This window comes from Populus alba, chromosome 1 (genome assembly GCF_005239225.2).
Source record: "Populus alba chromosome 1, ASM523922v2, whole genome shotgun sequence".
NCBI lineage: Eukaryota > Viridiplantae > Streptophyta > Magnoliopsida > Malpighiales > Salicaceae > Populus > Populus alba.
In genome coordinates this window covers 43253267-43323030 of record NC_133284.1, presented here as the reverse complement: position 1 = coordinate 43323030, position 69764 = coordinate 43253267, and the positions used below count along the sequence as shown (strand labels likewise).

At 32.5% G+C, this 69764-nt stretch overlaps 10 protein-coding genes across 13 annotated transcripts in view; 8 read left to right on the top strand and 2 right to left on the bottom strand.

Moving 5' to 3' along the window:
• The window catches only part of LOC118027497 (protein FLX-like 1), a 7946-nt gene extending 5434 nt beyond the window's left edge, over window positions 1-2512 (top strand). The window contains exons 6-7 of one of the 2 annotated variants that reach the window (XR_012171103.1): window positions 945-998; window positions 2034-2512. The gene's annotated coding sequence lies outside the window, so the exon portion shown is untranslated. Of the gene's footprint in view, window positions 1-944; window positions 1003-2033 lie in introns of both variants that reach the window. The other variant, XR_012171104.1, reaches the window with a different exon arrangement.
• Window positions 2513-7704: 5192 nt separating this feature from the next.
• LOC118027495 (uncharacterized) lies at window positions 7705-9792 on the top strand. Its single transcript, XM_035030873.2, has 2 exons — window positions 7705-9061; window positions 9163-9792. Exons 1-2 carry the CDS (start codon window positions 8039-8041, stop codon window positions 9214-9216), a joined length of 1077 nt encoding a protein of 358 aa, XP_034886764.1. The 5' UTR covers window positions 7705-8038; the 3' UTR covers window positions 9217-9792.
• A 3132-nt stretch (window positions 9793-12924) lies between these two features.
• LOC118027494 (protein SRG1-like) lies at window positions 12925-16610 on the top strand. The gene is made up of 4 exons (XM_035030872.2): window positions 12925-13308; window positions 15353-15600; window positions 15707-16031; window positions 16116-16610. The coding sequence occupies exons 1-4, from the start codon at window positions 13057-13059 to the stop codon at window positions 16356-16358; spliced, it is 1068 nt and encodes a 355-aa protein (XP_034886763.1). The 5' UTR covers window positions 12925-13056; the 3' UTR covers window positions 16359-16610.
• A 22071-nt stretch (window positions 16611-38681) lies between these two features.
• On the top strand, window positions 38682-40867 carry LOC118027493 (probable xyloglucan galactosyltransferase GT17). The gene has a single exon (XM_035030871.2). It carries the CDS (start codon window positions 39047-39049, stop codon window positions 40508-40510), a length of 1464 nt encoding a protein of 487 aa, XP_034886762.1. The 5' UTR covers window positions 38682-39046; the 3' UTR covers window positions 40511-40867.
• Window positions 40868-46214: 5347 nt separating this feature from the next.
• LOC118027492 (protein SRG1-like) lies at window positions 46215-49152 on the top strand. Its single transcript, XM_035030870.2, has 4 exons — window positions 46215-46582; window positions 47770-48017; window positions 48122-48446; window positions 48702-49152. The coding sequence occupies exons 1-4, from the start codon at window positions 46334-46336 to the stop codon at window positions 48957-48959; spliced, it is 1080 nt and encodes a 359-aa protein (XP_034886761.1). The 5' UTR covers window positions 46215-46333; the 3' UTR covers window positions 48960-49152.
• Window positions 49153-49471: 319 nt separating this feature from the next.
• Window positions 49472-52510, top strand: LOC118027490 (uncharacterized). Its single transcript, XM_035030868.2, has 4 exons — window positions 49472-50301; window positions 50882-51462; window positions 51652-52167; window positions 52246-52510. The coding sequence occupies exons 1-4, from the start codon at window positions 49935-49937 to the stop codon at window positions 52381-52383; spliced, it is 1602 nt and encodes a 533-aa protein (XP_034886759.1). The 5' UTR covers window positions 49472-49934; the 3' UTR covers window positions 52384-52510.
• A 259-nt stretch (window positions 52511-52769) lies between these two features.
• On the top strand, window positions 52770-55617 carry LOC118027491 (ALA-interacting subunit 5). The gene is made up of 8 exons (XM_035030869.2): window positions 52770-53088; window positions 53288-53346; window positions 53461-53535; window positions 53626-53742; window positions 53845-53915; window positions 54227-54527; window positions 54625-54914; window positions 55171-55617. The coding sequence occupies exons 1-8, from the start codon at window positions 52956-52958 to the stop codon at window positions 55232-55234; spliced, it is 1110 nt and encodes a 369-aa protein (XP_034886760.1). The 5' UTR covers window positions 52770-52955; the 3' UTR covers window positions 55235-55617.
• Window positions 55618-56565: 948 nt separating this feature from the next.
• On the bottom strand, window positions 56566-57760 carry LOC118027481 (uncharacterized). The gene is made up of 3 exons (XM_035030856.1): window positions 57701-57760; window positions 57038-57224; window positions 56566-56828 (listed from the first exon to the last, which is right to left on the bottom strand). Exons 1-3 carry the CDS (start codon window positions 57758-57760, stop codon window positions 56566-56568), a joined length of 510 nt encoding a protein of 169 aa, XP_034886747.1.
• Window positions 57761-61211: 3451 nt separating this feature from the next.
• On the top strand, window positions 61212-63279 carry LOC118027488 (uncharacterized). Of its 3 annotated transcripts, none has more exons than XM_035030866.2 (4): window positions 61212-61492; window positions 61620-62209; window positions 62445-62960; window positions 63060-63279. In XM_035030866.2, exons 1-4 carry the CDS (start codon window positions 61255-61257, stop codon window positions 63201-63203), a joined length of 1488 nt encoding a protein of 495 aa, XP_034886757.1. In that variant the 5' UTR covers window positions 61212-61254; the 3' UTR covers window positions 63204-63279. The 3 variants fall into 3 exon arrangements, with proteins under 3 accessions (XP_034886757.1, XP_034886758.1, XP_034886756.1); XM_035030867.2 differs by having other exon boundaries at window positions 63040-63187; XM_035030865.2 differs by having other exon boundaries at window positions 62445-63279.
• A 126-nt stretch (window positions 63280-63405) lies between these two features.
• Window positions 63406-69005, bottom strand: LOC118027487 (mitogen-activated protein kinase 19). The gene is made up of 10 exons (XM_035030864.2): window positions 68558-69005; window positions 66903-67311; window positions 66577-66704; window positions 66429-66488; window positions 65706-65855; window positions 65453-65608; window positions 65103-65314; window positions 64895-64996; window positions 64561-64724; window positions 63406-64034 (listed from the first exon to the last, which is right to left on the bottom strand). The coding sequence occupies exons 1-10, from the start codon at window positions 68579-68581 to the stop codon at window positions 63607-63609; spliced, it is 1833 nt and encodes a 610-aa protein (XP_034886755.1). The 5' UTR covers window positions 68582-69005; the 3' UTR covers window positions 63406-63606.
• Window positions 69006-69764: the final 759 nt, after the last annotated feature.

Below are 69764 nucleotides of genomic sequence, written 5' to 3'. Positions count from 1 at the left end.
GCTGAGTTGAGAGGAGTGCCCTTAGTATGATTGTAAACATTGCAATCTGAATAGGGATCAATCCCTCTTACCTACATAAAAAAAAAAATCTAAACTGGAAGGATTTTAGGTGGCTAGATTCAGATTGAAAAATCAAGTAGGGTTCTGAGCCTATATAGTTTACAACAACCACTTCAGGACGAGTGATGCACTGCTGTTTTGTTTTTTTTTTTTACAGACTCATTTCCTGTCTTGATTTTCATTTGTCAATTCAGTATGTTGTGTGTTGAATTTGAAAGTTCTTTTTCCTGATGACATTTAGTCTCTAGAAAAGCTAATATTTGATTGAGCAGCATGTGTTGAGAAAAATATTTTACTTATTTTGCAGAGATGTAAAGTATAAATGTGTGCTTTGTATTGATGCTTACTTTTTAATATTTTCCACACTATAGTAGTATTCCTGGCATTTACTGTAGTTGCATTGTTTTTTACTATATTTTGTAGATGGTACATTGTAGCCTACCTTTTCTGATATGCTGATCCATTTTGTTATATGCCGATCATTTTTTTATATATATAATAATTAGCTGGATTTGATTTTATATTATTATGTAGTTGGCATACTACATGTTGAAACAGTTGTATGTCAAAGTAGTGAATGTAAGATTTGGTGTTATTTTTACTTATTAAGCTTCTGTTTAATGTTATATATATATATATATTTTTTTTTTTTTTTTCCTTGAGAATGGTGTTTAGTTGCATCTCAAGTGGGATGCCTTCTATCTACTAGTTCATATTTGCATGACAGTATTATTTTTTTTTTTTTCTCAAGCATTTAGGATTCTTTCCACCTTTGACATGTTCTCATGTCTATTTGATGTTTTTATTTTTATTTTTTTATGTTCAGCAGTGCTGTTACCTTCTCTATGATAAGTGTGTTTGATACTTTTATGTTTCTTGTTTAGGGCTCATGACCTCTTAGCCATCAAATTGTTGCCTTCGCCATGGTGGATCATGGGGTATGTAAAATCATTCTCTCTCTCCCCCTCCTTCCCTCTCTCTCTTATAGTTTTGTTTTCTTTGGTTGTGGTACTCCTGTCATATTTTGGTTATGAAACTGACATTATCTTCTGCCTCTGCAACCATCCATCTGAAAAAATGAGGCTTGTATAGAGAAAAAAAACATTTTTTTTTTAATTTGATTGAAGATAATGAAACCAGTTAGATTCATTAACATGTACACCTGTGAGAACTTTGATAGTGAATTTACTCGAGAGCTTGCTCATGGACCTGGTTATGAGAGTAAATGAGACAGTATTGGTTTTTTTCAAGTTTGGTGCATCATATGAGGTCTAAAATCAAGTTTTAAGTTTCTTTTTTGGGATTGATAAGCAAATACAAGTTGATACTTTATTCAGCTGAAATTCAAGGTTTTCATGAGCAGCTTGCTTTGTTTGCAAAACTTGTTGGGTGAACTACTCTGGTTTGGGCACCAGTAGAATGAGAAGCATGTTTCCAAAACCGAGTTACTTTTCCTGGGATTTTCTGGGATAAGAATGTCTTATAACTTTTGGGACCACTAATCTGGTGGTCTTTTAGACCATATACATGCAGATCCATGCTGGTGAATTTAAAAACTTGTGTGAAGTAAGACCTTCCAGTCTAATCTTCAGCCAGCCAATGTTTTCTTCATTCATGCCAGCTCAACTGGCTGGTATCTAGAACTGCCAGTTAATTGTTTCTTTTCTGGTCAAGTCTTGTTTGGTAAATGTGAGCAAATACTTCATCGAAGTCAAATCTTTGGGTTTTGTATTTGCTCACATTGCTTTAGCTTTACAGCAGCCAAAGATCTGCTCTATTGTTCTTTCATCTAGTGTTGCCTCTGTAATTCTTTGTAGAGATTTATCAGGATCTCCAACTGACCTATAGATTGCTTGCTAATAAAATTTGGATCAAATCTGAATTCATAAGTGTTTTTCACGTTTACTTTTGCATGGTTATTTTCAGATTGATAGCATTCATCTATCACATTTAACAAGTTATCCTCATCACAGGTTCTGCTGTCTGAGAGGCACAGATAACAATATGCAACCAAAGTCATATCTGGCACTCTAATTGGGATCAAGCCAAGATGCTCTTGTACTCACAACCTTAATCTGTCGATTGCGGTGGCAGCCACATCTGTGATTGCAATAAGTTTTTGAGGCTTCCATCAATTCCTTTAGAGAAGGTTTCTTGGCAAGGATGTGCAAGGCCTTGTTTGATTGGCAAAAGATCAGTTTGCTATCGAAGAAAGAATTAATACAATGATTATCTTCGATTCTGTCTATCCTGGATTCTTCAAGGTCACGCCATACATGATACTGGTAAAATTTGCAGGAGTCAAGTAGCAGTCATTTTGAGCATTTTCATGTATAATCATAAAACACGTAGGTTTTTTCATATTGTATTTCTGAAAAATACAAACAGATACCACTAATGGAAGTAAAGATATTCGAATGATCCCAGTATCCTGATCTGTCTTCTCACGTCTTTATGGGATACCTTGGTTCAAAAACAAAATTCAATGCTAGTTTTTTTGTCGTTCTGTGACGACATTTTTTGGATTTTAATGCGAGCGAGGGGGCATGTTCTTGTTCATCATGGCATGCTGGTCAAAGTTATCTTGGTGTCGTAAGCATGTTAATCCAGTGCAAATAACTGTTCGTGTATATTATTATATATATATATTCTTTTTGTGCTTGAAATATCAGGAGGTCTCTCAGTTCTTGATTGTATACTATACATATATAGGTATACAAGGCTGATATATTTTTTGAATGTCGATCACTTATAGAAGGTCGGGGGTTTGAGTACTGTGAGGTAATATTTTTAATTAAATAGCAGCAAAAAAAATATACTGGAGCAGGTAATCTGTTTGTATTTTTTTCTTAAAAAAAAAAGGGTTGATGACAGGTAATTCGCACCTATAAAAAAGAAAAAGAAATAAAAAAAGAAGGTTGATGACAGGTAATACGCACCTATAAAAAAGAAGGAGAAATACTGGAGCAGGTAAGCTGTTTGTTTTTCTTTCTTTTAAAAGAAAGGTTGATGACAGGTAATTCGCACCCATAAAAAAGAAAGGATAAAAAAATACTGGAGGAGGCCACGCCTATTTAATCCATCTAATAAAGAGAAGGCCTAACCAAAAAGGAGGGCCAACCAGGCCACGACCACCCTTATTGTCAATAATTATGGCAGGCTAAAGGCTTTATTGCATTAAATCACTTAATAATAATTTTCTTATTGCAAGGGTTTTTTTTTATTATTATTCATTTGACTACCTACCTTGCTACTTGACTCTTTTCAAATTTCTTTTTACCTTCAAAAGGATTTAACAAAATATATAAAATATTTTTTTCTAATTCATCAAGGGTGATAAATATTTTGTGCAATCAGCCATGAATAAATGAATGTATTTTCATTGACACATGTGATATCTCCATATGAAATTCTCGGTTCAATATACATATCTTATGACAAGTATCTACATGTTAGTTCTAGATATCTCTTATATCTCAACTTTTGAGATGAATCACTTCATTTCATAAAAAAAATAATACTATATGTATCAGTCTTTATGATTCGAATGAATATTCAAAATTTAAAAAAAAAACATCAACTAGGAATATTTAAGGAACAATACTTTGATGTAATAAAAATCTTATAATTATAATAACTTTATAATTTTCTTTATAAAACATTTTTGTTCCATAAATTTTATCTTTACTCTAGATTCATAAATAAAATATTAGATTCATTAATCTAATATTATATAAATATTAAAAATAAACTAAACTTTTATCAATAATAAATATATATTTACATGAATATAATAATATTACACATAACTAATCAATTAACTACAAAATATGTTAAAGTTAAACTAGTAGTCGACCCTACAAAATGGAGACGAGTCTTGATATGATAGCACTTGGCACGTTTGGTTTCTCCAAGTCCATGCAAGATGGAAAAGTAGAGGTTAGTCATTAAAAGAAATAATAAAAAGAGTAAATTGATAACCATAAATCTATCAAAAAATATCATGTATCTATAAAGTCGAGTAGCTTTGCCATATGCGGTGGCAATGGATGCAAGTTGTGCTTTTTGCAAAGGCCCAGGGTTCTTCTAGAATCCTCATGTCTGGTAGACAAGTGGTGGTTGCTTCATCTCTTCTTCACGCATCTGGTTTTTTCTTTGGATATTTGCTTAAATCTTTGATAGTACCATGTGCCGTATCTAGTGTTTGTTGCTCAATCTTTGGAAGTGCTCTGGATGGGATTTGGAACGCAGTGTGACAGCCCATAATGAGGATTAACAAACAGTAGATGGTGACTAGATAGGTTGCACCCGTATCGTGGATTTCTTTTGAAAATACATGCTACTTTTAATTGTGAGATATTTGAAAAGAAAAATAACACTTTCTAAACATGCAATCAAGAGCTGATAATATTGAAAGATATATGATTTGACTTTCATGCAACAAATAAGTAACATGTAAAAAAATACTTAAATTATCTTCCAAATTTATATAAGAATCAAATTATAAAATGAAAAGAAACATCAATTTAAAAAATATATTGTTTGAGCAACTCAAAACAAAAGATGGTATTATGAAAATAAAAATAAAAATGAAAGCCTAACTTTTGGGTGAGAAGTGAAGTCTCAAAAACTGTAGCAAGTAAACAATAACAGATATTTGTCAACTCCTTGTTACTATAAGGACCTGGATAACTTAGTTAAGTGTTTGCAAAAATATTTTATATATCCATTTATGTGTCTGGATTCAATGTATAAAATAAGTATATTACATACCTTAAACACTCGTTTTAGAAAATAGATTTAATTATATGCATGTATAAGTTTTTCGATTTACTTTTATAATATATATATTATATATATATATAGAAGTAAATCGAAAAACTTATACATGTATATAATTAAACAACCCAATAACCATTATATAAAGTAATGAAAAGAAAAATTCATCAACATCAAACAAAAATGAAATTGAGAAAACCAAGTGAAAAATAAAGATCAAAATATCTAACATTGCAGCATGAGTAATTTACCTGGTTATGTTTAATGAACTTCTTTATCAAAATAAAAAACACATAAAATTTGTAATAAAAACGGACATAAATATAAAATTTATTGAACAATAATTATATAAAAAAAACAATGCAAGGCTACACATAACACATAAAATTTATTGATCAATAATTAAAAAAACAATGAAAGGCTACACATATAAAAAATCTTATAAAAATAAATATTAAAAACAAATTAATCTATATAAAATTAAGAAAAAATCACAGATGAATCATACTTACCTCTCTAAAAATTAAACACGTCCAATATCATTTAAAAATAGTCATAACAGAAAAAGAAAAAGACTGAAAAAAAGAGGAAAATGAAGTTAGGTACCAAAATATATTGTCAAGAGATTGATCACCTAACATCTAAAAAATATAGAGGATTAAAATGAATATTTCAATGAAACTTTCAATTTGCCTCCCATGTTACTTGAGAGTTTTACTTTCAGTCCCTTAACTTTCAATTCAATCCTACCTCCTAATAAAATATGCAATTGGAGGCCAACTTATTAGAAGGTGTTTGGCATTGCGTTCGGGAAGCACTTTAAAAAAAATTTAAATTTTGTTTTTGCTTTTAATTAACATGTTTTTTATATTTTTAAATCATTTTGATGTGCTGATCTCAAAAATAATATTTAAAAATAAAAAAATATTATTGGCATACTTTTCTGAGTGGAAAGCACTTTGAAAATCAACCACAACCACACTCCTAAATACGCTCAACTCAAAAGGGTTAAATCACATAAATAAAAGTTTGAAGACCAAAGTAAAAACTATCAAAAAAAAATATACCACTCCAATCCATAATGAATCATGATTGAGTGCATAATATTTTTTACTACAATAAAAAAGCCGATGCCTATTAGTTTTTGTTGTAATATGCCATTTTCATGAAAAAAACTTTACCTATTGGGTTTTTCAAGGGTAAGGATTCTAAGTTAAGACGTGATGACTTCAAATATTGGCTTGATATATATATATATATATATATATATATATATATATATATATATAACAAGAGATTTTCTAATGATTAAAATTAGTAAATATAGAAAAAAAAAAAAATATAAGAACAAAAGTGAAATGATGAGTTTAAGAAAGTTGTAACCTATGTTGTTTATCTATTGGTATAAGGTATTTATAAACCATGTGAATATTGGTTCATCTTGGAAGTTAGATGAAAATTGATTGGTGAATATAAATGAGATGTTGGCTAGAAATATTCAATTAGCAGAGATAAGAAATGTCTTATTAAATAGTAAATAGCTCAAACTTAAAAAGCATAGTATAATAATTAATCATGAAATATATTATGTGTGGAGGCAATATAAAGCTGTATTCTGACTCCTCGTAGCTCGAAAAAATACATTGTAACATGTTGGGAAAACAAAATAAAAGCAGGGGCAGCATTTTGTTTTTTTTTTGGGAAAGGCAGCAGTCATTTCATTGTGGATATCAGAAATGTGGGATATCGTACTTTCATCGTTGATGTCAGGAAGGTGCAGTGCTTTAATTTCCGGTATAATTATGATAGACCAAAGATTCAGAGAGTGGCTTTGCACTGGACTTCTGTGCTTCCTTGTTTCTTTATAGAATTTGGCATTTTACTTTGGATTTAGGTTTCGTAATTTCAAAATGCTTTTTTGAAGGCGCTGGAAGTTCTTGTACATTGATCTTACTAATGCTCACAGAACACCAAGATGTTCTGAAAGGGCATGGCAGGCCAGGATGATCAATTTTATGTCCTTTTAGAGCAGCACAAGTTGGTAATTCTAAGGGCTTAATTTATCAAGTTATAAATTTGTTTATTAGTGATCACTAGTTCGAGTATCATAAATTTTATGGTTAGTAGAATCTTACCTAGTGATTAACTTTACAGGTTTTGAGAGATTAGTTGAGGTACACTTAAACTAATTCAGACACCCACGGTAACTAAAAAAAAAAACCAAGCACAAGTTGGTGTTCAAAGTGTTGGGGTTGAGGGTAAGCAAGAGCCTAGAGGATGTTTGAGAGTGTGATTGTGATTATTTTTTAAAGTGCTTTTTACTCGGAAATGTATCAAAATAATATTTTTTATTTTTAAAAAATTATTTTTGATATTAGCACATCAAAACGATTCAAAAACACTAAAAAAATAATAATTTTAAGCAATTCAAATGTTTTTAGAACATGGGTTGGACTGCGTTCCCAAACGATTATAAATACACAAAAATATGTGTTTGATATTACAACCAAAATGATGTTTGCTCAGAATTTGAGTTTTTTTTTTTTTTTAAAAAATTTTAATATTTTTAAATTATTTTAATGTGCCGATATTAAAAATAAATTAAAAATTTATTTTAATATATTTCTAAAAAAAACAAACTTTAAAATACAATCTTTACGCCTTTCACCGTATCAGAAAACAAGAACAGGAATTGCTTAGTTTTTTCACCAAAATATTTCCTTGCTGCCTTTAAATCATCCTCTCTATTGTCTCTTGCTTTGAAGTGCTTGGTGTATTATACGCAGTCTGGTTTTCTCTTTCAGAGAGATTTGCTCTTCAACAGCCAATCAAAGATGTGTGCATTGCAAATGGCAACATCCCCAGAAATTGATCAACCATTCATTCATTTAAAATTACCAGAAGTAGGAGGACCTAAACGAAACTTTACTGATAGTCAGAGGGCTGGACTTCAAAGTTTTTTATTAGTAAAGTTCTAAACCTAAATTTTCATCGTTCAAATTATAGGACCAAAAAAATGGAGGGGTTACAATTTTAGGTTCCCGCCACAACAAACTTCCCTTCCCGGGTTCTCTTCTCTTCCCCCCGCAATCAATTTGCCTTGATAATTCAAAAGGAAAAAAACCCCATCAAGACGAAAAGCCCTCTCCTCTCCATCTCTCTCTACCTGCAAAATCCATAAACACACGCAGAAACAACAATGGATACCAAATTCCAAGCCTTACCTCCTCTCAAAAGACACAGACTCTTACAACAGCATCAGCAAGAAAACAAAGAAAATGTACCCATCGCTTTGCAATTGCCGGCCAAGAAGCGAAAGGAGTCCCGGAATCCAATTCTTGCTGATGCTGCTCCCCACGTCACTACCACTGCTGCATATTGTTTGCCAACCAAGAAGAGGGTTTGGGCATTGCATCCTGATTTGGTATCCGGTAAGCCACTCTCGCCTTTCGATCTCAATGTTGAGTATAATCCTTCTTTCAATGAAGAAATCAAAGCAAACGAGGAAAACAAGAAAACCCCACCTGATATTATTATTGATAAGTCGATTGAAAGTGAACAAGAAGATTTAAAAAAAGAGGAGGAAGTCAAAGTTCTTGATGAAAACAACCAAGAGGAGTGTAAAGAGGAAGAGGAGAAAGAAGAAGAAGACGAGGAGGAGGATGATGGGATTTTGTGTGCTATTTGTCGAAGCACAGATGGGGATCCAACAGATCCTATAGTGTTTTGTGATGGGTGTGATTTAATGGTTCACACTACTTGCTACGGGAATCCTTTAATAAAGGGTGTTCCTGATGGTGATTGGTTTTGTATTCATTGTTTGGCTTCTAAATCTTACAGGTCAGAAAGTAAGCATTCCTCCTTATCTTGTTGCTTTTGTCCAACAAAAGGTGGCGCTTTGAAACCCACCACAACAAAGGGTGTTGATGGGTCGTGGGCTCATGTTGTGTGTGCACTTTTGATTCCTGAGGTGTTCTTCGACGACCCAGATGGTCGTGAAGGAATTGATTGTTCTAAGGTTCCTAAAAGGAGATGGGAAGGGAAATGTTATGTTTGTAGGAGTAGAAAAGGGTGTGTTATTGAGTGCTCTGAACCTAAGTGTCCTCTGGCATTTCATGTTACTTGTGGGTTGAACGAGGATCTTTGCATCGAGTTTAAAGAAGGGAAGAAGGAGACTATAGTTGCTGGGTTCTGCAAAAGCCACACTGACTTATGGGATAAGGTAAAGAAAGCTGCTCCTCTTGCTTTTTAATTCAAGATTTTAATTGGAAGACTCTATTGTATTTGAATGGTTTTTGATGGTTTTTCTTCCTATTTATGCAGCAACAACAGTCAGGGAAGTTCAAGATTGTAGCCAGAGAAGAGCATAGAAAGTAACTGTTTCAGTGGAGGCTACAGGTCTGCCATTGAACGACATATCGATGAAGGTTTGAGAACGTGTTAGTCCTCGATGGAAATTACAGTTTTCTCTCTCTCTCTCTCTCTCAATGTTGTTAAGATAGCCATCTTCTTTAGATTTTAGGGTGCTAGTTTTGATGCTTTGGACCGATACAATTAATTTTACTCTCTGCGATGCATCTAATGGTCTAGTTGATTTCTTCTGAACATCAATGATTTGTGGCTAGCCTTCTAACTCTCAAGATTTTCTTCTCCATTGAATTACTTGGTGATTGACATAGCAACTTCGCTTGCCCTTTGCCCATGTCGACTGCGTGGGGAGAGTTTCGACTTGGAGATAGCAGGCATTTTAACTGGATTTAACATTTTTCTTTTGTTTGATCTTGTTGAACAAATATCTGGCATTCTTGAAATTGAAATGGCAATCTAATTTGTTGCCTTCTATCTTGAAAGTGGGAATCAGTTTATACTGCTATGACATTCAAAGCACTATGTAAATGTTCGAAGGGCAAATCAAAATCTAGTGGATGTATACGTGATCATCACAATGTGCTCCTGCCAATGAATAGATTATCAATTTTGTTTTGGTAACGTGTTTTATTTTTTTAATTAAAATAAAATAATTTAGTTTTGAAGTGTGTGTTGTTTTCAGTTCATATTATGTGTGTGTATATATATTCAATAAACATAATTTAAATTTAAAATAAATTAATTATAAATTATACAATATAAATACAATATCAAATAAATATAATTTCAAAATTTAAAATATTTTTAAATAGTCAAGATTAAATAGATCTTTAACTTAAAGTAATTCAATTTAAATAAAATATTAAAATATTTTAAAATTAAAATGTTTTAACACATAATTTAAATATAAAGCTAGGTTAATGTTATCAAGACTAATAGGATCTAAAATATTCTTTATACTAGTATAAACTTAAAAAAAAAAAAACATGAATATAAACCATATATATTAGTGATAAATTTAATTAAAAAAATTAATATCATTATTATTGAAAATAATAATGAAAAAAAGTTTTTTATACTTAGGTAATTTAATTAATTAAATTAAATCAGGTTTAATTTAACTTAATGGTTTTTCAAGACCGGAACAGAACATATGAATAAAATTAGAATATTTCGAATGAAATTTAGTTAAAAAATCTAGAATAAACCGAGATTTGAAATGAGATGAAAATTATTTTATTATATTTTATTTTTTGAATTAATATAAAATATTTTAGCTATTCCAAAAGAAACGAAATAAAAGTGAGAATCTTTATACAAATATATGACATGTTTGGAGGTTGAATCTCCGTAGCATATGAAAAAAGACCAAGAGTCCGGATTCAGTGCCCGTGATTGACAATCAAACAACACTAGAGCCATGTTACAAGGTTAGGGTTTTTCTGGTAAAGTGAATCAAATTGTTGACTGATAGCTAGCAAGGACGGCCATTTTCCATTAGCTATTGAATTTTTTTCTCCGCAGAGTCTAATGATGTTTACATCTTTTGTGCTGGCATCGACCAACTCCTGATTTGACATAACCAGATTAATTTGGGACATGCAAGTCAATTATAAAATAGCAAAAATATATTCCCCTCTTCATGTGAATTTGTTAGGGAGTAATTAAATAAAACTTATATAATTTAATATGAACCAAAATCATACACAGACATTAATGTTTACTCGAAAAGCTTCCAGCTCCTTAGTTAGTGCTGGAGGATTAATCACGGGGTAATTGCCCACTAAAAAACTTCATTATCAATGAATAAAATAAGTTAAAGCTGTTTTTTCTAGAAAGAACTTTCAGGTTAAAGATGTAACACTGCAATTTTAAGAATTTGTACGGGTCAAATACGCTGTTTTAAATGATAATATCTACACTGCAACAGTTTTATTCCTTTTTGTTATTGAATTTTAAAAATGTTTTTTTAAAATTTTTTATTTTTTATTTTATTTTAAATTAATATATTTTTGATATTTTTAAAATTATTTTAATCTGTTAATATCAAAAATAATTTTTTAAAAATAAAATAAAAATATTATCGAAAGTCAAAATTTGTCTAATCCACAAGATGGTATTTTGTTTGAACTAATCTCTTCATTTTTGTCTCAGAAAACCACTCACCACCATATCTTCCCTAAAAGATGTCATCACGTGTCAGCATGATAAAATTAAAAAAATCTGCCAAGAAAAAAACAACTTTAAAATACTCTCCCAAAGAGATAAGGGAGCCTGGCTCCTACTCAAAAATGACAGTGACCTTGGAGAATCATTAGTCAAAAGGAGAAAATTCACCAGCATCTTCCTAGCTATGGAGGTGGTTGAGAGTTTGAATGTTTTTTTTTTTTTTTTTTTTTGACATTTCACAAATTTCTCAAGTCAAGCTTCATATTGCTTGACCTTTCTTTCTTTCTAGAACGGTTAGATATTCATACACATTCACACAAGCATATGCATCACTGTGTGCATACGTAGGCATGCATCACATCCACTTTGGAGTCAAAGGAAACAGATGTGAAACATCCGGCCGTGGCCGGATGCCGGAGGACATCCGGAATTTTCAACTGGATAAAGAGTTACCATCCTGTTGGCAAACAATAAAGATAAACTCTGTTTCAGATAATGTCAAACTTCTGCTCTCAAAACTGTCTGGTTTTTCTAAAACACATAGTTATGGAAGCTGTTTCAGAAAACTCCACAGCTTCTTGAATGGTGTTTTCAGCTTGAGAGCAGGCGTGCATCTTGAATGGTGTTTTCTGCTAAATATTGCAGAAGGAATGAGGAGTCCTCTGAAGTCCTTGCCTCTGTCTTCCAGCTTCTTCCTGGTTTGATATTTGCCAGTAACATTGCTTGAAGATGCAAAAAGACAACTGATTTCTGAGAGATAATATGAGACGGCTGGAAGATTAATATGTTGATGAAATGGTCATGCTCTCACACAGTGGAATCTGAGAGGATTTACTTTTTTTTTACCTGGAAATTAAATCCATTTGTTAACAGATTTCGAAGACTTTTCTAGAAATGGGACCAGATGGGATTGTTCTTGTAATTCATTAAATTATATCTCACGTCTTCGAAGTTTTTAGCATTTTACTCGTTTTTTTAGTAGAATTCTGCAGCTAATCATCATCATCATCATCATCATCACATCATCTTAGCAAATCTCTAGAGATCATAGACTTTGCCTTGCAACTACCACCATGTCTGAATGGATAAGAATTAAAGAGCTTACTAAAACATGGAAATTATTGGTCCCCAAAGCGAAAGAAGCCGATCTTAAATATTTACAAAGAAAATATCTTCTCTTCCCCACATTCATAAATGATGGCAGATTCTCCGTCATATTCATCATCAAAATGCTCACCTTTTATATTTGTTTCCTTAAAAAATCTCATTCATTTGGCCCCTTCACAAAATCCTCTTGCTTTGCTGTTCAAATGGATTCATATTAAACATATTTGGACCGTATGATCATATATACATATATATTTATATAAGAAGAGAAATTTTATTAAATATATTGTATGACTTTTGAAATATATTAGTGTGAAAGGGTTGGAGATTTTGGAAGATGTCGCCACATCATTTTGACATTTCTGCTCATGCATGTCGATCAGATAACGCTTTTCAACCTCTGTTTCTAGAAACGATTTTTTGTTTTTTGTTTTTTTTAAAGTCTGAAGAGTATTTGCCGGATGCTTCACTCATATATTACTGCATAGGAGAGTGGTGTTCTCTCCTCCTATATATAGAGAAAGAAAGCTAGAAACCTGCAAAAACCAGTACTGCAAATACAAATTAAGAAACATGGAATCAAAAGTTGTTCAGCTTGGAAGCTCTCTTATTGTGCCCTGCGTCCAGGAACTGGCCAAGGTAAACACGGCAGCCATCCCACCAAGATATATCCGTCCTGATCAAGACCAGCCCACCATCATTCCCAGCCGTGCTCCGGTTAATGAGATCCCGGTTGTTGATATGCAGAGGTTACTAGATCAAGAATCAATGGAGTCTGAACTGGCCAAGCTCCATCTTGCTTGCAGAGACTGGGGTTTCTTTCAGGTACACACCACACTCACTCACTCATGTTTCTCTAGTTTCTTCCTCGTCACCTTTTTCTTTTTCTTTTTTTATTCCATGGCAAGCGATTTCTTCGAGCTCCATTTGTGATTCAACCAAGATTAAATATCATCTCCAAGGTGCATTAAGCTTAAGAAGAAAAAAAGAAAAAAAAAATACTGAAAAGGCGAGAAAATTGCATATAATAACAATATACTCATCTTATCATTATCCACCCCTGCTCACAGTCATCAAACCATTAATTCAAGGTTTAGCCCTAGCCAGATCAGTGAAAAAACCTAATTTCTTTTACTAAAATATCATGGATTTGTTTTTTCTTTTCTTTTTTCTCGAAAACATCAAAGGTTTTGTCAGCCATCGACTTGTGATCCTGGATTTGGATCGAGTCGAAACCCCTGATCATAAAGCAGACATAAAGAAACAACCCAATCTACAAATATTTTCTCAAAGTAACTTTAACAGCACATTTCATGTGCAGCTTCGTCTCCATAAACGAAGAAAAACACAGTACTGATATTGAGTTGGCCCATCGTTGTTTCGGTGTTAAATTCGAACCTAAAACCCTCTGAAAAATTAGAAAGATGTGAGTGTTAATTGAAAAACAAGTTCATTAGCAAGTTAACATACATATTGATGCATTTGATTTAAATAGATAATTAATAAATAACCTTAAGAACACATGAAGAAGTATATATATATATAATTGCTTTTTTAATCCATTCTTTCCCAGTTGGTGAAGGTCATCATCACTGATAATTAATTTGTTATTATCATCCTGAGAGTGAAGTTTAATTTTGTTACGAGAGAGTAGAACGCTGAGTCATATATATATATATATATATATATATATTCCTAAACTGCATAGTGAATTATGCTAGTAGTTATACTCACAATACTAGTTTTTTTTTTTTTTTTTTAATTTTACCATTCAACAATCCTATCTTTTACTCTCTTTCTTGTTTTTTTTTTTTTTTTTCAATTGATCATTTAAAATTCGAAAATTTGAAATTAAATACAAATTTCATAAAAGTTTTTTTTCCTTGATTTCCTTGTAAAAATTTTAAATAATTTTTCTTGTTAATTTTTTCTAGTTGATTTGAATAAAATTTATCTTGATTTCATTCGGGTCATGAGGTTAATTCTGATTTTTTTTTTAGTTGATTTTTTTTTTTTATCATTAAATATTGAAATAATTAAAAAATTAAACTTTCATATTTTTTATTTATTTTTTATGAGATTATCTTAATTTCATGATCCAAATTATTGATTGGCAAGGTAACTCAAGTTAATTTTGTCATCATTATAATATCATCATAATTGTCATATTATAATATCATTCAATTGCACGGATGTGTTTATATTATACACACACATATCATTTGATTAATTATTAATATATGCCTAATCATGTAATTAATAATAATTAAAATGATGTCTAATACTGTATTAAATAAAAGGTTATTATTGTGACTTGACATTTATTAGTATTTTTTATATGTAATAAAAAGCACAATTACGATATCTAGCTCCGTCTGATTGATTAACCTAATAATCTATTAATTTAAAAGTTTAATTTAATTAGATAACTTGTTGATATGAAACTTCTCCAAGGCATGTCAATGCAAATTCTTGATTTTTTTATTTATCAAAATAATTTTATTTTGTATTCTTTTTAAAAAGTCAAATGTTGGATTAATTCAATTCAATTAAATTATAATCTATGACCAGATTCGACCGTCTCATAATTACAATTATAATAAAGAGGTATAAGTTCAAACATTTGATGGAAAGACAAATTGCATTCGCTTGTTTAATGAATATACTTTTTTTTTTTTTTTAATGAATATACTTGGTAGACCTAGTTGTCGCGACAAAATCATCTTTTCTCTCGTAATAAAATAAACCAAGAGAGGCAAAATTCCCGTCACGTGCATTAACTTCTACCATACAAATCCTACTCGAAACGACGCCATTTCCCACCAAAAAAGAATTAACATACACAGTGATCGATTCTTCTTCCTCGTAGTTGGTAAACCATGGAGTGAGCGCTTCGTTGTTGGAGAAAGTAAAGACTGATGTCCAGGACTTCTTTAACCTGCCAATGGAAGAGAAGAAGCTCTTTTGGCAGTATCCAGGAGAAGTAGAGGGCTTCGGACAAGCATTTGTCGTGTCTGAGGAGCAAAAGCTTGACTGGGGTGACCTGTTCTTCATGGTCACCCAGCCAGTTCATGCAAGGAAACCCCACTTGTTTCCAAAGCTGCCTCTTCCTTTCAGGTCTTCTCTCTTTCTCTCTGTCGATCTTTGTATACTTTGAGTTTTTTAAGGTGCTATTGTTTCTTAATCAGTAACCTAGCTACAACCTCTTGATTTCTCCTTGCAGAGACACTGTGGAGGCATTTTCATTGGAGTTGAAAAACCTAGGTATTACAATCCTCGGAAAGATGGCTAAAGCACTAAAGATAGAGGCAGAGGAAGTAGAAGAGCTCTTCGGAAACGGGCTTCAGTCGATGAGGATGAACTATTACCCTCCATGCCCTCAACCTGATAAGGTTATTGGCCTTACTCCTCATTCTGATGCTGTAGGTCTCACTATACTCCTACAAGTCAACGAAGTGGAAGGTCTCCAGGTAAAGAAGGATGGAGAATGGGTTCCTGTCAAGCCCCTCCCAGATGCCTTCATTTTCAACGTTGGAGATATTTTGGAGGTAAAATACATACATAATTGCAAACGATGTTAGCTTGGAACTTGGATATTGATCATAATGTTCTTGCGATTATCATTTCTGCAGATCATAACGAACGGGACATACCGTAGCATTGAGCATCGGGCAACAGTGAACTCTGAGAAAGAAAGGCTCTCAATTGCAACATTTTTGTCCCCAAACTATGACGGCGTGATTGGACCAGCACCCAGTTTAGTCACCGAACAGACTCCGGCAATGTTTAAGAGCACAACAGCTGAAGAGTATTTCAAGGGCCTCTTTTCTCGCGAGCTTCATGAAAAATCATACCTTGATGTTATGAGAATATGAGTGGGGATAATTCATAGCAGGGAATTTGGGTGCATGGTTTGGGAATTGTCAATAAATTTTAGCATTAAACGACATATGATCTTGCTTTATTACTGAAAGGGTGTCTTTAGTAGGTGAGAGCTGCTAAAACATGTATCATCCATGTTTATATCCGTTAGTTCTAGGTGTGGGTTTTATATATATATATATATATGATATTGTATTGTTCAAGAGGCTGATCATATAAAATAAAATAAGTAATGTTTTATATCATACCTTTATTTCCAATGTGTTTTCAAATAAAAAAAAAGGGAGAAAATAGCAAATAAAAAGGAAAGATTATAGGGTGATAAGTAAGGGAGAAAAGGAGGACCAAAATAAACATGAAAGTTTAGGTCCCTCCCAATCAACTATAAGATAAGGAGATAAAGAGATAAAAAAAATGAGGAGATAAATGATAAGAAAAGATAAAATGATAAGTAGAGAATAGATCATACAAGTTACAACTAGAGAGAAAAACAGGAAAAAATCAAGACAAAATTAGGAGAAAGGAAAAAAGAAAAGGAAACAAACCTTACTCTACTAAAAAACACTAATTGCCAGCACGTTCTTTTGTTTTGTTTTTTTTTTTTTTTCCTCACGTCAGACTCCAACCTCTTTCCCCGTACTAAAATCTCTTTCCACCATGTAACAACCCTTCTCTCCTCCTTCATACAGTTGCAGCAACCCTTTCCACATCGTCAAATCCAGCAGCACCAACTCCCTTCATCGCTCCGCAACCCTTTGTTGTAACTGAGTAAGTTAATAATATCCTAGCTTATAGGATTACAAGATTAGGTTTGATTTATTCTTTGTTTATTTACCACGGTTGTAGAAGTCTCAAACGTGGGTTGCTTATTTCCCTTATTTCTGTTGTAATGATTTGTTATATAAACCAACTTTCTATTCAATAAAGCTATGGTTTTTTACTCTTCATTTTAATTATTAAACTGATTGTTTAGATTTAACAATTGGTATCAGAGCTTCATCAAAAGAGCCTGATCAAGAGAGAAAAGTGAGAGTTCTTGAGAAGAGAGGAGTGAAGAGAGAAACACTGAGAGTTTTTTCTTTTGTGAGACCATCAAGAAAGCATAGGAGTGAAGAGAGAATAGTGAGAGTTCTAGTGAACCTGAGAGGAGTGAAAAGAAAACAGTGAGAGTTCTAATGAAGAGATGAGACTTTCAGGAGATCAAATTCATGGCTGAAGGAAATTTTGTTCAACAAGTGATTCCCAGATTTGATGGTCACTATGACCATTAGGCTATGCTAATGGAAAATTTCTTACGTTCCAAAGAATATTGGAGTTTAATAGAGATTGAAATTCCTAGAAATACAACTGGCGCAAAACGCATTAAGGCTCAATAAAGGAATGTGGAGGAGATAGATTTGAAAGGAAAAAATTATCTCTTTCAATCCAATGATTGTACTATTATGAAAACAATCTTGAACAGAGACTCTACAAAAGGAATATGGGATTCAATGCATCAAAAATATCAAGGGTATACTAAGGTGAAACGAGCTCAATTACAAGCACTGTGGAGAGAATTTGAACTGTTTGGAATGAAAGATGGTGAGAATGTTGATGATTATTTTTGGGAGAACTCTTACCATTGACAACAAAATGAAGTCACATGGTGAGCGTATGGAACAAATTGTCATTATTGAGAAAATTCTAAGGTCTATGACAACAAAATTTGACTATGTTTTATGCTCCATCAAAGAATCAAACAATCTTGCTGAAATGACTATTGATGAACTTCAAAGCAGTCTACTTGTGCATGAGCAGAGAATGAAGGGACACAAAGAGGAAGAGCAAGTTCTTAAGGTCATGTCTGAAGCAAGAGAAGATGATCGATTTTGAGGAATAGGTAGAAGTCGTGGAGGCTTTAGAGGCAAAGGTAGAAGCCGGGGAAGACAATCTTTTAACAAAGCTATAATTGAGTGCTTTCAATGTCATAAACTGGGATATTTTTCTTATGAATGTCCTAGTTGGGAAAAAAACAACTAATTATGCATAATTGAATGAAAAAGACGAAATGTTGCTCATGTCATATGTGGAACTTGATAACTCAACCAGAGAAGAGGTATGGTTTCTGGACTCCGGTTGCAACAATCATATAAGTGGAAATAAATTATGGTTTACAGAACTAGATGAAGGATTTAGGCATTCTGTCAAGCTAGGGAACAATTCAAGAATGGCAGTAATGGAAAAGGGATGTGTAAAATTGAATGTAGCTGAAGCAATACAAAAGATTGATGGAGTTTATTACATTCCGGAGCTAAAAAAAAATTTACTAAGCATAGGGAAACTACAGGAGAAAGGACTAGGAATACTTATTCAACACAATACATGCAAACTATTTCATCCCACTAGAGGTCTCATCATGGAGATAGCTATGATAGTCAACAGAATGTTCATCATGTTTGCAACAATACCTCTCAATGAATCAGTAGCTTTCTTTCAAGCTAGTAAAGAAAGTGAAACACAACTATGGCACATCAGATTTGCTCATCTCAGCTTCAAAGGATTGAGGATGTTGTATTACAAAAAGATGGTTGAAGGGCTGCCACCACTTAAAACTCCTACTAAAGTGTGTGCCGATTGCTTAGTTGGCAAACAACAGAGAAAGAATAGTTCAAAGAAAAGCCACTGGATAGCATTATCCAAATTGCAGCTCATTCATTCGGACATCTGTGGACCTGTGAATCTAGAATCCAACAGTGACAAGAGGTATTTAATCACTTTCATTGATGACTTTAGCAGAAAGTGTTGGGTTTACTTCATTTCAGAAAAATCAGAAGCTCTTAATATGTTCAAAAGATTCAAGAATCTAGTTGAAAAAGAGGCTGGTTTTTTGGTGGGATGTTTACGAACTGATAGTGGTGGAGAATTTACTTCAAAGGAGTTCAATGAGTATTGTAGTATGAATGGGATCAAGAGACAATTAACGATAGAATATACTCAACAAAATGGCATTGTTGAGAGAAAAAATCGGATGATCATGAATCTTGTTAGAAGCATATTGCCTGAAAAATGCATTCCTAGAGAATTCTGGCTAGAGGCAGTAAATTGGTGCATGCATGTACTAAACAGGAGTCCTACTGCAGTAGTGCTATAAATCACACCTGAAGAAGCATGGAGTGGAGTTAAACCTTCAGTGGAATATTTTCGTGTGTTTGGATGTATTGGCCATGTACATGTTTCACATGAGAAAAGAACAAAGTTGGATCCAAGGAGCACAAAATGTATACTGTTGGGCATCAGTGAAGAAACAAAAGGTTACAGAATGTATAATCTAGTTACAAAGAAATTGATAATTAGCCGCGATGTGATGTTTGAAGAAAATGCAATTTGGAACTAGGCAGAAGGCAGTACCAATATACTGTTACATTGGGGAGATCATGATAACAGTACAAGTGAAGAAGACTTTAAAGGAAATGAAGACTGGGAGCGAGAAAAAGAGCAGATTAAGGAAACTGAAAATGAAGCCGGTGCTGGAGATGAAGTTGCAGAACCTAAAAAAGACCATAATGAGTTTATTCAAGCTGCTACTGTCAGAAATTGAAGGACACCACACTGGATAGAGGATTATGTCACAGGAGCAGGTTTGTTTAAAGAAGAGGAAACATAAAATATGGTCTTCTACACTACTACTAAAGATCCACACACCTATGAAGAAGAAAAAAAAAATTGAGGGAAGCCATGGATAATAAAATTGCTATAATAGAAAGGAATGACACATGGGAGCTGACTGTACTGCCGACTAATTCAAGGAAGATTGGAGTAAAATGGATATACAAGATAAAGCTAAATAAAAAAGGTGAAGTTGACAAATATAAGGTTAGACTTCTAGCAAAGGGATATGCACAACAACATGGGATTGACTACACCGAGGTATTTACTAGTGGCAAGATGGGACACAATCCAGATGGTTCTAGCAATAGCAACGCATAGAAAATGGAACATGTATCAACTAGATGTAAAAAGTGCATTCCTTCATAGAGAATTAAATGAAGATGTATACGTAGACCAATCGCTTGGTTATGAGAAGAAGGGAGAAGAACACAAAGTTCTCAAATTGAAGAAAGCATTATACAGTTTGAAACAGACACCAAGGGCATGGTTTAACAGGATTGAATCATATTTTCTAAAGGAAGGCTTTGTTAGATGTCTGATAGTATACTTTATTCATCAAAAATCAAGAAGAGAAAATTCTGATCGTATGCATATATGCTGATGACTTGGTGTACATTGGAAGTGATGAAAGGATGTTTGCTGAGTTTAAAGCTTCAATGAAACAAGAGTTTGATATGACCGACTTAGGTAAAATGAAGTTCTTTCTTGGAGTAGAAATTATGCAGAATGATAAAGGAATTTATTTAAGCCAAAGAAAATATGCACTTGAAATTCTAGAAAGATTTGGCTTAGAGAATGCGAATTCAGTTTGCAATCCAATGGTACAAAGTATGAAACTGATGAAAAATAAAGGTGGAGAGCAAGTGGATATGACTCAATACAAACAAATGGTAGGAAGTCTTATTTATTTATCAGTGACTAAGCCAGATATCATGTTTGTAGTTGGTCTGATTAGTAGATACATGGAGAAACCTACAAATCTACATATGCAGGCTATTACGAGAATTTTAAGATATGTGAGGGGATCTGTGAATTTGGGAATTTATTATAAAAGGGAAGCTGCAAGTGATGAGAGGTTAATAGCTTACTCCGACAGTGACTATGCCGAGGATCAAGATGATCGTGGGAGTACTTCTGGATATGTTTTTATGCTTAGTGAAAGAGCAATTGCTTGGAGCTCGAAGAAGCAACCAGTGGTCTTTTTGTCAACAACTGAAGCATAATTTATATTTGCTGCTCACTGTGCATGTCAAGCAGTGTGGATGAGAAGAGTGCTTGAAATGTTAGATTGAAAACAAGGTACACATACTATCATACACTATGATAATATGTCTACAATTAAATTAGCAAAGAATCTGGTTATACATGGCAGAAGCAAAAATATAGATGTTAGATTTCATTTTCTGCGTGAACTTTGCAAAGAAGGAGTAATTGAGTTAAAGCATTGCAATACACGAGATCAAATTACTGACAAAAGCTTTGAAGATGGATGCATTTGAGAAATTAAGAAGCTTGCTGGGCGTTGCCAAGCAAATAAATTGTTTGCTGCCAGCAATACAGTTTAAGGGAGGAATTGTTGGAAATGAGTCAGTTAATAATATCCTTGTTTATAGGATTACAAGATTAGGTTTGATTTATTCTTTGCTTATTTACCACGTTTGTAGGAGTGTCAAACGTGGGTTGCTTATTTCCCTCATTTCTGTTGTAATGGTTTATTATATAAACCAACTTTCTATTCAATAAAGCACGGTCTTTGACTCTTCATTTTAATTATCAAACTGATTATTTAGATTTAACAACCCTCTCTCGACAAACAAATATGCCACTAACACCAACTTTTGCAACAATCCAGAACAACCACCGAAACACTTACACATCGAAATTGATCTGCCTTTTTAACCCTAACCAACAACCACACCAACCACCAAAAATCAGCCCAGATCCCAATCATAGACAAGAAAAAAAAATTCATTTTTTGTGTTTTCTTATAGATCTAGTGACGGCGAGTGTGATGCATGCACCAAGAAATCCACAAATCCTAGTCACGTTCCAGTGCATGTCTATCATATGCCACCGCTTCCTAGTTCATTTCCAAGGTTATTTTGTTGACTCTAGCAGCTCCCAAAAGTAGCTATTGGATTTGAAATGTATTCTTGTTTACTGCATATAACTTGTGATATGTTATTAATATTGATTTTTATATTTATCTCAAAATAATCAAAGTTTTGGAGTCTATACCGTTGTTCAGCAACCCCGGAGGAATTAAGGCTCCATTTATTTGCTAAAAAGTAGTTTTGTTTTGAAAAGTGAATTTTGGGAAAGTGAATTATTTTCCGATGTTTGGTAGTGTTGGAAAATAAGTTGGAGAACACTTTCCAGTGTTTGGTTATGTCATGAAAAATGAAGCTTGGAAATAACTTATTAATGTTTTTTTTTCTCAAGTTTATTAAAACAATGAGGAACAAATCTTACAAATTAAAAAGTTGAATGAGAATGAAATTGAAAAAAATATATAATTTCATAAATTATCTCAAATAAAATAAATAATAATCAAAATAATAGAGATCAAATCTAAAAAAAAAAAAAAATGAAAGATGAATAAATTAAAATAATAATAATTAACATTTCATAAATTATTTTCAAATAAAATAAGTAACAATAAAAAAAAATGAGGACCAAATTTGATAGATAAAAAATTTCAATAACAAAATAATAAGAAAAAAGCAAATAACAATTTATAAAAATGAGGACCAAAGTTAATATAAAAATTAAATTTTAAAAGATGAAATTGAAAAATAAATATTCAAAACAAAATATTTATAACAATCAAAAGTTTGAGGCCCAAATTTGATATAATCAGCAAATAATATGACATTTCTAAATTTTTCACAACTTCTGGAAAGTGTTTTTCCGCCTAAATTTTTCAGGAAAACACTTTCCTGGAAATCAAGTTAAATTTTCCTTTAACTGGAAAGTGTTTTCTGTTGACAAACTTTTTCTAATGGCAAAACAAACACATGAAAGTTTGAAAAGTGATTTCCCAAAAATTACTTTCCGGGAAATAAACATAACCTAAGTTGCTAATATTTATTTTTTAGTGTGATAAAATTGGAATCAATACTCTGTAACGAGATTTAGAGGATGGTTTATGAGTGACAAAATAATTTAATTTTTGTGTATGAATGTGTTTGATTTTGCATTTAGATGTGTTTGATTTGACCTTGGATTTCAACATTTTTCCCTAAAAAATACATGGTAGGATTATTTACATATAAAATTATGTACATATTAAAAATGTGTTTTTTTTTACCTAATAATATACCTCTTAGTAGTATGATTCTTGGATGAGTCTTGTCATTCGGATATCATGAAACCTTGTTCTTTTCACTTAATAAAAACAATAAAAATATTTTTTGAATTTGTTTTGTGATATATGTGTTTTTGAAGAATCAACCCAAAAATAAAAGTATAATCCTTAAAAAGATCTTATTCCTTGAAAGTTGAGTGTTGTTGAAATGATACTAAAAAAACAGTTTATTAGTATCTACCTAGTTTGTTGTAGATAAAATTAAATTTTATTGCTGATAAAATTTGCAGCAGAATTAGCAACAGATAATATCAAATGAAAATAATAGATGCTAATTTTTTAACGATGGATTATCAATTGCTGATTTTTTTAGCAATAATTTATCTATTGCTGAAATTGGCTGCTGATTGTAAAAATGAGCAACGGATATTCCGTTGTTTATTAGCAATGAAATATTTGGTGCTGATCTGTTGCTGATTTATCCAGTAACTATTTTTTAAAACATGAATTTTTTCCATTTATTGAATTTCTTATAATTATTTATGAATAATTCAAAAATTGTAGAAAAATATATAAAGAACATAAACTAATACTAGAAATTATTTTATCAACAATAATAAGTCAAATAAAAAAAATGTCATAATAAATTTCAAAATCTTGTTAAACTTACATCAATATAGATAAGTCGCAATTTAATGAATATGTGCTATCATAGAAATGGTGGTGGAAACGAACCAAGACAATGCTGACCATCATATGGTGGTAGAAACGAACCAAGACAATGCTAACCATCATATGGTGGTCGAGGCCTAGGTCGATATACTAGATTAGATAAAGGATACGTAGATATCGTTATTTATGGAGCCACATGTGATGGCATAGATGAAGCCATAAGTGTCGACATACCTTGGTCTTTATTTGATGTCCAAGTTTGGTATCTCATGTTACTAGGAAATTTTTTGATAGAAGTCATCTCTTGCTCTAGTGATAAAATATGACCATCTTTTTCCTTTATTTTCTTTTTCAATGCGTGAATTGATGAACTTGGAGGTGTTGATTCCATCATATAGGATTGTAATGAAGCACTCGTATTGATCATGGATTTTAGCATACCAGGTGCACCATATATTTTACCCTTTATAACTCCTCCTATAGCTACACACCAAGCTACTCCATTAAATGAATGATGATTTTTCCTATCTTGAAATCATCTCTTTTTTGTAATTCTCCTACAATAAAATTAAATATAATTATAAATTCATTTTAATTTTAAATAATAATTAAATTACATAAAAAAAAATACTTACAATAACTTTTTTTAAACTTGTTATCTATAAAGGTTTCAGGTTGTTTGGCACTCTGACGCAACACCAAAAAAACACATCATCTCCATAAATGTTCTTTTACCTGTTTTTTCTTGTTATCAACAATAAAAATATTAGAAAATGTAAATATAAAATTTTGAAATCCATTGTAACAAATAAAAAAATTCCTTACCATGTTAGCTCAATATGATGCAAATGACATTGTAACTCTAGAATAAGTGCTTAATTTACCATTTGTTTTAGTTAGCCGATTATTCCTTGTAGATTTTTTATCTCCTTTGAAATTCAGAGGTGGACCAAATATCTTTAATCATTTGATTCCAATCATCATTATTTATCCAAAGTGGACCTTTATTAATCCCATCCATGATATTTATGGTAGAGTCAATTGTTGGTTCAAAGCAATTTTAGTTTTATCTTTCCAAATCTTACAAACAATTGGTTCATCATCCACAAAAAATGAATATTTTTCTACTAATGAAACAAAGACAAAGCTCAGTATAATTGTTAACTAACTTTTATAATTATATATATTTTTTTTACCATAGAACCAAAACAAAGCATAGACAACTAGTAGCCAAAAAGATGAACAAGAAATATTATTAAAATAATAACTATTTAACTACATCATAAAATTCAACGTCAAGAGATTCTTTGTTTTTGTTCCATAAGATATTTGGAAGCAAATTCATGCTAATGGCTTGTAATTATCCGGTTTCAAGCCTATGTTCTCTATGTGCTTTTGTTTAAGAGACAAGCTGTGAGCTAGAATATTGATAATTTAATTAGAACATGGAGGAATCTATTTGCAGTGGGTTGAGGAGCTTTAAGAACAATATTTTCTTTAATTACAGTTACTACAACACAAGACAACACTAGCTTTGCAGCAGTACTCTTGTTTTTATATGCTTTTGTTCATATATATACATATATTGCTACTAACAATTAAGGCTTAATTCTAGATTTCATTCCATTTGTTATATATATATATATATATATATGAATGGCCACATGATGAGTTATTGAAGCTTAAAAATAAGAAAGATTCATTAAAATAACGAAGCTTAAAAATAATTATAAAGCACGATAACCTTATAAATTTCAACTTATTTTGTTGTTCCATATAAATGAAGTTCTCTCTCTCTCTCTTGTAATCGGATCTTTATGCGTGTCAAAACCCTCCTTTTGAACCCTTTGTTTATGATGCACTAGAGAAGATGTTGAATTATGGATTGATGGGACGTCATCTCGATCATCTAAAAATCTAACATTACAATCATCTCCCTTATCACCTAATCCTCTTGCATTAACATCATCTCTCTTATCTTCATCAGTATCATCATTATCATTATCTACTTTCTCATAGCGCTCTTCTCTATCTTCCTCGACTCTCTCACCTCTCCTAACATCATTGCCCCTCCAATCATAATAACCCCTGTCAACATTATACCCTTTAAAAGCATATAGGTGATATCGAGGGAAACCTTCTTAAGTTTGAAGTAAATCTTGAAAGCGAAAACAGTCGTACGATTGATAATTATCCCTCCTCCCATAATCTTGTTGAGTATGATGCCTACTCAAAGTATGATTATAGCAATCATGCAACTCATGATGAATAGGTTGATGAGAAATGGATGCTTGGCTATTTGGTCCAGATGTAAGGTCATTTGAATACCTGAACCTAGTGTAGAACCACGTCAAGGCATGCTAAATACCTGAAATAAAATAAAAAATTAACATCAATAATAAAAATTATAAAATAAATATAACTGAATTATTTTTAATTATTGAATATGAACTAATTAAAACAATAAAAATGAACAAAATAATTATTTTTAAGTAATACCATTAATACAAACACAGCTTACATCACTTAAAAATAAGTCCAAATACAATAAATAAATAAAAATTATAGTATATCATCATCATGTTGCTTATCATTATCATCACTCATAACAACATCAACATCAACATCATCATCATCATCATCGTAATCATCATTAACATCATCAAATTCTTTCTTCTGAAACCCTTTCAACTTCTACCGAATTTGCCTATAATTGAAGCACTTCATAATGGTTGATTTATGTATCATATGATGCTTCAACAAATATATTTGGATCATCAAGTGTCTGGGTAGGAAGGACACGACATGATTAAGAAATATCATCTGACTGAGCGACATCAAATGATTTCATATTGTTATCATCTTCAATAAATTCACTCATGTCAACGTTATAGCAACTTCTAGTAGTTGTCTTAATAACTGTCCATCATTTAGAAGATTTATTATCAGGTGGACATGTATAGTAGACTTGTTGACATTGTTGTGCTAGCACAAAATCTTCATTTTCATATAGTCGAGAAGTATGCCTGATTTCAACCAACCCATTTGAACGATGCATTCTAATTCCTCTTCTTATATCATACCAATGGAATTTAAACATGAATACCTTGCACTTACTCCTTAAATATTTAAGTCGAACAACTTCTTCAAGCATTCCATAATAGTCATATTCATTGTCATCATGACAATTTCCTTTCACACAAACCCCACTATTCATTGTCTTTTTAAGTCGACCATAACTTTGAGTGTGAAATTTGAAACTATTCACATAATACCCATTATAACATTTCACAAAATTTGAAGGGCCTATAGAAAGTGCAAAGATTTGATTCCTAGTTTCATTTGATTGATATTCAACCTAGCACAATATTTAACAACATAGTAAATATTTTTTTAAAAATAATAATTTCTTAAAAGATTAAAATTCAATTAAAAAAAAATCATTTTATAAAACTACTTACATTCTTTTTCAACCAAATTGGAAAAATCTCCTCGTATAATTTTTCTATTTCAGCATCGCTTGCATGTGATTGTTGTGACTTTAACTCTTGATGACATTACCTAAATTATAAACAATTTATTTTTAAGATTAAATTATTAAGAATAAAGTATGGAAAAAATATATTTCATACTTACTCTAAATAGGGCTTCAACTCTTCGTAGTTGAAACAAATATAGTTATGTGCAATTTTCATTTCAGCGTGTGATAATTATCTTTTATACGATCTTCTGAACAATTCATGCATGCGCCAAGGAATCCACAAACACACGCATGAATCCACAAATCCTAGTCACATTCTAGCGTATGTCTATCATGCGCCATCGCTTCCTAGTCATTTCCAAGGTTATTATGTTGACTCCAGCAGCTCCCAAAAGTATATAGTTATTGGGTTTGAAATATATTTTTGTTTACTGCATATAATTTGTGATATGTTATTATTGATTTTTGGAGTCTATACAATTTAGGAACCCCGGAGGAATTAAGTCACTAAGATTTACTTTTCAGTGTGATAAGATTGAAATCAATAATCTAACGTGAGATTTGGAGATGGGTTATGAAAGGCAAAATAATTTAATTTTTAAGAATGAATGTGTTTGATTTTGCATATGGATGTTTATAATTTCACTTTGGATTTCAACATTTTTCAATAAAAAAAATACATGTAGGATTATTTACATATAAAAAATGTGTTTTGTTTTTTACCTAACGATCAACCCAATAACAATACGATTCTTGAACGAGTTTTATCACTCAAATATTGATACTTTGTTATTTTCACATAATAAAAACAATAAGAAAATATTTTGAATTTGTTTTTATATGATATATGTTTTTTTTTTTTGAAGAATCAACATAAAGATAGTATAATCCTTAAAAGGTCTTGTTCCTCCAAAGTTGAACATTGTTGAAATGATATGTTTACTGGGTTTTTTTTTTAAGGTTTTTTGGTTTTTGATGAATTCCCATATAGAGTGATCAAAACTCAATTATTTGATCAAAATAAGAGAGCTTTGGATAAATGTTAACAGTTAGAATATTTGTCCTTTAATAATTTTGATCCATAATTGCTCAATTTGGAGATTTATAGCTTTACATTCATTTACTTGAAGGTGTCAAGTCGATCAGTCAAGAATATAAAAATGCAATGATGGCTAATCATGAACAAGATATTAGAGACTTCTATAGAATAATTGGGATGTAAACCTCCAATTTCATGGAATTTAGGTTGTAGAAAGGATGTTCTTCTTCCATTTACAAGAACTCTTATGTCATTTAAAGGTCTATAACTCCACAACGAACTCTTGAAAGATGCCAGCTTGATCGTCCAAAACTACCAAGGAAGGGGACAGATAGTAGCCAAACAATATTGTGTCACCCAATCCTTAATTAAACTTGAGTGACACGTCATTCAAATTAAACTCTAGAAATTAGGGTTTTTAATTTGGAATTTGATAGATTTCAATTTAATTCATGTTCTTTCAATTGTAGCATATGCACCTTTAATTGACTCAAAATCTTTTTAATCCTTGTAATTTCACCCCTAGAAATTTTTATTTGAAGCCCCCAATTTCAGCACCTTCTTCATTTTGATCTTCGGTTTCTGATTTGTGAAATTTAGCCCTTAATTGACGATCAAACTTTTAATTTTCTTTAATTGGGTCATGATTTGGTCAATTTCAGCCTCTAAAGTCCTGCATCTTTTATGATTGGTCATTGATTATGAATTTTTTCATCAAACCTCTAATTGGTAGTCAAACTTTAATTTCTTCACAATTAAACACCTAATTTGACAAATTAAACTTTGAAAAGTTTAATTTCAGTCCCAAAACTTCAATTTCTTCCGATTAACACCCAAATTAACTCAAAAAAACTTATTTTCCTTGCAATTAAGTTCTTAATAAAATTAATTAAGCTTTTCAAAATCCTTATTGAGTCATTACTCATTCAAATTAATATTTCTTTACCCCAAATAAAATATTATCACCAGTGGGGCCTTTTTTTAATTAGAATTTGGCTGTTAATTTGTCAATCTTGTACATTCTAGTCCTCTAACTTTTTTATTTGTTATTTTGACCTTCCACCACCAACTTATAAAAATTTTTAGGCTTTTTCATGTGCATCCAGCCTCTTGAAATTTTTGGATTTTTTTCTATATTTTTTTGTTTTCTTTCTTAATTCTTTTATGGTGTCAAAAATAGATAACAACAGATGTCCTCTTTTGTTGGGCAATCTTATACAATGTTTATGAAGAAAAAATCTTTTTAAAAAAATTATTTGTGTTTAACTTTTGAAGATATTATTATGATTCATCTATATTTTTTATTGTATAAATGAACTTTATTTTTAAAAATTAAAAAATATTTGTTTTTAAATAATATTTATAACATCTTCAGCTTTGTGTAATATTTTTTTATTTACTCAATCAGTTTCATGTGTGTTTCTATTATCAAATTCAACAAATATAACTGAGCAAATATCTTGTTTTACAGGATTAAATATCTTGATTTAAGTTCATTTTTCAATCTTTAAACTTTTTTGTTAATGGTTTTTTTTTTTCATTTATTTACAAAGAAAGTTATTGATTTATTTAATTAGATATTTGTATAAAATTTTTAAAATATATTTTGAATTTTTTATATAAAAAATACATTGAAATAATCTATTTGTCTGTTTTTTTTTTAAATGAAAAATTATGAAACTAATTATTTGAAGTAGAGAGCGCGTCGGTGGTTCATATTTTAATTGGAAGCAATCAGATGAAGATGGGACAACAAATAGGGTGTTGGGAATGGACTTGTGAATCCGTTATAGCATTGACTAGTTATATGCCCCGCGCGATGCCGCGGGTCAATTATTTTTTGCATTTTAAAAATAGTCAAGATTTAAAAGTATTAGGTTTTTTTATAAAGTTATACCCAAAAGTCTCAGTTTTGGTTGCATCGCCTGATTCAAGAGTAATGTTTATAATATTAATAATAACATTAAACTTGGGTTAACCCTTAGCATAAAAGTGTCTGGACTGCAATACCAGATCCAATAGCATTGGACGTGGGTCTGGCTGCAAGGTCGTGTCATAAAAATGTGATAATTAAATAGATTAGTTAAAAAAAAACCAACATGAAGAAAAAAGCTAATGAAAAAAAAGAAAAAAAAGTATGAATTAATTAGGTTAACCCTTCAAATTAGATTAACCCGTCATACCTTGAATTCGCATCATGAAAGTTTGGTAATTAAAAAAAAAATTAATGGGTTAACCCAGAATTAACTGGGCTAACTCGTCAAACCAGGTTAACCTGTCAAACCCAGAATCCGTGTAATGAAAGTTTGATAACTAAATAGAAAAAATTTAACATTAACAATTTAAATTAAACGAAAAAAATTAATTAAAAAAAAAACAAAAGGCATTAGCCTTTTCACTGTGGACTGCACTGTGCAGTCCACAGTCAAAGGCATAAAAAAAAAACTAAAGGCATCAGCCAAAAGCTACTTAGAAAAAAATTTAATATTAATAAACTAAATTAATTAAAAAAAATTAATTAAAAAGAAAAAATAAAAGAAAAAAAAAACTCTAAGAAGAAAAAAATACTAAATAGAAAAAAATTTAACATTAACAAACTAAACGAAATGAAAAAAATAATTAAAAAAAAATTCAGGTTAACTCGTCAAACCAAGTTAACCCGTTAAACCCCGGATCCGTGTCATGAATGTCTGGTAACTAAATAAAAAAAAATGAACATTAACAAACTAAACTAAACAAAAAAATTAATTAAAAAGAAAAAAAAATATGGGTTAACTCGTCAAACCATGCTAACCCGTTAAACCCAGGATTTGTGTCATGAAAGTCTGATAACTAAATAAAAAAAAAATTAACATTAACAAACTAAATTAAACAAAAACATTTATGAAAATAATAATAATAATAATTAATGGGTTAACCCATAATTAACTGGGTTCACTCATGAAACCAGGTTAACCCGTGAAACTCGGGATATGTGTCATGAAAGCCTAATAACTAAATAAAAAGAAATTTAACATTAACAAACTAAACTAAACGAAAAAAATTAATTAAAAAGAATAAAAAGCAAAAAAAAAAAATTCTATTTTAACTTGTCAAACCAAGTTAACCCTTTAAATCCGGTAAACGTGTCATGAAAATCTGACAACTAAATAAAAAAAATTAAACATTAATAAACTAAACTAAACTAAAAAAATTTTGTTAAAAAAAAAAAAACAAAGGAAGAAGCAAAAAAAAAATCCCAAAAAACATAAAAAAACAGCTAAAAAAGCTAAGACAACTTAAAAAATAAAACGCCTAAGAAATCAGTGTTTTATTGTGGAAATGAAAAAATTAATTAAAAAAAAAACCAAAAAAAAATATATGAGTTAACCCATTAAACCTGGAATGCGTGTTATAAAAGTTTGAGATAGAAAAAAATTTAACATTAATAAAAAAATTTATTTTTTAAAAAAAGAAAAATAAAAGCAAAAAGGTAAAAAAAATATATGAATTAATTGGGTTAACCCTCAAACAATTTAACTCGTCAAACCAGGTATTCGCATCATGAAAGTTTGATAGCTGCATAGAAAAAAAAAATTGACGGGTTAACCCATAATTAATTTGGTTAACCTATGAAACCAGAAAAAAAAAAAAATTTGGGTTAACCCGTTAAACTCGGAATACGTGTTATAAAAGTTTGAGATACAAAAAAATTTAACATTAACAATTTTTTTTTAAAAAATATCCATTAAACAAAAACAAAGAAAAAATGAAGAAAAAAAAAACAAAAGGAAAAAAGTAAAAAAAAAACGAAAAAAAAAATAGCTCAATTAAAAAAAAAAAACAATGAAAAAAAAGACTTAAAAAAAAAAAAAGCAAAAAGTAAAAAAAAAAAAAAAAAAAAAAAAAAAAAAAAAAACAACCGTGAAACAGCAGGATCAGTGTTTTACTGTGGACTGCACAGTGCAGTCCACAGTAAAACACTGATCCATTTTAGTTATATTTCAACTAGTTATATGCCCCGCGCGATGCCGCGAGTCAATTATTTTTTGCATTTCAAAAATAGTCAGATCTAAAAATGTTAGGTTTTTTTGCAAAATTTTACTCAAGAGTAATATTTATAATATTAACAATAACATTAAACTTGGATTAACCCTTAGCATAAAAGTGTTTTGGACTACAATACCAAACCCAATAGCATTGGACGCGGGTTTAACTGCAAAGACCGTGTCATAAAAATGTGATAATTAAATAGATTAGTTAAAAAAAAAAACAAAAAAAAAAACCAACAGGAAGAAAAAAACTAATGAAGAAAAAGAAAAAAAATATGAATTAATTGGGTTAACCCTTCAAACCAGGTTAACCCGTCATACCTTGAATTCGCATCGTGAAAGTTTGATAATTAAAAATGAAAAAACAAATTAATGGGTTAACCCAGAATTAACCGGGCTAACTCGTTAAACCAGGTTAACCTGTCAAACCCGGAATCCATGTCATGAAAGTTTGATAACTAAATAGAAAAAAATTTAACATCAACAATTTAAATTAAATGAAAAAAATTAATTTAAAACAAAAAAAAAAAGAGCACAAAAAAATAAATTTCAGGTTAACTCGTCAAACCAAGTTAACTTGTTAAACCCTGGATCGGTGTCATGAATGTCTGGTAACTAAATAAAAAAAAAAAGTGAACATTAACAAACTTAACTAAATGAAAAAAATTAATTAAAAAAAAAATCAAAAAACTAATCTGGGTTAACTTGTCAAACCATGTTAACCCGTTAAATTCAGAATTTGTATCATGTAAGTCTGATAACTAAATAAAAAAAAATTAACATTAACAAACTAAATTAAATAAAAAATTTATGAAAAAAAAATAAATAAAAAAATTAACGGGTCAACCCAGAATTAACTGGTTTCTCCCGTGAAACCAGGTTAACCCGTGAAACTCAGGATATATGTCATGAAAGTCTAATAACTAAATAGAAAGAAATTTAACATTAACAAACTAAACTAAACGAAAAAAAATTAATTAAAAAGAAAAAAAGAAAAAAAAAAGCAATTCTATTTTAACTTGTCAAACCAAGTTAACCCGTTAAATCCGGTAAACGTATCATGAAAATCTGACAACTAAACAAAAAAAATTAAACATTAATAAACTAAATTAAACAAAAAAATTTTGTTAAAAAAAAAAACAAAGGAAGTAGCAAAAAAAAAATCCCAAAAAACATAAAAAAAAAAAAAAGCTAAAAAAACTAAGACAACTTTAAAAAAAAAAAAAAAAAACGCCTAAGGAATCAGTGTTTTACTGTGGAAATGAAAAAAATAATTAAAAGAAAAACCAGAAAAAAAATTCTAAGTTAACCCGTTAAATTTGGAATGCGTTTTATAAAAGTTTGAGATAGAAAAAAATTTAACATTAACAAAAAAATTTTAAAAAAATATCCATTAAAAATAACAAAGAAAAAATGAAGAAAAAGAAAAGCAAACAGTAAAAAAAAAAATCTAAATTAATTGGGTTAACCCTCAAACCAAGTTAACCCGTCAAACCTGAGATTCACGTCATGAAAGTTTAATAACTGCATATAAAAAAAAATTAACAGGTTAACCCATAATTAATTTGGTTAACTCATGAAACCAGGTTAACCTATAATTAATTTTATAAAATAAATTAAACAAAAAAATTAATTAAAAAAAAATCAGAAAAAAATCTGGGTTAACCTGTTAAACACAGAATGCGTGTTATAAAAGTTTGAGATATAAAAAAAATTTAACATTAACAAAAAAAAAATTTTTAAAAAAAATATCCATTAAAAAAAAAAGAAAAAATAAAGAAAAAGAAACTTTTTTAAAAAAAAAAAGGGACAGCTCAGAAAGAAAAAATGAAGAAAAAAAAAACGTAAAAAAAAAAAGCAAAAAAAAAAAAAAAAAAAAAAAAAAAAAAAAAAAAAAAAAAAAAAAAGAAGTTGCTTTACAGGGACAGTGTTTTACTGTGGACTGCACAGTGCAGTCCACAGTAAAACACTGATGCCTTTTAGCTATATACGAGATGCATGCCCCCGCGCTGCCGCGGGCTTATAAAATAAATATATTTAATAGTTTTATAATTGTGAACCAGTGTTAGCTAAGTAATAGAAACTAAAGATATGATGGAGCTAATATTTCATGACAGGAAAAAAAATTGTGTTGGTGATCAAAACTTAGATACTAAACAAAATGATTTTGTAGCAATCCATAATGTTTTGGGAGGAAAGATACATTGTTTTCGCCACATGATTTAGCTTTTCTATTAATAAAAAGCAAAAAAAATTACAAAGCTAAATTTTCTACCAACTTAATATTAAAAAAAACCAACAAAGATAATTTTGGAAGGAAAAAAACCTATAAGAAAAAACGTTGTAGCAATTGATAATGTTTTATGAGGAAAATTACAGTGCTTTTCTTAATAAAATAAAATAAAAAACCATTTAGATAAATACTGTAGCAATCCTTAGTATTTTGTGAGAAAAACTATAACTCTTTCCCTATATGATTTAACTTTATTGTAATTATAATTCTTAACCAACTTAATATTTTTTTTAAAATGGACAAAAATAATTTTGAAAAAAATAATCAAAAAATCATATGGGAAAATGCTGCAATAATTCATAGTGTTTTAAAGAAAAAAATTATAAAGTTAAATTCTTAATCGGCTCAATATTAAAAAATATTAAATCGACAAAGACAATCTTAGAAAAAAAAATATTAAAAGAAAACACAAAAAAAGAGAAAAAATCATGTTGGTAACACTGTAGCAATTCACGGTGTTTTGTGATGAAAACTACAGTGCTTTCCCACATGATTTAACATTATTTATAATGACTTTTAATAGTAATTTTCAACAATGTTTTGTGAGGAAAGCTACAGTGCTTTTCCCACATGATTAAGCTTTATTACAAAGTTAAATTCTAACCAACCCGATATTAAAAAAAAAAATCGATGAAGATAATTTCAAAAAAAATATTACAAAAAAGAAAAAACACAAAAGAAACTGGAAAAAAAACCATGTGAGGAAAAATTGTATCAATCCATAGTGTTTTGTGAGGAAAAACTTGTATTTATTTGTAATTGCAATTATTAACCAGCTTAATATTTAAAAAATAAAACTGACAAAGATAATTTTAGAAAAAAAAAATAACAAAACAGAAAAAAAACCACATGAGAAAAAAACATTGTAGCAATCCACAGTAATTTGCGAGGAAAGTTACATTGTTTTCCTTACATATTGTAACTGTAATTTTTAACCAGCTCAATATTAAAAAAATAAAATAAAAAAGATAATTTCGGATAAAATAATTAAAAAAAAAAAACAAAGAAAACCATGCGGAGAAACACTGTAGCAATCAACAATGTTTTAAAGAAAAAAAATTACAAAACTAAATTCTTAATCAGCTCAATATAAAAAAAATTAACAAATATAGTTTTGAAAAAATAAAAAAATAAAATAGAAAAGCTAATTGGAAAAACACCGTAGCAATTCACAGTATTTTAAAGAAAAAAAATTACAAAACAGAATTTTTAATCAGTTCAATATTTAAAATGTAAAATCAATAAAGAAAACATTTTAAAAGAAAATTCAATGGAAAAAAAAAAGAAGAAAAAAAGCAAAGTTGGAAAAAAAAAAAAAGGAAAGCAATTTTGAAAAAAAAAGAGAAAAAAAAAGAAAAAAAAAAAGAGAAAGAGGACAGGGTGAACAAAAATGCAAAAATTAAAAGAAAATTAAATGGAAAAAAAAAAAAAGCAAAGTTGGAAAAAAAAAAAGAAGCAAAGTTGGAAAAAAAAAAGCAATTTTGAAAAAAAAAAAGAGAAAAAAAAAAGAAAAAAAAAGAAGAAGAGGGAACGTTGAAAAAAAAAAGCAAAAAAAAAAAAAAAAGGAAAGCACTGTGGATTACTGTTGTAATCCACAGTGCTTTGTGTGTGGGGGAACAGTGATTCCCCCACACCATTTAGATATTGTTAATAATAATAATAATTCAATGGGAAAGTGACTTGCAGGATGCCTAAGATATCATCATCAGAGGGCCACCAGAGCTCTAGAATGGAAGTGATCTTCAATTTTGTAAGGTACATGACTTGATTGAAAGTTGCTGACGACAGAAAAATAAATATCAGAAGAATTTTGATTTTTTTCAGTGCCCGCCCCCTGTTACCGCCCCCCCCCCCTGGTTTCGATGCTTCCGTTACTTTCAACACATGTAATTGAAAATTAATAAATAAAAAAAACTAAAAAAGGAGTGATTTTTACTAAACCTATTCTCATTCAATACTGTTTATTAAAAAAATTGTTTTGTATAAATAATCTATGTTTTTTTTTTAATTTTAATTTCATCTTTCAATGTTATGTTTATTGAGAATTAAGATTCATGATTCTTTTCTATTTATTTTGTATGAAGTTAACTCAATTTCATGACCTGAATCGTGAGTTAATATTATTCATTGAAATAGTGTCTCCTTCTCTTTTCAATCTATCTTTTTTTTTTTTTTTTTAATTTCATACTTTAACATTCAATTTATAAGGGATTGAGTTTTATAATTTTTTTTATTTACTTTTTATGAGAGCATACTAGACTCATAACTCGAATTACAGGTTTGACAAGTTAATTCAGTTGATTCAATTTTTTTTTCTCTTTTTCTAATTGATTTTTTTAAAAAATTTTAAAAGTCTCCTTTTTGTTCCTTCTATGTTAAGAAGCAATCCACTAATTAACACTTTGCAAACATTGATTAGTAACAAAATAAATATAATTGCAAAAAAATTTAAATTAATAAATTATTTGGTTAAAAAAATAAAACCTTTTGAAGAACTATTTAAAATATTAAAAAAAAAAAAAGTATAAGACATCTAAACCAGAATAAACAACTTTCATAGTTTAGAAGATTACAAGATGAGTGTTTTTTTTACTATAAATCATTTGTGTTTATATTACCTTACTTTTCAAGACCAAGACAAATACTTTGTTTTGTCTTCTACCATAATAGCTTGCGAGAACACTTAATAATTTTTAAATTTTTTTCATTCTAACTGGAACATCCAGTTGCTAATAGTTAACATAGAAACCCCCTCTAAAAGTCTGTAGGCTCTCGAACTCTTCTAGAAATAATTATCCTTGAGAATTTTCTTCACACTCCACTTATGTATTATATGCTATGAAACTCTAAGTAATTCCATATCTAGTAGGACACTATTGCTCCACTGCAATGTCATTCTACAACAAAATATGTATGACTGTCCTTTCTTATATACATATTCATGTGGTAATGATAAGAAACTATGATAAACATTATCTTCAAGTTTTCTAATTTGTTATGCTTTTAACAGACTATTAATGTATTTCACAAAAACACTTATCTGACAATTATCTTTGAATAACTTGTATTTATCTTTTTGTGATAAAACTTATTTGAACTTTTTATATAAATTATCCAAACAAACTATATAATTACATAAATAATCACATTATATCAAATAAGATAAACTTGAGTAATTCTTTATCTAATTTGGATAAACTATCGATCTAAACAAATTCATCAATACAAATAATCATTTACTAATCAAAGCCAATCATTTTGACATTTACAAATTTCATCATTCAACATCAGCTTGATTAAAAATTAAATTTTATTATTTATTTTTGTTTTTTTATGTGGTTATTCTCATCTCATGACTCTTGGTTACGGGTTTGATGGGTTAACCCGAGATGACTTGAGTCATTTTTATGTTCTTTTTTTAATCGATTTTTTTTAATTTTATTTTCAATACTAGGTTAATTTGAAATTAAGCTTTATAATTTATTTTAATTATTTTCTATTGGGTTATCCTGGTATCATGATGCAAGTCGTAAATTTGACAGGTTAATCTATAAATTGTCTTTTTATCTATCAAATTAATCGGGTCACATCAAATCAATCCTAATACGATTTAATTTTTTTATTAGAAAAAATAGTAGCAATTTCTAAACACTTTTTATATAAAAAAAATTTGATCGACAAGGGTCAATGATGGCATAGTATAATAATGCTACGCCATTAGAAATTAGCTGTATATAGTCCTAGTAACGTGTATACCACCGCCTAATTAATTTGAGTGATGATATGCACGTATTGATTACCGGGAGAATTCAACCATGCTACTCGATTTTCTAATCCAAATTATGGTAGATAAACTCCGAGTAATTAATAGTAAATCCTTGTTTTTGGATATCGATTTGATGAGATTAGGGCACGTCAATGGAGATTGCACATGAATATGGAAACTTGTCCCTGTGTTAACAAGTTTTCCATCTTTCTTTCCTTTTCTTTTCGGGGGGACAACTTTTTCCTTCTTTCGTTAATGGGAATTTTGTCCTCACCAAACTCCATACAGCTCACCAGTCTTTGACTTGTTCTGTCACTCACGCCACCATTTTTAGAGGTTTCATCCTCTTTTTCTGTCCTGTTTGAAACAGAAAGGTTTCCACTCCCCACCCTTCCAATCCTTCTCCTTCCCTTTCGCTTTGTATGGTCGGAGACATCTACAGTAATGGTTGTCAAGAAAAAATCTATATCATCTGCATCTCCATGGTCGACGGAGAAAGGGAAGTACTCTAAAACCAACGAAATACATTACTCATTCCTTAAACCACAGTTGAGACACGCTCTACTACTGTGTTTCTTGCTTTCTGTCTGGTTTGTTATTCTAAGATGTTTTCTCTTGTCCTCCTCCACGAGCGAAAAGAACATCGAGAAAATAAACGTAGATGAAAAGGCCAAGACAACATCGAAATCATCTGCAATATCCAAGTGTGAAGGAGGAATGTCAGTGTATTTATATGACATGCCGGCTGAGTTCAACAAGGGTTTACTTAAAGATTGCAGCCATCTAAATGCTTACACTGACATGTGTCCTCATGTGGCAAATCGCGGATTAGGCCAGCCACTCTCCTCCATGGTAGAGTCCGCCGTCGCCACCACATGGTTTGCCACCCACCAGTTCATTGCGGAGATGATTTTTCACGCTCGTATGGAGAACCATCCATGTCGTGTTTTGGATCCTATAAATGCCAAGCTATTCTACGTGCCATTCTATGGTGGACTCGATGCCTCAAGCAAGTTCCACGATGCCAATCTCACGGCACGCGATGAACTAGCCGTCCGATTAGCAGATTATCTCCGATCAAAACCGTGGTGGGAGAGGCATCACGGTAAGGACCATTTCTTAGTCCTAGGAAGGACCGCATGGGATTTCTTGAGAAGAAGTAACGACTTTGGAAACTCTCTCCTAAATCTGCCACACGTGCAAAACATGTCGGTGCTTACTGTAGAGCGAAACCCTTGGGATCTAGTCCACAACCAACACGGCATCCCTTACCCTTCCTATTTCCACCCGTACACGTCACACCAGATGATGACGTGGCAGAGCAAGATGAGACAGTCAAGTAGGCCCCACCTCTTCTCCTTTATAGGGGGGCCACGTAGAGGAGTTGAGAAAGCTGCTGTAAGGGACGAGTTAATAAGGCAATGCAGCGAGTCAGGTCGATGCAAGCTTCTAAAATGTGGGAAAGGACCCAGTAAATGCCATAGCCCAATTGAGGTACTTAAGGTGATGTCTCAGTCCCAGTTTTGCTTGCAAGCTCCCGGTGACTCGTTCACTCGGAGGTCAACTTTTGACTCAGTGTTGGCAGGTTGCATACCTGTGTTTTTCTCACCTCACACTGTGTATACTCAGTATGAGTGGTTTTTTCCAGCTGGGGACGCCAGAGAGTACTCAGTTTACATAGATGAAAATGCTTTGAAGACGGAAAATGGAAGCGAAAGGGTGGTTAGCATTGAGGAGGAGCTTTTCAAGATTGAGAGAGAGAAGGTGGAGAGAATGAGAAGTGCAGTGATAAATTTGATTCCGAGACTCACTTATGCACACCCTAATGCGACAGATCTAGGGTTTCAAGATGCTGTGGATGTTGCCCTTGAGGCATTGTGGGCCAAGCGTTTGAAGTTGAACGTCTAATCAAGGGAGCCTCCTGCCTCCAGTGTCAGCTAAGATAGTCGAATCAGGTCTCCTAAAGGCAACACATAGCGCATTGTTTCTGAACCTTTATAATACAAGGATGGAGATTATCACAATATATAGTTTTACTGCTTCGATTTAGTGTTTTTTTTGCAGAAATATTAGCAGATTATCCATTAGTGTCTCTTTAGCATCTTCGGTGTTTCTACACCTATAATGTTTCTCATTGAATTTTTTACAAGCATTATTGCATTTAGTTGCTGCCGTTTATACAGGCGAATCCAAAAAAGAACATAATTGACCAAGTCTAATAAAAGTCTTTTATAGCTTAGTGCATACCATGTTGATAATCTATTTTTATGAACATAAGTCTGTATAATCTAGAAGAAGAGGAAAAAGATCACGATAAAAAGAAGTTGTAAAAAAAAAAAAAGAACTTTTAGATTTTCTTAAAAAAAAATTTTGCCTTATTTTATATTAATCTTAATTATTTGTTAACTAAAAAATTACAATTAACTTCTACCCATAAATCACATAAGCAATAGAATTTAATTATAAACTGTAAACAATTTTCAGAGCTCTTTAATTTTCCCAAGTTTCAGCAAATGTGTGAAGCTTGGTAAACTATAACTATCACCACCAAAAAATTATATAGTACCATTGAAATTACTAACAAAATATTTTTCATCGGTACTTCTAATGATTATAGCGACGGAAATTCCCGATCATAATCACGATATAATTATTTTTGTCGGTAAATACCAATAGACTAAATAATTAAAAAATAAATAAAAAGATTTTCTATAGGTGAATACATCTTCAAAATGACATGTCATCAATAACCAACAATATATTTCATCATTATATTTTTTGGGCAAGTCTGTCTGTGAATCTAAAAGTGTTATAATCAGCAACATCCTCATTCTCCTCTTCTTATTCTTTCTCTGCAAATCAAAACAACAACATCTCTCTTCTACTTTGGCACAAAACTAAGTCTCATCATTACAAATTTCAACCACTCAACATTTTGTAATGTCAACATCATTGTCTTAATACAATTTTCTCTAAATATTCTCTACACCAAGTAAGAAAACCTACTTATTGATATTTTAAGTTAATGTATTATTGTTTTTTAGCACTTTTAGTGTAGTTTGCTTGTGTATTTTAGTGTTTTACAACTTTTTCATAGACAATTAGAGTTTGATTTCTATTTTAGGGTTTGTTTGTGATTTGGGCAAATTTGAATTTGTTTGTAATTTGATATAATTGATTGTGATTTTATAACTTATGTGTGTTATACTAAAACAAATTATGAGTTATTTAATTAGTAACAATCATATTTTGTCAATTTTATTGTTAAGTTGAAAATTTTTGGAGAAATTGATTTTTTTATGGAATTGATAATAATTAAACTATATTAATTTAGATTGAATAAGTTTGAATTGAACAAATGATATATAACTAGTTGGGTTATTGATTACTTGCAATTAATTGAATTTATTGAGTTGATATTTTTATGCATCATTACATTTTTTTGTACAAAAAATAATAATTAATTATTTGATTGTGAATTATGTTTTAATTACCAAAGTTATGTTTTGAATTTATTATTACATTATCAATAAATGTCATCATCATTAATCTATATAGATTTTCTAAGTAATTGATAATCATTCATGAATATATCTAGATTCACCTCAGGGGATGTACAGGGAAGATTATTATAGAGGGGTTAAGGGTTTTATTAATTTTACACTTTTAAATCCAAAGAATATTAGTGGATGCAAAATTAGATGTTTATATGTGAAGTGTAAAAACAAAAAAATAAGATATTGTGATTATGCATCTCCTAAAAAAAATGTTTTGTTGAAAAATACTTGTGTTGGTTTGCACAAAGAAACCATGTTACAAATGATTGTTGGCTCAATATTTAGTTCTAGAAATATGCATTAAGTTGATGATAATAGTAATTATTATTAGAATATGACAATAGATGCAATGAGAATAAATTATTGTTATTCAGGGAAATAGATTCACCGATGAAATATAAAATATCAGAGAATTACAAAGAGTTTGGAAAAAAAAAATTAGTGTAATTTACCAATGAAAATATAAATAAATAAAAAATCATCAGTGAATTCTGGAGTTTTCCAATAAGATTTCTGAAAATTTTAAATCACTGACAGATTAATCAACAGTTTACCAATGGTTTTTAAAATATTTCATCAGTAAAACTGTTAGTTAATATGATGACATGGATATATACCGACAAATATACCGATAAGATTTCCATTAGTGAATTTAATCCAGATATATCGAGGCAATCCTTAGCTTTCTCCTTTATTTCCACCATTTCCACCATTCTCTCTCTCTCTCTCTCTCTCTCTCTCTACGCCAATTTAGTGTCGGTGCTTTCTTTCTTGTTTTAGGTGGATGACACTCTCTCTGTTCTTCTTTAATGGCAATGTTCTCTTTGTCTTTCTACTATTCTCTCTTAGTCTGTCCTCTCTCTCCCTACCAAGGAATGCCTTTTTCTTCTTAGATTTTTAGTATGTGTTTTCTAACATGTTTTCTAATAAAAAATTACTTGTACTTGGAGTTGATAAATGAAAATCACACCCAACCACCAATGCAATGCAATAAATTAAAGTGTCAAAATTTAGGGAGTTTTAGTCCAATTTAGAGACATTAGTTTCTTAATAACATGAATGCACTGTCTATTTGGTATATATAATGCTGAGTTCTTCAAGTATGGGTTCATATAGTGCAACTTTTTATCGATTGCATCTTTACAGAGATGTTACAACTAGTAACGTAATAGGCATATGAAAGGTCAAGTTGTGATTTACTTTTTGCAATTTGGCCTATTTTTTAAGCCAAATTTGGATGGTTCTATGTCTTTGATCATGTGAATAGTTAACTAGAAAATGGTGATTTTTTTTTGTCATAATTTATATTATGAATGTCTGCAGAAGTGCACCGCTTTGTGGGCTACTTTGTAGTTACAATTTCCTTTATTTATTTATTTTTATCCATAAAGGTAATGAAAAATATAATCAATACTTGAAAAATGCTCGATTCAATTCAGACAGTTGTTTACTTCAAAAAGATGTTATGACATGTATGCACACATGTTAGCATGAGAAGTGAAATGGTAATTGTTAGGAGAGAAAAGGTTTGAGAGAGATCAATGAGAGAAACAGATTACCAGATCCATAACTTCACCATCCACCATTCGATTCATTTAGGTTTTTAGTAAGTTGTGCGCTGGGTTTTTAGTAAGGTGTCCTCTTTATTTTGAAAGGTAGAGATCGGGTTTGAACAACTCTAGTATTCTCCTCGAAATATTTTAGTTTCAAACATGGCTACCAGTTATCTAGGAACCAATCAACTGGTTCGCCAAACTTAAATAATCTACCAAAAACATATAAAATCGTGTTCAATGGCTTCCTGTCAATCTAAGACTCCATTAGTATAACATTTACTCTTTAAAAATGATTTTAAAAAATCAAATATCATAAAAGCTCTAGTTCCTAAATATGTCTCAATAACCTTAATGTGCATACGAAAACTCAATTAAAAAGTAAGGATAGAGAACACATAGCTTAAATTGATAAAAAAAAAAAAAAAAAAAAGATTTTGATCTTAAACCAAATCTCCTCATTTATCTTCCTGATTCTCTCTTTGTTAATGCAGGTTTTAATCTTCTAACAAAATAGAGCATACATTATTATAGGATTTTATTTTTTTTATTCTCTACATTATTATGTAATTAATAATACACTCCCTATTAGTTATAATACCTTTAATTAATAAAAGGATTATAATTGATCAATTAATATTTTTTTTCTTGCGCTTTCACACCAATTGTCCCTTAATTATTTTAAGAACTCCAAAATCAAGCCTAACACAAAAGAACCCGAACTCCTCCTCAGAGGATAGGGAGGTTAACTCTCCTATATATATAAAAGGCTTCGATCGATGGAAACCTATATTTTTTTCCATTTCTTTCTGTTTTTAATTTATTTTTCATTTGCTTACCTCGTCATGGTCCATATAAATTTAACATAAATTTTTTAAAAACAAAAATAAAAGTCCGCACACTTAAATAAAAAAATAAAAAAATCTCGCATTACAAATATAATTAACTCATATTTAAATACATTTTTTTCTGAATGTACTAAAATAATGCAATGGGTGTGTTCTTGATATTGTCCAGAAAAATAATTTAATTTAGGAAGATGTGCAGTCTAATTCAAGAATATTATTAACCATCCAACGAAAAAAATTGGTGTCGTGATATGTAATTGTCGTCAAGTTTTATCCCTAAAAGTTGTGCTACTATTAATTACCCACCGGAAAAACGTACGTATAATTCTAGTTTGGTGTGGTTTATCTTTTTGAAACCAGTTGTACAATCTGGGGGCGCAGATTTATTCGTAGTTTTCCCACTGATTTGTAAGGGACGACATGGCTGAGCACAGTGTTATTGTTTATATTAAAATAATATATTTTTAATTTTTAAAATTTGTAAGAATGCTAAATGGTGTTAGGTTTTCGATATAGCTACAGATATAAATTATTGTGAATTGTAACTGTAAAATTTGCTTAGATATGGTATGTAGTTAAGAAGACTATTGGGGATGTTTTAATATTTCTATGTTATTTTTTTTTATTGTTTAAAAAGCTGCTGGAGCGTATTTCATATACTTTAACAAGTGGGTGGCGTCCACGCCATTAAAGAGTCGCATGAGATGCCTCTTGATGATTAAATCTAGTCAGTCGTTGTTTAGATAGATGCATAGACATGTTTTTTTTCACATAATACGATGCATGTAGAGATGTTATGTTTGAATAAATGGTCATTTGTGTTTTTTCTTTCTTTTCTCTCTTCTAACAACTAAAGCGCACAATTATACTTTGTTTGTATATTGTATGCTTGGGACTGTAAAACACATCAAACCCAAGTTACTTGGGTCTGGCAATACTGTTTGGTGCCAAACTAGAAGGTGGGCTGACCACCATGTTTAGAGTGTGTTTGTTTTAGCTTTTGTGGTTGAGGTTGAGGTTGTGGTTGGTTACAACCCAATTATGCACAAAACTCAACCACAAAAGCTATTTTTTCTTGTTTTTTATAGTGTTTTTAGTGGGTCTCACACTCAAACTCAACCTCAACCTCAACCTCTAAAACAAACACATATTTAGTGTCAAATCTAGGCAGGGGACTAACATAGTTACCAAAACCAGACACGATTCTGCTAAAGTTTCAAGACTCAAAAGTGGATCTGACTTGGCTATCAGACCTAAGACTCTTATAATATTCTCTATATTTTTAATATTTTTTTATATTTTTAAAAATGTATTATTTACTCACAATGAAACAGGTATCTGAATGCTAGCAAACAGTACAATAATATAAAAAATATTAAAACAATTAATTTTAAATAAATATTTTTAAATTTTAAACAACAGTATTTTAACCGCATTATTACAACCACGTGCAAAGTGGGCTAAAATTCTAGAAACAAGCAGTTAGGTTAGTCCAGCACAATCTAATCGGATATAAACAAAGTCAAGCCTCCTAATCTGACTCCAATGAGATAAAGAAGAAAACAAGGACCCACAATTTGTAGAATTGGAGGAGGCAGTTTGGGGTTGATGGTTCTCACGGATAAAACAAGGATCCAAGTTTAACCGAAGTTGACAAAGTGGCAAGCTATTATTAGACTTGGGATTGGGGCTTTTAACCCTTGACTTGAGATGTTTTAAAGCAAAAACAAGGGGTGTTCAGTAAAAAAGCTAACTAAGTTATTGCGCAAAAACATGGCATCCAAACCATCAAGTCTTGGAAGCTCCCTGCTTGTGCCCTGTGTTCAAGAATTGGCCAAGGATCCTTTGGTCGCTGTTCCACCAAGATACATCCGTTATGACCAAGAACATCCCATCATTGCTTGTCATGATCCGGTATCTGAGGTTCCAGTTATTGATATGCAGAGATTACTTGATCAAGAAACGATGGATTCTGAATTGAGCCGCCTCCATTTCGCTTGCAAAACATGGGGTTTCTTCCAGGTACATCTTGTATACCTACTTTCATTTCTTGGGTTTTTTTCCCTTATCGAAATTTAACCCAAGTCGTGAAAATTGTCGTAGTTTTTATGAATGGACAAACTTTCTTTCGAGTTATTAGAGAAAGAAGCAAGAACAGGAAAAATATTTGGACACGTGAAGCTATAATTGAAACCGGGATTCTTATCAACTTACATATTCCGTTGTGAATTCTTTTGAACAATTTCACTCTCTGTTTTATGGTTATAGCCAGAGAGACATGACATAGCAAGATAGTCAGAAACAGGGGGCGGGTTCACTGAAAAAGAGCAATGGAAAAAGAACAATTCGGCTAAGCCTAGAATTGAACTTCATCGGGATCCTAATTGGGTACCCCACGAGATCACCCTCTTATCATTATGGGCTGCGGCCTTATATTTTTAGGACCTTCATCCCACTATACCCGAAAGGATATGATAAAGAAGAAGAATAACAAGCAAGTTTTATTTTGTTGAATGTAATTAAGTTTTAGAAATTTGTATGAATTGCTAAAATTTTGAGTCCTCATGGAGATTATTAAGAAACTCAAGTTGTATAGTTAATGGCTTTTAGAAATACTGACTTAATTAGTACTTAAACAGAAAACACTTTGTGATTTTGGCTTGGTATGCAGGCTGTGACATGTTCATGTGTATGTGAACAACATAGATCATATATTGTTTAGTTTTCTTTATTTGGCATTTTGCGAGATGAATACCTTAGCAGATTGTTCCCCTATAATTCGTTATAAAAGAAGGCTAAATTCCAAGATTTTCCTTATTTTTGCTTAGCCATGAACCTTTGGATCGTCAAGGCTACCTGGTTTGACTAATGTTTTCTATCTAGCATTAATTTTTATCCTTTCCATTTTTTCTACTTAGTTTGATCAGTTAGTTCTTGATCGTCATGAAGAGATCTGTCTTATCAGAGCTGACAAAATAGGATGGAGTTTAACTGATATATGAGAGATAAATTGATAAATGACAATAAGTTTGTGATGATGATGCATTTAATCGGATGTGATTTATGCTTTTAATTAGTTTCTGTCTCTGATTTAGTTTTTCTCAAAAGTGGCATGAATGCTAGAAAAATTAGAGCTATCCAGTTACGTAGTTCAACAAAGGTTTTCTAACTAACATAAACTGCTATACAATTGCATTTTCTTTATTCAGTTGGTAAACCATTGTGTAAGCTCTTCGTTGTTAGACAAAATGAAGACACAACTTCAGGATTTCTTCAACCTCCCAATGGAGGAAAAGAAAAAGTTCTGGCAGTATCCAGGAGAAATAGAGGGTTTCGGACAAGCTTTTGTTGTATCTGAGGAGCAAAAGCTTGATTGGGGCGATCTGTTCTACATGGTCACCCAGCCAGCTAATTTAAGAAAGCCTCACCTATTCCCAAAACTCCCTCTTCCTTTCAGGTCACATCTCTTGTTCATAGTTTATTCTTGTAATTTTTGTAAGTGGTTGCAGTAGCATTTCAGTTAATTCAGCATGTTTCTGAGGTAACCTTCGTTCTATGCAGAGACACCTTGGAGAGCTACTCCTTGGAAGTGAAAAATCTAGCGACTGCTATTCTTGAACAGATGGGAAAAGCTTTAAACATTAAAGCTGAAGAACTGAGAGACTTCACAGAGGGCATAAGACAATCAATGAGGATGAACTATTATCCGCAGTGTCCTCAACCAGAGCAAGTTATAGGCCTTACACCTCATTCTGATGCCACCGGTCTCACAATTCTCCTACAAGTTAATGAAGTGGAAGGTCTGCAGATAAGGAAGGATGGGAAGTGGGTTCCCATAAAGGCACTCCCAAATGCTTTTGTTGTCAATGTTGGAGACATTTTGGAGGTAACAGATGTTTTACAATTAAGAAAAGAACCTAACTGCGAATTCCAAGTAATAAACATTCAGTCAGTGGTCCCTTGCTCTTGTAATTAGGAGAAGTTAATGTAGCTTAACTTACAAGTGGTAATTAAGAATTTACTGGCGTTGACATTAGGAACCTTCAAATTTTAAACAGTAATTTTGTACATTAACTTAGCTTGACAATGAAAGAAAGATGAATGGGCTATTTAATTCAGCTTTTGTACATTTATGTGGCAGATTGTAACCAATGGTGCATATCGTAGCATCGAGCATCGTGCAACAGTAAACTCTAAGAAGGAAAGACTTTCAATTGCTTCATTCCATTCCCCGAGGTTTGATGGCAAAGTATGCCCAGCTCCTAGCTTGGTAACCGAACAAACACCAGCGTTGTTTAAAGAAGTTACAGTTCAAGATTACTTCAAGGGCCTGTTTTCTCGTGAGCTTGTAGGAAAATCTTATCTTGATACATTGAGAATACAAGATGGTCAAGCCTAAAATTTGGCCGAATTCTGTCCTATGAATATGTAAAATCGATCTGTTATATAAGAGGTGCTTTGAAAGTTGTTAGAAATAAATGAGCTATAACTATATAGTTCAGAAATTTTCTTCAAGACTTGCAATACTTTATGTAAAAACAGATATATGAAACATTATGTTGAATGGAGTGACGAAAATGTTCTGTTGATTTCCTGTTATGGAATCGGAAACAACACTGTTATACGAACAATATAATAGAATTTGGAATATGAAGGCAGAAGATGCATTTATTTGCAATATTATGTGCTGAACTTCTTTAATTTTTAGTGCAAGAAGGGATAAGTTTTCAGAATGCCTTTATTTGATAGCTTGTTTAAAAGGGAAAACATATATATATATATATATATATATATATATATATATATATATATATATATCAGAAATATATATATATATATATATATCAGAAAAGTTCCCATATATATATATACATACATCCTCAACAGCAAAACAGCAAACATTATAGGATGTGTTGCCAGGCAATTTACAGATTGAGAGGGGAACTTTTCTGATATTGATTGGCAGATGAAATCCTTGAATTTTTTTTTCTCCTTGGTCCCATGTACTCGGCGTGCATATATATGGGATCATTGATGCATTCATGATGGTTTCGAATGGCTCTGGAGAAGAGTAAAAGGTTCAACTAAGCTTCAAACCCAATCTAATTGGAGACTAGCGGGATTGATCTGAGAAAGAGAAACACAACACAATAACTACTATTGACATGAGCTACCATTTAAAAATGGATAAGTTTGGCATTTACGTTTGTCTTAGCCAACCCAGTTGCCTTGTCCACAAACCAACGATGTTCCACTGCCATAGGATACTGCTTGATCTAGGAAGCTTAGCTTGCGCCTGGTGAAGTTATACAACAACTCAACTTACTATCATCCCTAACTAGATTTATATTATCATTATCGTTCTAGATACGTGATGCATTACCTGATTTTCTCTTCAGCTAGAAATTCAAATAGAACAGAAAGGCTAAAAAGTACTTGCATATACAAATTGTATTGCCCTCGTATAATCAAGGAGCACTTTCTTTTGCACAAGTTTACAGAGATGACAATGGACACATGGAGATTTTTTCAGCTCCTTTTTCTTGCTTGTTTCACTTCTGTAGTTATGGCTTGCAATGATGATTTTATATCGGCTGTTGGTGATCCAGGGATGCGAAGGGATGGCCTTAGGGTGGCAATTGAGGCATGGAATCAGTGCAATGAGGTTGGAGAAGAAGCTGTCGACATGGGAAGTCCAAGAATGGCAGATTGCTTTGATGTTGACCATTCTACATCATCTGGTGAGAAATGTTTAGTTCCTCTACATCTTTGCGCTGTTACTTGTTATGAATACGATTTCTTAGTATATATCGCAAGAAAAGAACGCGAGGAACTAGTGGATTGTTTTTTCCGAACAAACCCTATTAATCCTAATTAACAATGTAATTCTACTAATAGTATCTGTTAATTACTTAGTCCACGTGTTTTTATCACATTACTCGTTGGAATTTCACCATGCTCTTTGGGCTTCATGCATCTAGGTCAGTGCATATTTCTGTTTAGGAAAGGAGTGCAGACTATGGAAGATCATTCCGAGTTTTTTTTTTTTTTTCCCCTTAAATGACCAAAACTGACAAAAAGTTTGGAGGCCCCTCAATTCCATGTTTCTGCATGTTACTAATTAACTAAAGAAAGACCAATAACGTGAGATAAAAACTATGTTTTATATTGTAATTCATTTGACAGACTTTTTGCATTTGATGCTCGAATAAACAACAAGATCTTTGAAATCATAGATTATGTTTTCTGTGATGGGACTTTTTTGTTAGTATATGGTTGCTAAGCTCTTTTTCTTTCTTCTTTCCATGATTCTTGATGAAGTCAACTTAATTCACAAGGTGAGTGAGGATGAGAACAGGCTGGGCTTACTGAATGGTACCTACGGAAGAATAAAGACCAGAAGTTATGACAGGTATGCGCCCAAGAAGCAGCTGTACTTGGGTAACAAATGCCAAGTAAAGGACTACCCGAAACCATGGCAATTCTGGATGATCATGCTCAAGAGTGGTAACATGGACACTTTAGCTGCTAGATGCCCCGAAAATGGTAAGAAATCAGAGCCCTTTGCACCGGAATCTCGTTTTCCATGCTTTGGAGAAGGGTGTATGAACATGCCCAAGATGTACCATAATTATACCGGTGTGCATGGAAACAATACCTTGAGAGGAAGTTTTTATGGGAGTTGGGATTTGGATGCTAATGTCAAGAGTGGAGTTGTCGTCAACAGCACCTCTTATTTCAATGTCACTTGGCAAAAGGAGTTAGGGAAAGGAAGCTGGGTCTTTCATTTCTACTTGAAGACATCCTCAAAGTATCCATGGTTGATGCTATACCTAAGATCGGATGCCACCAAAGGATTCTCAGGTGGTTATCACTACCAAACAAGGGGCATGTCAAAAATAGTAAGTTATGTTTTTTTCCTTCGTTCTCCTCTCATACTCGTTCTTCTGAATTTTGGACTTTTCAATTGAAAATTGCATATTCAAATTCTTAGATAAGCACACAATGCACAGATTTTAACATCATTCTTGTCAAAATCCAATGATTAATCAATGTATCATACTTTCAAAACATTTCTTATATTCATGCAGGTGCCAAAGTCACCAAACTTCAAAGTAAAATTCAAGCTAAACATTACACAAGGAGGTGGACCAGGAAGCCAGTTCTACCTGATGGACATCGGGAGCTGTTGGAAAAACGATGGCAGTCCTTGCAATGGGGATGTGAGATCAGATGTCACTAGATACAGTGAGATGATCATAAATCCCGGAACAGAATCATGGTGCTCTCCGGAGAAAGTCGCCGGTTGCCCGCCTTATCACACGTTTCCTAATGGAACAAGAGTTCATAGGACAAACAATGCCAGCTTCCCCTTCGATGCATATCACATGTACTGTGCTCCTGGAAATGCTCTGCACCTTGAGGAGCCCTATAATTTATGTGACGCATACAGCAATCCTCAACCCCAGGAAATATTGCAAATCATTCCTCACCCTGTGTGGGGCGATTATGGGTACCCCGCAAAGAAGGGTGAGGGTTGGATTGGGGATCCAAGAAGCTGGGAACTTGATGTTGGGAGACTATCTCAATCACTTTACTTCTACCAGGTACATTCAGCACTGTCCTTGTCTTTCTTCTTCTTCTTCGTATGAAGTTCTTTCATGTCTTTTGTCATGACGATGCAGGATCCGGGTACAAAACCTGTCGAGAGACACTGGCCATCCATCGACTTGGGAACTGAAATATACATAAGCAATGATCAAGTTGCTGAATGGACTGTTAGTGACTTCGACATTCTCGTACCAAAAGATCAGATTCACTGATCAGTTCGTTTCTTATAATATCAGAAGTTTCAACTATTTATCCTGAAATGGATGGATATATAGCAAGTAGTTTTCTTATCATATCAACAGCTGAATTGTTCAATTATTATTTTGGGATATATATTATTATTATTATTATTATTATTATCATTGATTTCACTAATCATATGGAATCACTCAATCCTAAAATCGTGCTCGTTGCCTAATGCCAATTTAAGCCTTTTTATTTTCCACTAGTCAGACGTTTGGCGCACGCATGTTTTGCACCTAATTCATGATGATTTTTATTTACAGGAATGAGTCAGTAAATTCTTATTATAAATTAAATAATCAATTAGACTTACAAATTGGAATTTGATCCTCATCATTAATCTTCTAACAATCCAAAGTTTACGACAAAACTTCCACTATTTACATTTAAATCCCCAAACAAATCAAAATTGTTTTCAAAACGAAGCAGACGGATCCAATGCTCCCCAAAATGGAAAACAAGAAAGCGTGAAATTGTAGAAAGGAAATAAATAAAGAAAGAGATTCTCCATTTCCTTTGTTTGCAATTGCGACTTGTAAGTATGGCCATGTCTCCACTCCTCAAGGATGATACGACGTCGTTTGGCGTGAACCTGGATGGCACAAGCACCAGCGAAGGTGGTGGTTATGAGCCAATCCCTGCCTCCAAAACAAAATCCGAGAAACCACCCCCATGTACACCTTCCCTTCAATTGACCCTTTTTTTCGTTTTTTGTTTTCTGTAATGCATGTGGTCTTGTGTGTGTTCTTTATAAATTAACTGCTAACTAATTTAAGATTGCGTCAGAGATTTGTCATGTTTGTGTAAAAACATGTTTTAATCATGTGCAACTGAGGTTGCTAAAAATATTGAATTGTTTCTTCGTTGTCGCAGATTCTAGATTCACACAACAGGAGCTTCCTGCTTGCAAACCAATCATAACTCCGAAATTAGTATGGTTACATCGTATTCTACTTGATTTTTCTATTTTGAATAATTCCCATTTCCTTCCTTTAGATTTTCAAGAAGAATCTTTTTTGTAATTTTATTGTTTATATGGGATTCAGGTCATTGCAGCATTCACTCTTATTGGTATTGTCTTCTTTCCTATCGGTATAGCAGCCTTGTCTGCATCAAACAAAGTAATATAATCTAATCCTTCCATTATCTGGGTTACTGCAAGGTTTTTTTTTGGTCGCCAGCAACCATACTTTCATTTTGTGGAAATGTAGGTGGTGGAGATAGAGGAACGCTATGACAGAGAATGCATTCCTCCCATTTATAGGAATCGCATTCTTCAATATATCCAGAGTGTTGGAACAGACAAGACATGTACCAGGAGATTGACTGTTAGTCCAATTGTTTGAAGTTATATTCTTAATTACTCTTTATTTTTTCTTAGTAATTATGTTTTAATTACGGTAAAATGTGCGTTAATTGGTTGTTATCAGGTTCCAAAGCACATGAAGAGCCCTGTTTTCATCTATTATCAGCTCACTGATTTCTACCAGAACTACCGCATGTGAGTATAAGATTTTCAGTGTTGTAGATTATGCAGAATGAGTCCTTTCTTTTCTTATTAATATGCAGAAGGAGCTATGATGCCCCTCTTCTTTCTTTCTTTTTTTGATGTATTTCCCTGGTTCATAAATTAAACTCTTCTGAAATATATATCGGAACAATCAAAAGATTTTCCTTTTCGCACACTAATGCAGAATCCAGGACACAAGTTGTTTACAATACAAAGGTTACTTCATCCTGTCATTATCCTCTGCTTCGCTTCTAAGATTTCTTAATCTTTTCCCTATATGACTTTTGAAAACCTACTTTCAGATATAAAAGTAGTCGAAGTGATTTGCAGCTGAAGAGCAAAGCAGATGAGAGCAGTGGATTAAAAAACTGCGGGCCAGTACAGAAGGTGGGCGACAAGCCAATCGTTCCTTGTGGCCTTGTTGCATGGAGTATGTTTAACGACACATATAGTTTTTCTGTAAAAGGCAAGGCCTTGATAGTCAACAAAATGAACATAGCTTGGCAAAGTGACAAGGAGGGTAGATTTGGATCTGATGTGTATCCAAAAAATTCCCAGACTGGGGGTGTGATTGGAGGTGCAACACTGAATTCGAGCATACCTGTATGTATATTCCTCCTCTGTGTGAACTGAAAGAATATTTTAAGGTTTTTGATTCGTCATTATGAGTAATAGCCGTTGTTGGTTCTTCACATAACAGTTAAGTGAACAAGAGGACCTTATAGTTTGGATGCGGCCAGCAGCACTGCGGAATTTTAGAAAACTTTATGGAAGGATAGATGTCGACCTTGAAGCTGATGAGGAAATTAAAGTTGAAATAAAGAACAATTATAACTCATATGGTTATGGGGGCGGCAAGTTGCTAGTCCTTTCCACCACAAGTGCATTTGGAGGGAAAAATAAGTTCCTTGGCATTGCATATCTAACTGTTGGTGGATTTAGCTTTCTCTTCGCCATAGTCTTCGCGATTATTCATCGCTTCAAGCGAAGGTGAGTTAGATTGTCCAAAGTCCGTATTCATCAGCGTGAATGAATCCAGATACATATTTTTGCAGAAAATTCTTTGCCAGTTTAGTTGATCAGTAATGCTATTATGAGTTGAATTTCCTCCGTTTTCATGTTAGAACGTGCTAGATCAAGTTGAGCTCCAAGCAGGACTTGGAATTTCCTCGGAATAAAATTATTTACTTGTAAGTTTGTGTTTGATTCTTGTTTTAATTTCTTTCTGTGTCTGCTCTTTCTGCAGGGACATTGGGGATACTGCATGCTTGTCTTGGAACAGATCTCCAGTAGGATATTATATAAAATAAGAGCGTTTATTAGGGCATCAAAGCATTCACTAATTAATCCATCCAACCTCTCGGAATATCCCTGGAATAGGCTTCATTGCTGTATCAGTCTTCTGCATATTTTGTGTGCAAGAGCTTCCACTGACAGAAGGATTCAAGATGGATTCGCAAGCATCATCAAGTTGGATTGAAATAATTTCATGGTCAAACATATTTTGCGAGTAACAAATCCTATACCTTTTGGACCTGACACTGAGGGCCATGCTCCATAATTAAAAGATTTTTATAAACTTCTGTTGTCATCATCTTTTTCCAGACATTGGCCATCGTTGAGTGATTATGATTTGAGTATGCTTCAAAAACTTGGAAGATTAATATGTTAGTGAAGTAAAGTTCCATCTCGATGATGCAATTCTCTGTTCCTTTAGACACTGTATCCTCTGCTCTCGTCTCCTCTTTCATTTCATTTTCATTTTTTACCACACTAAAATCAAGAAAGAGCACAAAGCCGATTCTGATCGAGCTACAAATAGGAGCAATACTCGATTATTTTTATTATTAGCTTAAAGTCACATTTATCCCTTCATGGAGCTGGCAAAGAAGCTCTCAAAGAGAAACTTCTACATCCATCTTCGTTCAACTCCCCTGCTAATATTGGTCAAATTAAAGAAAAAGAACATCCTCCAATAGAACTTGTGGAACTCATCTTTCCACCATTGAAGCCCTTGATATGTCAAGCTGTAGCTTCTCCAAGATGTTGACTACATTAAAGCCAGATTTGCTCATTTCAGATTTCTTCAGCCATGGGTCCTGGCAGAGGCTTTATCGCTCAATATTGTGACCGTTCAGTTCATGGTTAGTGGCACCATGCTGTATTTTCTTCAGTTTAACGCCTTGAGAGATCAGGAGATACTCTACTTCTCATGCTGTCTAATTACAGACATGTGATCATGAAAATGATAGCATTACCCTTAAAAGAACGGATTCTTCGATGTCCGGAAGTGTCCTCTGTAGAAAATGGTTGTACCTCTGTTTACAATGTGTGTGTGTGTGTGTGTTTGTGTGTAGAGAGAGAGAGGGGGGGGGGATTTGCTTGACTGTTACATGAATTATAAATAGCATTAAAAACTATAATTACTAAGATCAAAACTGATTTTGGTTACATGACTGTTACTCAATCAGTTTTGATTGAGAAGAGAAAATCTCTCTCTGATCTTCAATTACACAATCAGAAGAGAAAATATCTCTAACACCCTCCCTCAAACTTGGCGGGCCTGCACGAACAAGTTTGCTAGTAAGAAGCGCATGGCGATGCTTGTTAAGAGGCTTGGTGAGAAGATCCGAAGGCTGATCTATTGAAGAGATAAAGCAAACACGATGGCTTCAAGTGCAACCTTCTCACGAACAAAGTGATAATCAAGTCCAATATGTTTAGTGCGGGCATGGAATATTGGATTAGAGGCCATGTATGTAGCACTGAGGTTATCACAATGCAAGAGAATGGGAAATTGAATGCAAGCACCAAGTTCATAAAGCAAATAGGCTAACCAAGTAGACTCTGCACTAGCATGGGAAAGAGAGCAATACTCAGACTCAACACTGGAACGGCAAGAGTCTGAACAGCTAGCCCAGTTAGCATCCGCATAGTCAGCAAGATAAGTAGGATAGTGTCAAGAGCCAAAAAACAAGCCATGGTCAAGTGAGCCTTTGATGCAGCAAAGGATGTGCTTAGCAACAATTAAGTGAGGGATGCGTGGCTGACTCATGAACTGAGCGATAGAATTAATAACGAAGGTAATGTCAGGGCGAATGATCGTGAAGTACTATAAGGATCCAACAATTTCCTGAAAAATCGTTGGATTGGAACAAGAGCATCATCATTAGAAGTGAGAATAGCCTTTGCTGAAATTGGAGTACTAACAGGTTTACTAAGCAGCATATCATGCTTCATGAGAAGATCATACGCATATTTGAGTTGACTGAAATGAACATCTTTATTTTGAGATGTAACCTGCAGACCAAGAAAGTAGTGTAGATTGCCAAGATCTTTGATGTCAAAGCCTCGACTTAAAACATCAATAAAACTTTGTAAGAGTCTATCACTATCTGTTACCACAATGTCATCAACATAGAGGAGAAAATAAATTGTATAACACCCGAGTTAGAAAACGAATAGAGATTTATCAACCAAGCTCTGAACAAAACCAACTGATAGTAAGAAGCATATCATCTGTTGAAACCATGCACATGAAGCTTGCTTAAGGTCGTAAATGGCCTTGTTGAGCTTGCAAACATAAAATGGTCGTGACAGATCAATGAATCCCAGTGGTTAAGTCATATAGATGTCTTCTTTAAGAAAGCTATAAAGGAATGCATTCTTAACATCCATTTGACGAAGTGACCAACCTCTAACTACGACAAGAGAAAGCATAACACAAATAGTTGCAAGTTTAATAACAATGCTAAAGGTATCTGTATAGTCTATACCTCATTGTTGATGAAATACTTTAGCAACAAGTCGCGCTTTGTGATGTTCAATTGTGCCATCTAGTCTGTGCTTCACTCGGATTTTGAGATGAAGATGGAGGAACTAATGTCCAAGTTTTTTTTTTCAATAAAGCAATGATTTCATCAACGATTATAGCAGGCTATATTGCATGTTTAGCAGCTTGAGTTTAGCAAGTCGTCTCTTCAATTTCAATGACAGTGAGGAGAGTTTTTGTTGATCAGCCTCTGGGTTATGAATAGAAAGGGCATGAATCCAAGGTCTATCGACTCAAAAAGGCTTTGTATGGACTTAAACAGACTCCTCGAGCCTGGTATAGTTGAATTAAGACATTTCATCAAAAAAGGCTTCACCAAATGTCCCTACAAGCACACTTTATTCATTAAGATTGTTAATGAAGGTAAAATTTTAATTATGTGTCTTTATATTAATGATCTCATCTTTATTGGCAATGATTAATTGATGTTCGAACAACTTAAGAAATATATGATGATTGAATTTGACATGACTAATGTTGGAAGAATGAGTTATTTTCTTGGAATTGAAGTATTATAAAGAACATATCGTATTTTTATTAGTCAACAAAAGTATGCTCAAGAGGTTCTGGAGAGATTCAATATGAATCAATGCAACTCAATACATAATCTGGCGGTCCCTGGTTTTAAACTCACAAAAGATGAAGAGGGCATTGAAGTTGATAGTACTTTCTACAAGTAGATGATAGGAAGTCTCATGTATTTAACTGCCACACATCTCGATTTGATGTTTATTGTCAACTTGATTAGTAGATACATGGAATGTCCTACTAAGTCTCACTTGCTAGCAGTAAAAAGGGTTCTAAGATATGTAAAAGGCACAGTTAGTTTTGAGATATTTTATAAGAAAGGAGGAAGTGAAGAGCTCTTTGAATACATGGATAACAATTATGCTGGTGATCAGGATGATAGAAAAGGCACCTAAAGTTATGTTTTTCTAATGAGCTCAGGGGTTATTTCTGGGTCCTAAAAAAAACAATCAATTGTTTCTCTTTTCACTACCAAAGCTGAGTTCATAGCAGCAACATTAAGTTCATACGAAGTCGTGTGGATAAGAAGAATTCTGAAGAGTCTCAATCAAGTACAAAGCACTCCAATAAAGGTGTACTGTGACAATATCCCAACGATCAAACTCTCAAAGAACCCTATAATGCATGGTCATAGCAAACACATAGACATCAGGTTTCATTTTCTTTAAGAACTTGCCAAGGATGGATTAGTATAACTAATTCAATGTTCTATATAGAAGCAAGTTGTGGATGTTCTAACAAAACCATTAAAGCTTGATGTATTCTTGAAGATGCAAAGGTTACTGGGTTTGTGTGAATATTCAAGTATAAACTGATTATCAATGGAATTCAGTTTAAAGGAGGATAACAAATTGTTGAAGTATTCCAAGTTGTTAAGACTCCTTATTTTTAGGGTCACTTCTAACTATGTTGAATAATTCCTTATGTACTTGAGGAATAATTTTTTGCTTTTCTGTTTAAAGTAATCAATCACCATTATATCCTATAAAATTGTGGGTTTGTTATTTCCTTTTTCATCTCAATGTAAGGCTATTTATTAGCCACGGTAGTTATTCAGTTAATAAGAATCATTCGATTTTTCTTTTGATTCTAAAAGTTTTTTTAAATAAAAATCCAAGATAACTCCAAAAAAAATTCACAAGAATCTCAATAATTTAAGTAAAGAAGTGGAAAAAATTATTTCTAAAGGCAAAACTCTCCTTTTTATTAATTTATTTTTTATGAAAACATTTTTTAAAATTTGTAGCATGTTTTTTTCAAAACAAAAATAATTAAAAAAAATACCTTGATAAATTTGACATGGCTATATGAAACCATATAAAAATTAAGATTCAAAAGATTTAACTCCCATTGAATATTCATATCCGTTTTTGTTTACAATTTATTGCATATTAGACTTATATATAATTGTTAAAAAAGTTATTTAAAACATAAGCCTAAAAGGTATAATCTCATTTTAAAAAATATGAAATAATTGGATGATTTTTTAAATATTATTATAATCGGATGATTTTTTAAATAGTATTATAAATATTAATTTTAAAATATATTTATTCTAAATTTGAAAAAGAAACATGGACTTGGTCCACATACTTGGGCTCCGAAGAGGAAAAGGCATGTACAAATAGGCTAAGACCCAATGTATTTAGGTTTGGACAAGGCTTATGGTCATATATCCCAAACATTGAGTTAGCGACGTGCCTATCACTCAATGTACAAAACTAGCAATGAAGCACATGTCATCTATAAAATATCTAAAAAAATTGCAAAAAACAAAACATCATCTATTGGAATAATAATCTAACCATAAAAAAGTGAGCTTGATGTTTTTTTTACCCCAATGTCTCATGTTTTGGCCTATTTTAAACAAAAATAATAATTTTAAAATATCCTAAAAATCTAAATGATCTTATTAAGAACCTTAAAACATCCGAAAATTACTTCAAAAAACAAGAATCAAACCGCATATCAACAAACATAAAAATTATATTAGTGATGTCATTGGTAGTATAAGTTTATTTTTCTCAGATAATCACAACGAATTGTGAATTATTTTGATATATACTAGTTGAATAATTGACTGAATTTTTATGTTGGGGAATTCATTGGTGAGACATGATCAATTACCAAAGGATATTTCTTTGTTGATCTATGGTAATATTTTTTTGATGTGTATCAATTATGAATATATTGATCAATAATTTGGAAGTGTTTTAAAAGAGATCAGATTGTATAAGTTGTTTCGGTCCATTTATTGCCTCTTCAAACTATTGTATGGAAAAATATACTTAACCTATTCCCACCTTCTTTTTCTTTACTTTTACCATATAGGGACTCGTTTGTGGTCGTTCTTATCACGTTATTAGAGCATAAAAGGACGTAATTGGATCTTTACAAGAAGTCTGAGGATTTCATTGGTCTATGAGGACAAGACTGTTGCTTCCCCTAGACATGAGGGATCAGAATATACTTTAATTCCAAAAGGCATGATTGTCAAGACTCAAGAGTCACAACAACTGCCCACCGAACCGCGACAATTGCATCGTAGTGCTTGTACACATTAAAATGATGTAAATACTGGATGGAGTTGCTAATATTTGGAGGGTTGATTCGTGATCATTTTGCCAAGTGAAGTTGACGAGCTTCTGTTGTTTACAAGAAACAAGAAATTGATAATAAAGATAGGCGAAGGTTGGCAAATTAATGAAGATAATGAGCCCGCAAGGCTCAAACAGTCTCACCAAAACCCTAGTCGGGTCAAGTCCTGAATCTTTAAAAAACTTTCAGATTAACAAAACTTGTAGACAACAGTAAGCCTCAGAATTAACAATCTTTGAGCCACTTGCTTAAGCAAAACCTTAGCTTGCCAGGATAAATATTGTCACACAGTATGCTTGGCCTATGTTAATTTGTGGTATATTTAACGTATTCTATAATCAATCATCTTTCTCCTAGCTAGTTGCTAGCTCTATGGTATTAGCCATGGAGAAACTAAGGTTTTGTGTGCTTGCTTTTTCCCTCCTTGGATTTTATGTCATAGCTAGGGAAGAATACATGTCTGCAATTGGAGATCCTGGAATGAGAAGAGACAGCCTTAGGGTGGCAATCGAGGCATGGAATCAGTGCAATGAGGTTGGCGAGGAAGTTTTTGGCATGGGAAGTCCTAGGATGGCAGATTGTTTCGATGTAGATAATTCAACATCACAAGGTGCTGTTTATATATGTTCTGCTTTACTTTACCAGATAAAATTCATAAATTCTTACTTTGGACTTCAAGTCTGTTTCTTTTTATTCCTCGCTGAGGTTATGTTTATGATCATGACTGTGAAATGCAGTAAAGCTTGTTCACATGGTAGACGAAAGAGACAACAAGCTTGGCATTTCAGATGGTTCGTATGGAGGCATTAATGCCTCAAATGTAGATGTGTACGCAGCAAATAAGGAGATATACTTGGGTGATAAATGCCAAGTACAGGACAATCCTAGACCATGGCAGTTTTGGATGATCATGGTCAAAAGCGGAAACATGGACACGCTAGCAGCTACATGTCCCCAAAATGGCAAGAAATCGACGCCGTTCCCACCGGAACCTGGATTTCCATGCTTCGGCCTTGGCTGTATGAACATGCCCTTGATCTTCCATAACTATACCAGTCTGCAAGGGGATAATGACAGTAACTTGAAGGGAAGTTTCTACGGGACGTGGGACTTAAATGATGATCATGTTTCAAAGGCAGCAGTGAGTAATGGCACTTCTTACTTCAACATCACTTGGGAAAAGGAGATTGGTAAAGGGAGCTGGGTTTTCCATCATTTCTTGAAGACATCATCAAACTATCCATGGTTGATGTTATACTTGAGGTCGGACGCCACAGAAGGATACTCCGGCGGATATCATTACGAGACTAGGGGGATGTCCAAAATAGTAAGCATCTTTCCCTTCCAATTTAATCTCTAGAATCGTGGCAATCAACATCCAACATCTTACAAGTACCTAAAATTAGCATGGCTTGCTAGTTTGGAGTTGTGAGTTGTGGAAAAAAACACCGTGGAACTAACGGAAAATGATGCTGACGACATAAAATTATAAAATGGCTAGAGAACATTATGCTTATGAAGGATACCAGCTTATTTTCATGCACATCATAAATATCCTTCAGGTTCCAAAATCACCAGATTTCAAAGTGAAGTTCAGACTGGAAGTAAAGCAAGGAGGTGGTCCAAATAGCCAGTTCTACCTAATGGACATAGGAGGGTGCTGGAAGAACAATGGAAGACCTTGCGACAGGGACGTGACCACAGACGTTACACGATACAGTGAGATGATCATAAACCCTGAAACAAAATCTTGGTGCAAACCAGAAAGTCTCAAGTTGTGCCCACCTTATCACTTCTTTTCAAATGGAACCAAGATCCACAGAACCGACAAGGAGAACTACCCTTATGAAGCTTACCACCTCTGGTGTGCTCCAGGCAATGCTGAGCACGTTGAAGAACCATATATTCTATGCGATCCATATAGCAATCCTCAAGCACAAGAGATACTGCAAATTCTACCCCATCCTGTCTGGGGGGAATATGGGTACCCTACAAACAAGGGGGATGGTTGGATAGGGGATCCAAGAACCTGGGAACTCGACGTGGGCAGGCTGTCTCAGGCACTGTACTTTTACCAGGTACATTCTCTCGTCTTTCTTCGAAGTTGGCCTCTGGTCTGGGATGCCGCCAAGCTAGGAATTGCTTACTATTTTATAGGCGTCTTTGATGTAATGCAGGATCCAGACACTAAGCCTGTGGAGAGACACTGGACATCGATTGACTTGGGAACTGAAATATACATCAGCAGCGATCAAGTGGCAGAATGGATCGTCAGTGACTTTGACATCGTTGTTCCAAAATTAAGAATGATACATGAGTAAGAACGAAAAATGCCCGAGCAAGAATATTATAGTCCAGCTTCTTGAATTTCCTCAATTGTACAGAGAGAAAAAAGGCCTGAATGCCTAAATTCAACCTTGTTGATAAGTACAGCTCTCTTCTAACCGCCCAGGCATCACTTCCCATTTTGTTGCTTAAACTATATTAGTGATTTCCGACTAGAGTATCATCTAAACCACGAAATTCCTAGGAATGCTATTTTTATTCTGATCAACGAATTGAATTACACAAGATGTCTAAATTACACAGCATGACTAGATACAGGACGTGGACTAAACCCTTGAAACCTACCATTCTAGAAAGATAAAACAACTACTCCATCTTGAATTCTAGACCTAAATGCATTTGCATAATTCATCGTGATACCAACTCCAATAAAATAGACTAAGTTAATCCATACTGAACAGTACCAACATTCCTATGAGCAGCTACAGCTACAGCAGCAGCGCCAACTGGACCAAACTGAGATTGTGCCTGCAGCAGTTTTGCATCAATAGCAATTCTCTCATTTAACTGTTCCACCCTAGCTTGTGGTTGGCAATATGGGTTGGTGTTCACATCCATGGCCATCCCAGAGGATGGCTTGGCAGCCATATTACACAGAGGAGGTTGCTGTTTGGTTTGTGAGTCTTTTTCAGGCTCGGAGATAGACTTCTCCTGCACCATTGTGTTTGCCCTGAAGAAGCAGTGTGGAGAGACAGTCTGGGGAGGCAGAACTGAGTTTCTATAAAATATCCTGGAATCATGGGCATCTTTGACATTTCTGCCATTGTCATAGGGTACAACCGATCCCACAACTCTCCCTGGCTTTGCTGTGCAACCAAAAAAAATAAAGAAAATAAGATGTTTAGTTGCCTTAATGATTCACAAAGCAAGCTGGAATCCAGCCTGGGAAAACTAAAAATTCCAGGAAGCAGGATAACAGGTCTACATCTGGTGAAACAGTTCACAAGATGAATTACGAAACTAGTCCTTGCTTCTAGGCTTCAAATGAAAACTGCTTTTTGCAGCAAGAAAATGGCATATATCTGCCAGGATAGGAACTAAATTAAACATGCATGGAAAAGAAAAGGAAAAAAAGATGAAAAACAAGAAACCCTCCAACATCCTTGAACATTCAGGCGAACCATATATTGCTGTAGTTATCAAGTAAGTCTATGCTTAACAACAGTAACTGCTGAAAGATGAAGCCCTCCAACATCCAATTGACAAAGAGAAACAACTTGCAGAGGCTTTAAGAGTCGAATACAAAAGTTTTTCACACATTTAGCCACTTGGCTTGATTCATGAAAAAAATTGCCTCTTTACAGAAAACAAGCAAAATAAGCAAACTCATACCTGATGGTACTCGCGGAGGGGGCCTTGCAACCTTTGCTGGATTTCCAAAACTTGCATCTGGTACTCTAAAATTTTTAGAAGTGTCTTCTGTAACTTGCCTGTTGTCAAATGAGGTTGAAGTTGATTGTATATTAGGAGGGATTGTGTTTGAGTGAACTGTAGACCTGCGAGCAAAAGAAAAGATTAAAAAAAAAGAAATGCAAACATTTATGGTGGAAGATCACAAGCATTCCAGATAAAACAATACTCTATAGCCTCAAAACAAATAAATCAGAAACCATTTTATCATATCAATGACTCAGAGAGCAAAGGAAAAAATAATTGCAAGTCATACCGTGGAAGTGAGACATGCTTCCTCTCTGGAGGTATCACTGGTCCACTTCTACCACTGTTTTCCTCAAGATATGCAAACTGCTTTCTAAATTGACCTATGGCACTGCATTTCAAAGTATAGACAAAGTAAACATAAAAGAAAATGGAAAAGGTAATTCCTACTACTCAGAAAAGGGAACGATAAGCTATACATAGGAAGAATTTAGTACCTAGGATAGAGAAAATTAGTGCTTTCATTTCCATTCATGTAGTCTTTGAGTAGCTGTGGATGGTATTCCAGTATTTCACGGTATAGCAGTTCCCTAACATCTTCCTTTGTTACCCTTCTCCTTTCAAACTCAAACTCCAACTTTGAGATTGGTTGACAGGATGGTTCTCTCTCAACTTTAGCTAGGCCCTTAAAGTAAGGGTCGGCTAATGCCTATTATATAAAACTAACATCAATCAGTAAAGCAGAAAATAAAGGTAGGGAGTGACAGAAGAAGCTCCATTCATCTATCAACAAGAATTGAATGCCAGAACACCATTCTTATATAAGTAAATAAGACAAAGAACAGACCTCTTCAGCAGTCAGTCTATCTTTTGGATCAAATGCTAGTAGCCTTTGCAGTAGCCTGAGTGCCAACGGATCTACATTTGGAAATTTCTGTGCAAATGGCACAGGCTGTTTTTTCCTCATTTCAGTCAGGTATTTCCTTGCCTTGTCGTTCCGTACCTGCATTTTAATCCAGTACAAATTACCACCAACAACATGAAAGAGAAATGTTACAACTGACTGGGATAGAAGGGAGGGGAAGAGAAAAGAATCATACACCAGAAATGGTTTCTGATGAGGGCGTCCCAAGAAGGTCGGTAATCAAATCCAATTGATGAACAACACTTTTACCCGGAAACAATGGCTTCCCTGTCAATACTTCAGCAAAGATGCAGCCAATGCTCCAAATATCAATTGCTGGAGTATACTGCACACAAGTACAAGCACAAAAAAATTAACAAGCAGCATGATAGAGCTTCATAATGCAATTAAACCACTACAGAGAAACAGACATAACCTGACACAGTTACCTGAAAGACAGATATTTCAACTTCCAGGAGAGTTCATAGTCCTCCCTGAACAACAATTATTTTAATCTAGGCATTACTGCTTACTATAAAGTACTCAATCATTTTATAGAGAAGTAAATATTTTGCTTCAATATTATGCTGTAGCTCATAACAGGGACAACCCATTGTTATATATTTTCCTTTAGCTTAATACCCCAAAAGCTTGTTGTGAAAACAAAGATATACCAAAAAGCTATTTTTCATGCTGGACAATAACATAATAAACAGAGTTTTATTCAACAAAATAAATAACCTTAGCATTAACTGAAACAAACTACCATTGTAAAGCAATACTTATTATAAAAGTATCTAAGAACCAAGCACCAGTAAATTACATGTGAACCTATTGTTGGTCCACTATAGCACATACCACGTTCCAACCAAGTTGGCTCTGGAAAAGAAAGGCCACACATGGCACATATAAGACATACCTTTGAAAAGAAAGACCCGCACAGCTCCGGCGCTCTATACCATCTTGTAGCAACATAGTCCTGCAATATGCATTTATTAATGCAAACTTATAAACTGAGAGATACTGGAAAAACTGATATTTGATATAAAAAATGCTGAAATACATACCGTCCAAAAAACAGTTGTTGGTGTATCACTAAACGCTACTCGTGCCAGCCCAAAGTCACATACTTTAAGTTTGCAATTTGCATTTGCCAATATATTCTTGGGTTTAAGATCTCTATGATACACATTTGCTGCAGCCAAAAAAACTTAGTTCAGAACAGAGGTGGACCAAATTTACTTCAATTTAAAATTTTAAAAATAAGGGCAGCATTCACATAAGAGGCTGACTAGGTAGATAGGGACCCTCAGCTACTTGAAAGGATTAGAGATGGCAAATTTTGACACAAAAGTTGAATGAAAGACAGAATAGATAAGAAAAAAAGAGTCACCTGTATGCATATATTTCAGTGCACGTAACATCTGATAAAGAAAGAACTGATGGTGTTCCCGTGTCAAGTCATCATTAGCTTTGATGACTTGGTGAAGATCAGATTCCATGAGCTCAAAAACAACAAATATGTCTTTGAATTCTCTCTTTGAGGGTGGCAACATGATTCGCTTGATCTCAACGATATCAGGATGCCGTAAAAGCCTAAGTAACTTGACTTCTCTCAAGATTCGAATAGCATCAGAAATATGCTCAAAAACATCATTGATTTTCTTTATTGCCACCTTGTCTCCGGTATGAGTGTCAATTGCAGCACAGACAACTCCATAGCTTCCCTTTCCAATAACTTCTAGAATCTTGTATCTATTGGCATCCCCATACTCGGTGAAAAAGTCAATATCTTTTAAGTCCTGAAACAACGCAAAAATTTTCAAATCTAAGCATGCAATGATCTAGCTGAAGGGATTGAGTAGGTAAAGAGCATCTAGAAACAAATTAACAAAAGAATAGAAAGCATGTACACCGATGAATGTACCCAAGGGCCTCTGGTAAAAAGAGGAGGAGAGGGAGAGGGGGCCTCCGGTAAAATGATGGTATAGATAAAGCATTTATTATGAATTATACATCAGATTACAATTTAATACAAGGCTCGCAAAGCACTGAAAATTTTCTTTAAGAAAGAGCTGCGAGAAGATTTCACTAATCAATACACGGGAAAAACAGTAGGAAAAAAAAGTGAGGGATGAATGGCAGAGAAACTGCGCAGCATCAACTTTAGGGAACAGAATCAGGTTCCAGAGTAAAAATATCAAGAAAAACTCCTTTATTTTCTGAAGAGAAGCCACATCAGAGAAAATCAGAACCATCAACCTAAAATCAATCAATTAGGTTTTTCAAAGTTGGGAAATGGAAAATTTCAGCTTGGATTTGTTTCAATAAGTATTAAGACAGAACTGAAAACACGTTATAATCCCAAAGCAGAAAGGTTAAAAACAGATCGTACTTCTGCATAAAAATAACATAAGCAGGTAAAATCCTAGCTAAAATTTATCTAGAACATCAAAAACCTAATCTCACCAGGTGCATATAAGTGGCTTTAGTTTTCAAAATTTAAAACAAATCATCAACAAATCCAAAGAATTAAATTAATAAACTAGAATTAGTATCTAACCGCATTTTAAAACCAAACCAATGGACCATGAACTTAATTCAAATTGAGTACAATAACCCAATCTAACATATTAAGCCCAATTTTCTCAACTTTCAAAAAAAAATCATTTTCCTACAGCTTCTCACCAACCGAACAGAGATTATCTATAACCTAGATTGTTATTCGAAAGGATAATTTCCCACTTTCCTAGAAACCGAACAGATCACCATTAGAAAATCGGATCTTTCATCTTCAATGAAATTAAAAATTCTTGCAAAAGTCCTAAAACTCTTTTTTAATCAATAGGGTGGTTGAATTTGAAAAAAAAAAATCATTCAACTCCTTTCCCTTTAGTTTCTATGCCCCCTCCCCCGAAAAAAACAAGAACTCACAAATTTAAGTGAAAAAAATTGGCCAAAATTCAAATTTGCCAAATTTAAACAAATAACCCAGATCCCAAATTCTTTAAAACAACAGAACTCAAAGTGAGAAGAAGAGAAACTAACCTTCTTTGGATGATCTTGTTGCATCTTTTAGATTTTCAAAAATCCACCACAAAACAATAAGAACAAACAACAAAAGAACTGTTCTCTTTTATCTCTTGTTTTAAACAAAAAACAAAGGCTTTATATTTATCTCCTTCACTTTTACGGTTTTACCAACTGCATTTGCCTAACAAGCACCACAAAATCTATTGCCTTGTCACTCTTTGCTTCGAAGTTATCTTCTTGTCAACAACCATCAAACCCCCACTTCAAATTCTTCACTCTCTCTCAAAACCCAGCACCAAAAACTCAAAAAGACTTGAACTTTGAAACAAAAACCTCCTGAATTAGTGAGAATTTAAGAGTTTTAGAAGAGATCTGTGAGAAAGAGAGCGAGGGTTGTGGGATGGATCTGACTTCTGAAGGGAAGAGAATAATAAGAGAGAGAAACAAAGAGAGATTCAAAGGGGTGCTGCAGTGATTGTTTAAATAATAAGGAGAAAATTATTTTGTCTTGTTATTGTTTATTTACCAAATAGTAAATATTCCTTTATTTATTTACCTTTTTTTTTCATTTTCCATTTTTGCATACGGAAGGGAAAAGAAAACCCTTTTGGTACTTTATGTCTGCACGGATTCTCGATACGGTAAATGACCGTATATTTTTAAATAAATATTTAATTTGTTTCTAAACAGAAAATTTATAAATAAATATTACAAACATACATTATAAGTAATATCTAATCTCATTGCATCAAATTTTATAGATTTTTTGAGTGAAGGTTATTGTTTACAAATTTTAATTAATATAATTTAATTATAGTTTTCACTAAATTGTTATTTTTTTAAAATTTTAATCAATTAATTTTGATACTCTCTTTTCAATTTCTTTCTTTGAGATAAAGATATTCTTTTTTTTTATCAAAATTCTTTTTTATTATTATTATTAAAGAATTATTTGAAAACATAGTACAAACCATGTTCTTTTAAATTTTTAAAATATTATTTTTGATAAAAATTATTTTTTTGAGTTTTTATATATTTTTAATGTGTTGGTATCAAAAATAATTTTTTAAACATAAAAAAAATATATTTTGAATCACAATCCTAAATATACCATAAATTGAATATGGATTTGATAAAGTTAATGGCCGGAAAAAAAAAGTAAAAATACAATAATAAGCATGTATTATTTTTTTAGTGATAGCACTCTTCTTTTTCTTCTAAT

What these genes read in the sequence shown, in the direction of transcription:
- LOC118027492 (XM_035030870.2), top strand. Translation starts at nt 46,334, where the DNA reads ATGGCATCCAAACCATCAAGTCTTGGAAGCTCCCTGCTTGTGCCCTGT. An exon ending in AAACATGGGGTTTCTTCCAG is followed by an intron (nt 46,583 to 47,769) that starts GTACATCTTGTA and finishes TTCTTTATTCAG; the next exon opens with TTGGTAAACCATTGTGTAAG. An exon ending in ATGTTGGAGACATTTTGGAG is followed by an intron (nt 48,447 to 48,701) that starts GTAACAGATGTT and finishes TTTATGTGGCAG; the next exon opens with ATTGTAACCAATGGTGCATA.
- LOC118027487 (XM_035030864.2), bottom strand. Translation starts at nt 68,581, where the DNA reads ATGCAACAAGATCATCCAAAGAAG. An exon ending in GCGGGTCTTTCTTTTCAAAG is followed by an intron (nt 65,856 to 66,428) that starts GTATGTCTTATA and finishes ACTTGTGTGCAG; the next exon opens with TATACTCCAGCAATTGATAT. An exon ending in ACTAATTTTCTCTATCCTAG is followed by an intron (nt 64,997 to 65,102) that starts GTACTAAATTCT and finishes TTTGAAATGCAG; the next exon opens with TGCCATAGGTCAATTTAGAA.
- LOC118027494 (XM_035030872.2), top strand. Translation starts at nt 13,057, where the DNA reads ATGGAATCAAAAGTTGTTCAGCTTGGAAGCTCTCTTATTGTGCCCTGC. An exon ending in GAGACTGGGGTTTCTTTCAG is followed by an intron (nt 13,309 to 15,352) that starts GTACACACCACA and finishes TCTTCCTCGTAG; the next exon opens with TTGGTAAACCATGGAGTGAG. An exon ending in AAGCTGCCTCTTCCTTTCAG is followed by an intron (nt 15,601 to 15,706) that starts GTCTTCTCTCTT and finishes TTCTCCTTGCAG; the next exon opens with AGACACTGTGGAGGCATTTT.
- LOC118027491 (XM_035030869.2), top strand. Translation starts at nt 52,956, where the DNA reads ATGGCCATGTCTCCACTCCTCAAGGATGATACGACGTCGTTTGGCGTG. An exon ending in ATCCGAGAAACCACCCCCAT is followed by an intron (nt 53,089 to 53,287) that starts GTACACCTTCCC and finishes TCGTTGTCGCAG; the next exon opens with ATTCTAGATTCACACAACAG. An exon ending in CACTGAATTCGAGCATACCT is followed by an intron (nt 54,528 to 54,624) that starts GTATGTATATTC and finishes TTCACATAACAG; the next exon opens with TTAAGTGAACAAGAGGACCT.
- LOC118027481 (XM_035030856.1), bottom strand. Translation starts at nt 57,760, where the DNA reads ATGGCACAATTGAACATCACAAAGCGCGACTTGTTGCTAAAGTATTTC. An exon ending in AGTATTTCATCAACAATGAG is followed by an intron (nt 57,225 to 57,700) that starts GTATAGACTATA and finishes CTTGGTCTGCAG; the next exon opens with GTTACATCTCAAAATAAAGA. An exon ending in GAAATTGTTGGATCCTTATA is followed by an intron (nt 56,829 to 57,037) that starts GTACTTCACGAT and finishes CTAGCTGTTCAG; the next exon opens with ACTCTTGCCGTTCCAGTGTT.
- LOC118027488 (XM_035030865.2), top strand. Translation starts at nt 61,255, where the DNA reads ATGGTATTAGCCATGGAGAAACTAAGGTTTTGTGTGCTTGCTTTTTCC. An exon ending in AGATAATTCAACATCACAAG is followed by an intron (nt 61,493 to 61,619) that starts GTGCTGTTTATA and finishes TGTGAAATGCAG; the next exon opens with TAAAGCTTGTTCACATGGTA. An exon ending in CTAGGGGGATGTCCAAAATA is followed by an intron (nt 62,210 to 62,444) that starts GTAAGCATCTTT and finishes AATATCCTTCAG; the next exon opens with GTTCCAAAATCACCAGATTT.
- LOC118027493 (XM_035030871.2), top strand. Translation starts at nt 39,047, where the DNA reads ATGGTTGTCAAGAAAAAATCTATATCATCTGCATCTCCATGGTCGACG.
- LOC118027495 (XM_035030873.2), top strand. Translation starts at nt 8,039, where the DNA reads ATGGATACCAAATTCCAAGCCTTACCTCCTCTCAAAAGACACAGACTC. An exon ending in ACACTGACTTATGGGATAAG is followed by an intron (nt 9,062 to 9,162) that starts GTAAAGAAAGCT and finishes CTATTTATGCAG; the next exon opens with CAACAACAGTCAGGGAAGTT.
- LOC118027490 (XM_035030868.2), top strand. Translation starts at nt 49,935, where the DNA reads ATGCATTACCTGATTTTCTCTTCAGCTAGAAATTCAAATAGAACAGAA. An exon ending in TGACCATTCTACATCATCTG is followed by an intron (nt 50,302 to 50,881) that starts GTGAGAAATGTT and finishes TTCTTGATGAAG; the next exon opens with TCAACTTAATTCACAAGGTG. An exon ending in AATCACTTTACTTCTACCAG is followed by an intron (nt 52,168 to 52,245) that starts GTACATTCAGCA and finishes ATGACGATGCAG; the next exon opens with GATCCGGGTACAAAACCTGT.